Source organism: Dendropsophus ebraccatus, chromosome 4, assembly GCF_027789765.1.
Source record: "Dendropsophus ebraccatus isolate aDenEbr1 chromosome 4, aDenEbr1.pat, whole genome shotgun sequence".
NCBI lineage: Eukaryota > Metazoa > Chordata > Amphibia > Anura > Hylidae > Dendropsophus > Dendropsophus ebraccatus.
In genome coordinates, this window is record NC_091457.1 from 58,392,218 (window position 1) to 58,464,306 (window position 72,089).

Below are 72,089 nucleotides of genomic sequence, written 5' to 3' on the forward strand. Positions count from 1 at the left end.
TGTATAAACAATGGCTGTTTGCTCTTTATGTCTGTTTAGAACATTATAGTAAAGCATTCTCTAACCTGTGGCTCTCAAGCAGTTAAAGAACTACAACTCTTATCATGGCACTGCCACAGCTAGGGAACGCTGCAGTAAAGCATGAAATGCTGCTGTGCCTCATACTGGGAGCAATGCTCAGCTCACTCCCGAGTCTTATAATCATAGGTTACCAGGAATTATAACTGTCAGCTACATCTAGTATGAGAAGCTGTCCCAATGACTCAATCACCATTCTTTTCTCCCTGTATCATCAGAATGCCGGCTACACCCAGACTATGTAATAGGAGTAAGCAGTACCCGAAATCACTGAGGAGCTCCTAGCCCTCACATCAGCGCTTGTTTGGTCCCTCTCAGGAGCCGTACAGTAGTAGTGTACTCTACCATTCTTGCTGCACGCAGCCGATCAGCCCTGCTATAGTGACCTCCCTGTGTACACAGCAGCTCAGATAACCGGTGTGTATGAGTGACTCGGTGGCGGTGGGGCTGGTTACCGATCGGTGGGTCCTCCGGTGCCGGACACAGTCTCTGGGTGAGTACAATTTCGGCAGTGATGTTTGTCACTTGTGTTTATCCTATTACATGTACGCTGGGGAAATGTATATAGCGTTATTACACCATCGCCCATGGCAACCAATCACATCCCCGCTCTTAATTTACAAATTTAATTTACAGGGGAGAGGACTGGTGTGTGCGGGGTCTGTATACAGGGGGAGAGGACTGGTGTGTGGGGTCTGTATACAGGGGGAGAGGACTGGTGTGTGGGGTCTGTATACAGGGGGAGAGGACTGGTGTGTGGGGTCTGTATACAGGGGGAGAGGACTGGTGTGTGGGGTCTGTATACAGGGGGAGAGGACTGGTGTGTGGGGTCTGTATACAGGGGGAGAGGACTGGTGTGTGTGTGTGGGGGGTCTGTATACAGGGAGCGAGGACTGGTGTGTGTGTGGGCTCTGTATACAGGGGACCCACACCAGTCCGCTCCCCCTGTATACAGACCCCACACACACCAGTCCTCTCCCCCCTGTATACAGACCCCACACACACACCAGTCCTCTCCCACTGTATACAGACCCCACACACACACCAGTCCTCTCCCACTGTATACAGACCCCACACACACACCAGTCCTCTCCCACTGTATACAGACCCCACACACCAGTCCTCTCCCACTGTATACAGACCCCACACACCAGTCCTCTCCCCTGTATACAGACCCCCCACACACCAGTCCTCTCCCCTGTATACAGACCCCCCACACACCAGTCCTCTCCCCTGTATACAGACCCCACACACACCAGTCGTCTCCCCCTGCATACAGACCACACACACACACCAGTCCTCGCCTCCCTGTATACAGACCCCCCACACACCAGTCCTCTCCCCCTGTATACAGACCCCACACACCAGTCCTCTCCTCCCTGTATACAGACCCCACACACCAGTCCTCTCCTCCCTGTATACAGACCCCACACCAGTCCTCTCCCCTGTATACAGACCCCACACACACCAGTCGTCTCCCCCTGCATACAGACCACACACACACACACACCAGTCCTCGCCTCCCTGTATACAGACCCCCCACACACCAGTCCTCTCCACCTGTATACAGACCCCACACACCAGTCCTCTCCTCCCTGTATACAGACCCCACACCAGTCCTCTCCTCCCTGTATACAGACCCCACACACCAGTCCTCTCCTCCCTGTATACAGACCCCACACCAGTCCTCTTCCCCTGTATACACACCCCACACACCAGTCCTCTCCCCCTGTATACACACCCCACACACACACTAGTCCTCTCCCACTGTATACAGACCCCGCACACACCAGTTCTCTCCCCCTGTATACAGACCCCACACACCAGTCCTCTCCCCCTGTATACAGACCCCCCCAGTCCTTTCCCCCTGTATACAGACCCCCCCAGTCCTCTCCCCCTGTATACAGACCCCCCCCAGTCCTCTCCCCCTGTATACAGATCCCCCCCAGTCCTCTCCCCCTGTATACAGACCCCCCCCCAGTCCTCTCCCCCTGTATACAGACCCCCCCCCCCCAGTCCTCTCCCCCTGTATACAGACCCCCCCCCCCCCAGTCCTCTCCCCCTGTATACAGACCCCCCCCCCCAGTCCTCTCCCCCTGTATACAGACCCCCCCCCCCCAGTCCTCTCCCCCTGTATACAGACCCCCCCCCCCCCAGTCCTCTCCCCCTGTATACAGACCCCCCCCCAGTCCTCTCCCCCTGTATACAGACCCCCCCCAGTCCTCTCCCCCTGTATACAGACCCCCACCCCAGTCCTCTCCCCCTGTATACAGACCCCCCCCCCCAGTCCTCTCCCCCTGTATACAGACCCCCCCCCAGTCCTCTCCCCCTGTATACAGACCCCCCCCACACCCCAGTCCTCTCCCCCTGTATACAGACCCCCCCCACACCCCAGTCCTCTCCCCCTGTATACAGACCCCCACCCCAGTCCTCTCCCCCTGTATACAGACCCCCACCCCAGTCCTCTCCCCCTGTACACAGACCCCCACCCCAGTCCTCTCCCCCTGTATACAGACCCCCACCCCAGTCCTCTTCCCCTGTATACAGACCCCACCCCAGTCCTCTCCCCTGTATCCCCCCATGTTACTGTGGATATTGGAGCTTCCTTTCCTGCGTGTATAGTGCAGCAGCTCACTGCTTCCTACTTCCTGCTTGTAAGCTGCACACAGCCCCGCCCCTTCTGCTGACGTCACACTCTCGGAGAGGATACACTGTAGCATCTCCCGTTGTGCTGCACGCAGCGGATCAGCCCTGCTATAGTGACATCCCTGTGTACACAGCAGCTCAGGTAACCGGTGTGTATGAGTGACGCAGGCGGTGGGGCTGGTTACCGATCGGTGGGTCCTCCGGTGCCGGACACAATCTCTGGGTGAGTACAGTCTGGGCAGTGATGTTGTCACTTGTGTTTACCGTATTACATGTACGCTGGGGAAATGTATATAGCGTTAATACACTGTCGCCCATGGCAACCAATCACATCCCCGCTCTTAGTTTACAAATCCCTTCACTGTTAATAAGCTGCGATCTGACTGGTTGTTAGGGGTAAGTGCCTAGCTATCTATATGTATATTGTATATCTTCATATCCTCTCCAGTCTGTGTTGGCGATACTGAGGCTCCTATAGATGAAGCTTCTGTCTGCACATGAGGAGGGGGGGGGGCATGTCTGCACATGAGGAGGGGGGGGGGGCAGCCCTGGGATTTTACACAGAAATGTTCATTCTTACTACAGCCCTAAGCCATGAGGCCTGGCTGAGCCCCACATGCCCCATAACCTTGTGCGGCCAGTCACCTTATATATGTATAGGGGTCACCAGGGGTTGTAGGACATGGCAGGGGATTATACAGGCACAGAACATTTGTATCAATTACTTTGGTTTACTGCTCCTGTTCCCCCAGTGCGCTCCAGTCTGCTTCTCCAGGTCCAGGCTCACTGATAGCCTACTCAGCCAATCTCTGGCTGCGGCAGGACAGCGCTGTGAATGAGAACAAGTATTGCAGCGGATTTGATGCCATATGTGCTGCATGAAATCTGCTGCAGACTCCTTATGTGAGAACCAACCATGGCCCAGGTTTATTAATCACAGTTCCGGTCTCGGCTCTGATAAAATAAAAGCTGTGATTGGTTGCTGTGGGCTTTGTACACCAGTTTCTATTTTAGACACTTTATTAAATCTGGCCCCATTAGTTTTTAGTGTACAGAACACAGATGCTCTACTGATGATCTTGTTTGCATATTTGTACACTTGTGCTAAGCAGGCCTATGGGTATGTTCAAAAGTACCATTCACTGTGGGTTTGATGTTGTGGATAAATTCTACAGCGTGAAAACTGCAGCGGATTAAGTATGTGTGAATGTGGCCTTAGGCCTTATTCACACGTCCCGTAATTACGGATCCGAGTTAATGCACATTGATGTCCATTGTCCTATTCACACTATCAGTAGCAGAAATGGATGAAAATCAATCCTGAAAAAAAAAAGGACATGTCCTAGTACGGACCCGGTGCGGACCCTGATTTATTTACAGATGCTCTCATTGACATCAATTGTCTACGGATAGTTTGCGGATTGCAACATGTTTGGCATCCGTATTTCCATAAAAAAATGGATATCTCATGCTCCTATTTGCACAGCAGTTTATAGAAGTGCTGGGATCTTTAGTTCTCCGGATCTCTGTTGCTGCACATCGTGTGCCGATTGTAGCAGAATCCTAGTCCATTCACATGTGCAGGATCTGCAGCAGATTTAAAGCTGTGTTTAGTCACTTAGTTCCATTGATGTCTGCTGCAGATCCTGTACATGTGTATGGACCCTTAGGGTATGTTCACACTGAGCAAATGGGGCGGAATTCCGCAGCGGAGAGTTCCACCTGCTACAGTGTCAGACCACATCTAAATGGCATGATTGAAACTGTGAGAATATCCAGTAATTTGTCCAGAAATTGGTATTAGATGAAATGCACGCCAGCTCATACATTGTGTTAGTCAGCAGGATTACATTTTGATGTTAGTAAAATTATATGAATGTGTGAAGCATTTTTGGTTGTTTTTTAATGTTCAGTCTTTGGCTTTGTAGTATTTTCTAAAAACTGCATCAAAATGAAATGACACTGACAAATGGTATGGTGCTAAATGCCAGCCTTGTCCCCAACCAAAGAAAGTGGAGTTGTCAGTTGTGCTCAGTTCTGGAGCTAAGTGAGAATGGTGGTATATTTGGGCTGGATGACATCCTTACCACTGCATCCACATTAGCTGTCAACTCAGCGTTCTGCTCACAATGAAGTGCACTGACAATCTCTAGGGCCAACCACGGTAAACAGCATGGACTGGTTCCCAGGCTGGTTTGTTTCAGGTCACTAAGAGACCGAACACAGAAACGTACAACCTTTTATTAAAGGGCACTGTAGTCTGTGGCTACAGAGAAGGTGCCAAAATCCGGAATGACCCCATCCAGTCAACTCCACCTGGGATAACAACATACTCTTGCTTAACATAAGTATGCATGTGTACAAAAGTTTATATACTTTAATATGTGAAAGATGGGACATTATATTGTTAAGCAGAACCTTATGTGATCATGCTGCCACAGATTTACAGTTTTGGACATTTGTGTGTCTTTATGTAGTAATAAGCCGTCCAATGAAAAGGTAATTTCAAATAAACTTTCTAAGGCCTTATTCACACGTCCCGTATTCTATGGATCCATATTCCCGTACTTGAGTTAGGGCACAATGAGGCCAAAAAGGACATGTCCTAGTGCAGACCCAGATTTTTTTGCGGATTCTCTCAAAGAAATCAGTGGGATCCGCGATTTTCTAAGGATTGTAACCTTTTGGCATCCGTAAAAAAATAAGGATGAGTCTTTAGTCACATGTTGAAACGTTGCAGAGCAACACTTCCAGCCGCCAACCAAAGTACAGTAGGCCGCTCTATGCACGGGGATTAGAGTCAACAGGAATTGTATGGGAAGATAAAGTTTAAAATATCTATTTTTTTATTTTCAGATTTTACTTAACAAATGTATACTTTTTTATGTAAAAAAACATGTTGTATGAGTATCCTGACAACTCCTTGTACCCCAAGGACTAGCCACTTGATCTTTCACAGCCTCATCAATCAGCTGACAAGTGAGGATGCCAGAACCTGGACTATTTACTGTTTTGATGATTGGTAACCCATAAAAAAAAACCTGCCGTTCACACCTACAGGATCCGCAGCAGATCTGCAGCAGATTTTTTGGTGCAGATTTGATGCTGTGTTCAGTTATTTAAATGAAATCTGCTGCGAATCTGCTGCAGAAAATCAGCTGTGGATCCGGTAAGTGTGAACATACCCTCAATGCTTGTGTTGTACAACTGACACACAATATGGATGTAGTTGGGTTAAAGAGGGTGTCCCAGATAAAAAATAAAATTATAGTATGCTACAGGTGTAAAACAACAAAGTACAGCATACCCTATTCTTCTGCTTGCTTAGTCAGCGGTGTCCCTTCTGTTGTCTTGCTGTTTTCTTCCCTGCATGAGGCACTTTCCCTGCTCTCTTGATGGGGTCCCTGGGCCACTCTGTAGATAGTTACTGGAATCAGCTGTTGTTGGAGAACACTGTGGCCATTGCCCGCCCCCATAGCGACGATCCAGCTTGCCCCCGGCCAGCCTGCTCCATTGATTATCATTAGAAAGGGGCGGGGCAGTGGTCTTAACAGACTGTTGAGCAAACGACTAACTGCCCTGGAACGGCGCCGAGGATGAAGGTAAGAGCCATACCTCCATCCTCGGTTTCTCCTACACAATAGTCGTCTAAACTGCTTAAAGTTCCCCTTTAACCCCTTCTTACTTTTTTATCTAGCAGTTCCTTGTTATAACTTTTTTATTCTTTTATATCTGTAGATTTTCTGAAGTTGACTCCAATTAATTTTAGAGACTGGATGTGGTGAAGACACCTTGTTGGGTATTGTCTGGGCCGGAAGAAGCGCTATCAGTTTTGAAGGATTGACCCCGCATTAAAGATAATGGATACCTTTCAAGAGCTGACTTTTTTATTAAATTTTTATGGCTCCAACTAGTTTTAATCGGATTATTAACCATTATAAATTACATTTACTATAAACGGTTGCCGCTCCTGATATTCATGTATCATTATATACAGAAAGGTCCTGATGCTTGTAATCCAGAACACTCAGTTCTGGAAGAAATATCAGTAACTTATCTTCAGGTCAGAAGCCACTTACAGGCTTCCAACCACGCTTATTCTGGTAAGTTTTTTGCAGATGACATTGCCTGAGTTTATTGTTGTGTCGTTATCATGGAGTTTTTAGGTACTTTATATTTTATATTTTTATATGCATATCCTATTTCAAATGTACTACAAGAATCTAGGCCAAAAAAGGTATGTAGTAACAGCACTTTTCTTTACCTAGATGACCATCTGCAGGAAGCCGTCTGGTAAGACAGTGCCCGACAAGGAGGGAGAGGACACAGTCATAGAGTGCTCTCAACATTCTCGGAAAAATGGCTGGAGCTGGCCCCCACACCCATTGCAGTTTGTGGCCTGGTTCACTTATCTTCTGTTCACCATCATAGGATTTGGCATCCTTGTACCCCTCCTGCCTCGGCATTGGGTAGCTGCTGGTTATGTTGTATCCTTTTAATACGGATGCCTGTTATGGTCTTTTATTTATGGGAAAAAAGATGGTGAAGTTAAACAAATAGTATACAGCTGGAAAATTTGGAGTTTCCTAATGTGGTAAGATCAGAAGTTCTCCCGGAAGTGTTGATCTAATATTTAGGGCTGCCCAAGGACCGCATATTTCCTCTCATTGCCCTACAAATCCCCACAGACAGGCGGTTTTACTACAACATCCTGTGTTCTGGAATCCAGGTTACAGATTATAGGTTGCTGTTCTGTATGTGGCAGTTTATAGCCTGTTGACAGATCACTAGAACAACCGCAGTGAATTGCTCCTCAGCTCTCTCTATTATTATCAGGTAAGTAAAGGGAGTGTCCTTGTTATTAACATTAGTTGACAGAATTCCTGAGACTTCTACAGAGTGTTCCATGCAGTGTGTAGTAAATTAGACCATTTACTATAATTGTGTTTGTATGTGCTCCAATTAGAAAAGAGTGTTCACAAGCCTGATGTAAACCCAGTGAATCACTGGATCCTGTCTACATTCTTGTATTTATTCTTATGTTTATTACTGTTTAGAATGCAGCTAAGCATGAAAACTGCAGTCTGGAGACAACTGTACTTTTTGTTGGTTTAAAGACCCTATTACATGGGGAGACAGAGAGGAGCAAACGAGGGCTGTCAGCACTCGCTTGCTCCTCTTTCCCCGCTTGCTGCCAGCGCTATTACACTCATCAACAGGGAGTGGGTGAGCTGCGGGGGGGAGGGTTCCAAGGTGATCGCTAGATCGTCCGGGCAGCCCATAGCAGATAGCAGCGGTGGGCTGCCGCCACTCCTATTCCACTGGGAGATGGCAGCAGACCGCTGCTATCATAGTCGTTTGTCTTTCAACACGTTGCAATTAGCCGACATTGTTCATGTTGGCTGATTGTTGCCTTCTACTACACAAGACGATTATGGTTTCGTGTAATAAGGCCTTTAGGCTGCATTCACATGTCCTATAAAATTGTCCGTGGTCGTGGATCCGCGACCACTGACAATTTTAGGAACCATGCAGCCATTCACACAATCCATGCCACGACCCCCACTGCGAGTAAATAGGACATGTCCTAGTGCGGACCGCGGCACGGGTGCCCCTACGCCGCCCCCGGCAGCAAAGATGACAGGAGCGCATAATGTGCTTTTCTGTCATCGCATCTCTCTACTCCCCCTTTCCGGCCAGCTTACTTGTTCACCAGAAGTGCCATGGACTACGCTGCCCAGGGGATCTGTGCCGCAATCCTCCTCCAGATTGCAGCTCTAAGGCCTAACCCTTCAGAGTGGGGACAAGGAGATTTTAGTGCTCGCTCTGTTATTACTCAACCCCTGAGAGACCTCTTCATGGTACACAGCTAGTTCTCATTTTCTCCATTTTAAGGGGTGGGAAGAGAGCAGGACTGTTTGCCAGTGGTACATACGCAGGTGCCAGGAGCGTAACTAGGATTCACGGGGCCCCATAGCAAAAATTTTTAAGAGGCTCCCCTACGCACAACACAAAGCACTGCGTGTGTGTGTATGTATGTGTGTGTGTGTGTATATATATATATATATATATATATATATATATATATATATATATATATATTTCTGCTTTGCTGCTGATGCACTGATAACCCCTGAGCTCTGCACGTTTTCCTACTTGATTGCCAGCTGGAGAATGGAGGTCAGAGGTTATCAGAGCCATGAAGCAGAGATCATAGTCTTCTGCTTGTTAACCCTTTTTTGTGTTGCAGCATGTAAGTAAACATTGGGTCACTTACACACTGCAGTACATAAGGGGTTAAACAGAAGGACACACACTCTTACCTTCTTACCTGGGCCCCACTCCTGCACGGGCACCTTCCTGCAACTGCCTACCCTGCCTCTATGGTAGCTACGCCACTGGCAGGTGCTTCCATTCCCTTACGTGTCTTGCCAATCATAGCACCTAGTCATTACTGCTGTGCTATGACATAGTGCTGGGTAAAATGCACTGGACTGTAATAAATTACAGCACTCTACTATATATGGCATGCTGGGGGGGGGGGGTGTACTGATGCACTGGCTATGCAAGGTGGTGTGTGAGCAGACAGGAAAGAAACAATGAAAATCAATATTCTCGGCACTCACCAATATGCTGAATAAGTCGTGTTTATTGTATCTTCATAACACAAATTCGGTACAGGACGCATTTCGGCGTAATGCCTTTATCAACTGTCTAACATAGTCCATACTAACTGATATATATGTAAGATAGAAACAGCAAGGCGTCTTCACGTTCACGTGATTACCTTAATGGCAATAGTAAAGGTGCACTCTAACCAAATTTCTGCTAATATGTGCGCACCAAAAATATTGCATAAATAATACTATAACAGCCTGTTCCAGTATAAATCTTAATGCTAGATACATATTCTATCTTCAAAACCGTATGAGCATCCCCGTGTGTGAAGTCCATATATGAGAGAAATCCGTAGAGCCAGGAACTCTCCATCCCCCGGATCTCAGATAGCAATAAAAGGTTCTAATGGAAGAGAGAAGAGAAGTCAGTGAGGTGAACATACTCATAGTACACGCAATATCTGGTATTCCCTATTTATCCCTCTCGGCTCCAACGTTTGTAACGTATGAATCCAAAAGGCTTCCCTTTTTAATAATAACCTCTTAAGGTCACCCCCTCTTTTAGGCATATAAACTTGCTTGAGAATTTGGAAACGAAGCTGTGAAATCGTGTGATTTTTTTTTTCTTTGAAATGGAAAGGTACTGGAACTAGGGTATTGCCACAGCGTATGGTAGACTTGTGTTTCCCTTCTTTTCAATAATGTCCTGTATTCCAAGCTAGGGATCTCAAGCCCTTAGCCCATAAATTAGGTATACAGACATTGTAACGAAGAGTCTGCAAAGTAGAAAGCAGGGCCTTTTTATGGGGAGTGTAACAATATTACTTGTGTCTCTGATGAGAGGAATGAGAGGGGGCTAATTAAAAAAACAAAAAAAAACAAAAACCTTTTACTATTGTATTGGGCATTGTATGCAAACAGCATCAGTCATATGTTCTGTATTGAAATAAGTCACCTCAATCTCCAAATATGTAGCATTCAAGACAGCTTTGTGTTGAATGCCTTTAAATATTCATAAATTAGGCGAGCATTTGCATTGGCCCTGGGAGATGGGATAAGCTGCCAGAGGTGGCAGTTCTAATATATTGAGCGAGAACACCAACATGTCCAGTGTTTTTCCCTGGATGCTGGACTGCTGCCATACACATTATTGACCAGTATTGTGCCTCTATATAGTCATTACAAACTATACAATGGGCTACATCTTAAAACTACCTTGCTGCATGCAGTGGGGTTCACTGTTAAAAGAGATAAAACGAATAAAAAACTAAATGTAAACCCAGTATAACAAAACCATTTCAGCAATGAAACGTATGTACCTACTGCTACAGAGCTTTGGCTTTATTCTTCCTTAGTCACCTTTGTACAGTGTATGGGAGTCCTGTTCTTTTTACATTGTATTGTCCACTTCCTGGCTGTAACCATTGATCCAGCAGATGAGAATGTACGTGCCAAGAGCTCTCCTGGTCCCCTTCCTGTGTTCGATAGGACCAAGCATGCTCATGTCATTGAAAACATGCATTGTTACATCTGTGAGGTGGATGTGTAAGTAGAAGTTCTTGTGTCTTGTATGTGTACTAGTCTTACAGATGAGATGAGCCATGTACAGCATTGCTCCCAATGTGGGCGAGCTCTTATTATGTGCCTTTTCAGAAGTGTTTATGTTACAATGAAAATGGCTCTTTGCTATTCTCTAATTCAAACAACAATGTATACCACCTAAACATAGGCCAGGTTGGCATTCATTTTTGCCTTCCTTCAGTAATGGGGATCTATGGATACATTTTCCATATACTCAGTGATCTTTTGTGTTACATGTGGTAGACAGGCAGAATCTATTCAATTGCCACTGGAAATATTTTTAGTAGTTTGCCACCAAGAGCTTGAACTTACCCACATGAATCTTGTAGAAAGTCAAAAGTTTTTTAGAGGCGAAGATCACTTCTTCATCTTATTTCATGGATGACGGGACCCAAACTTGATACCCCCCTGCATTCTTAATGCTCCATACAGCCTTCATCACTGTAGTAATACTAATGGATAGAGGTGGGCGGCCCCCTATCTGGTGGTTGGTGGCAGTCCCAATAAGTGTACTCATACCAATGTAACTTTCATCACATATCTGGTCTGTAAACTGACCTGGTCATTGAGTAGTCAGATGTGACTTCCCATGATAGATGATGGGTAACATGGCTGCTGTTTACATCATAGACTATAGAAGGTTGGTAATTTGTCCTTGATAATTGGATTGCTGTATTATTTCCATTAATCAGATATTTGCTATGTCTGTCTACATTATTCATTTGTCTTCTTTCCTACTGCTGGCTTGTATTCATGTGCATGACTTGTATGTCACTGCAACAATAGTTTTATTCATATTACAGGTTAAACATATTTTCCTGTTCTATCCCTACAGGGGAGCCAAGTCAAAGCACTGCAGTTTATGCAATAAATGTGTCAGTAATTTTGATCACCACTGCAAATGGCTCAATAACTGCGTGGGAGGAAAAAATTACTGGTAAGAGGAACATGCGTCTCATTCAATATTGCATATCCTTTCTTCCCAGAACTCCCAGTGGAGCTGCAATGGCCTGTAAGTCTCTATACGTCTTTATGACTGACTCTCCTTAAAGGGTCACTGTCGTTATAACTTTAAAAATCTAAATCAACAGTAGATGTGATATTAAGCAAGTTTGCACTTTACAGTCGTGTTTTTTTTTTTTTTTTTTTTTAAGTTATCATGGAAAAACGGCACTTCCTTCCCCCCCCCCCCCCCCCCCCAAGAGTCAGAAAACAGGAACTCCTGCGTTTCCCAGGCCATCTGAGCGCTAACAGAGAAGGCAGTCATGTGATTGATTGGACACATTGAGCTGTGACTCTGTACTGGCCGGATTTCCTATGTCTAGTCTGTTTTTCCACCAGCACAAGTCTAAAAATCTACCTTCAGGACACTACATATTGCAAACTTGCTTTACATCACATCTGCTGTTGATTTACTGTAGATTTTGAAAGTTATAACGACAGTGACACTTTAAGGAGACGTAGGATCCCTTGGATCCATGTCGATAGGCCTCTCACTAACCAGCCAACCATCCTGTTCTGCACTGAAGAGGAGTAACAACCCTGAAACAGCTGCATATGGAAAATCTTTCCTTTTGGAGATATTGTTTGGCTTGGCATAAAATCCCCAGTCAATGTTCTAAGACTCATAGATAGAGTGAGACTTGACTTTAGCCAAGAGATGTGAGAACTACTGTATATTGCATATCCTTTCTTCTCAACATGTAGATGGCTAAGCCTACTCTTACACCAGTCAACAAGAAGCCCTTTCTTGATTTGTTACTATTCCTTGTAGAGTAGGACAGCCTAAGCAAGAGTCTAGATCTACATTGCTGGGTATAAGATATGACATTATTCTGCTGTGCTAAGTATAAATGAACAATAAATTGGTAGTAAAATGTGACAACCACTGTAGCCATATACTGTATAGGGATTGTTTGCCTATTCTCCTACCCACCAGATAAATTCTGAGCTTGTGTTTACAAAAAATTTTATACACAGATTCTTTTTGTATCATACACACTATGTATCTGTCTAGCTATATGTCATATTGTTTGGGCTAATAAATGTTGTCCCCCTGTTCTCTCCTCTGGGATACAATATCAAAAAAGTTTTGTATAGGTATTGCATCTGCTACATATGCACCATATTATTTTCAAAACAATAGTGTTACATGGTGAAAAAAGTGATTGCTACATTTTTATTGTGGTGAAGCTTTCTGCAATGCAGTTATTATACTTCTTCAGTGTAATACTGTGGTTTGGATGAAATATCTGGTAGAAGATAAAGTTCTAAACATGTTCCTGTTTTGTTTTTGTTTTTTTTTAGGCTATTTTTCAACTGTCTTATATCTGCATTCCTGGGCACTCTCTTGCTGAGCATTATTTCATCATATGTATTTGTTGAATACTTCATTGATCCAGCAGCGTTAAGGAGTGACCAACACTTTGAAGGTGAACCTTTTTATTTTTTTGTTTATTTGAATTTATTATAAAAATCTTGAGAGTGTGAATAAAATAGCCGGAATAGCTTGGATAAGTAAAAGCATGCCAAAGCTATAACCACTTAAAGTGAGACCAGTCGAATTCAAAAAATGGGCCTTGGTCATTAACAAGCTGTACGCCGTTATTCACCCTGGGTGCTGTGTGTCAGCCAATAGGGACGCCTCCTCCCCAACAATAGCAATCCAATAATAAAGATACGAACACAAAATTGCTGTTAACTTGTATTCAAATCTCTGTAACAAACAGCGTTTCACCACACCTTTACAGAATTCTTTAACATCAACACCCGTGAGCAAGGGTACTTTAACGGGGCACCGTCCTTGCATCCAGCCTGGGTGCTGATAAAATCCAACTACCGGCTAGATGGCAGAGACCTCCATTGCAGCTGGGAGGCCAGGTGGTAGCGTCATTATGCGACATTTTGGAGGTGGCTTCTCCTTTTTCAAGCGTATACTAATAGTGAAACCTTCCACCAGTAAATAGTGATCCTGACGTTATCCATTCGCAACGTCATCAAATTCTTCACTACAAAACAACACGTTAAAATTAAGTGCCACATAAATAGACATATTCCTGTATCCATTACTTTTGTTAAGTTATTCATCGTATTACCATATTCTTACAATTTTCGATACAACGGGGGAGATTTATCAAAGGGTGTAAAATTTATACTGGTGCAAACTGCCCACAGCAACCAATCACAGCTCCTCTTTCATGTTACCAGAGCTGAGAGCTGAGCAGTAATTGGTTGCTGTGGGCAGTTTGCACCAGTCTAAATTTTACACAACAAAATCGCCACCAGATGGCACACTAGCACATGCTACGCTTCATTTAACTTTGTTTAACCCCTTTGGTTGCTGGCAGGGCTGTGGAGTCGGTAAGCTGCAGCTCCGACTCCAACTCCGACTCCTGAATTTTCTAAGGACCGACTCCGACTCCTGACTCCTTCATAAATGGCCGGTCAGATACCAGGGGAGTAATCTATCACACTGGCTCAGCAGCTTCTCCCTAATGTCCTACATGGTCCTGGGGCAATTTCTGAGGGAATAAGGAAACATATAAAGCACCTTCTCCTGTGCGTGCAGTGGATGCAGCCAGTCTCCAGCCTTCATGTCCTGAACAACTCAGAACTAGACTAGATGGAGCAGGGAGTCTTTTCCTGCTGACAATCTTCTATGTTTCTGACTAATTATTCACCATACAAACAGAAACACTGCTAACAATGCCAGATACCTGTGATATAGAGGTCAGCCATAGTGATATACAGGGGGTCACACATAGTGATATAGAGAAGGGTCACACAAAGTGATATAGAGAGGGGTCACACATAGTGATATAGAGGTCCCACAGTTGATATAGAAGGTCACTGTAGGGGCACGCAATAGCACGCACACACACAGCCTGCTGCAGCCATAGCATACACACACACACAGCCTGCTGCAGCCATAGCACGCGCACACTCACACACAGTTTGTTGCAGCCATAGCGCACACCACACACAGCCTGCTGCAGCCATAGCACACACACACAGCTTGCTGCAGCCATAGTGCACACCACACACAGCCTGTTGCAGCCATAGCACACACACAGCTTGCTGCAGCAATAGCACACACACAGCCTGCTGCAGCCATAGCACACATACACACAGCCTGCTGCAGTCATAGTACACATACACACAGCCTGCTGCAGTCATAGTACACATACACACAGCCTGCTGCAGCCATAGCACACACACAGCCTGCTGCAGCCATAGCACACACCACACAGCTTGCTGCAGTCATAGTACACATACACACAGTCTGCTGCAGCCATAGCACACACACACACACAGCCTGCTGCAGTCATAGCACACACACAGCCTACTGCAGCCATAGCACGCACACACTTACACACAGCTCCAGCCATTGAACACAGAAGAAAAACACACAATCTTCTCCCAGAAAGAAAACACCGCACTGATGACAGAGGTTACTGCTACACTACTTATGTCTTCTCCTCCTCCTCTATATTACACAGGATATCTTCATATTACACTGCTGCTCATATACAGTCATTCAGCATCCAGGAAGAGAACAGCACAGATCTCCCCCCACACAATGGACTCTTCCACCTCAGAAACAAACTGCCAAATAGTGTCCGACAACTTTTCCATGACCACTCTTATGTAATAGGGCCAGTGTCCTATTACTGATATATTCCCTGACCACCCTTTTTAATAGGGCCAGTGTCCTATTACTGATATATTCCCCAACCACCCTTATGTAATAGGGCCAGTGTCCTATGAGAATGTTGCTCATAATATATGTTCATGAGCAAAACTTGTAAAATTCATATCAAAATTCAATTCTACATTTTTAAAGATTTCTTTTTAAAGCTGGAGTCGGAGTCGGTACATTTTTTTTCCGACTCCAACTCCGACTCCAGCAAAAACTAGCTCCGACTCCACGACTTCGACTCCACAGCCCTGGTTGCTGGGATTCTAACATGCATATCCAGTATGTCTCTTTCTTAAGTAATTTTCTCCTTAATTCACTCCTTCCTTGCTCCATATCTCCTCCAACACTGTCAATTTCAGATCGCTTACTTTAAAAAAAAAAAAAAAGTCTCGCTAGTTCTGTCTCACCAAAACTCTTCTTGCCAAATTCCTCATCTTACTGATCTCTTTGTCCAAACCTTCTAATTGCTGATCTATGTTCGTTTAGCCTCAATTTTACTGGTCTACTCGTCTGGCCTACGTATACATCCCCACACTCAACCGAATAAATAACATTTGCTGAATTGCATGTATGCGTACCTTAGGGCCCTATTCCACCAGACGATTATTGTTCGCATAATCGTTAACGATTAACGATCTCAAACGGCCGCTATTGTGAAAGACCTGAAAACATTCACTCATTTCCATGGAACGATAATCATTACTTATGATCGTATTTGCGATCGTTTTTTCTTCGCTATTACGTTCGTATCTATTGTGGACGACTGAACAACGTCTTATTCAATGCGAACGATTTGCGCACAAGCAACGATAAAAATAGGTTCAGGTCTTATAAAGCGATCAACGATTTCTCATTTGGTCGTTGATCATTAACTGCATTTCAACGGAACGATTATCGTTTAGATTCGAACGATTTAACGATAATCTGAACGATAATCGTCCGGTGGAATAGGACCCTTAGTTGTATTGTATGCCCTTTTCTCGGGTTTGTAATACTCCCTTGATGTTACTTGAGCAGTTCTGGCACTGCTCTGACCAGACTATTGGAAATTGACTTACCTTTTCAGTATACAAACTTGGGTTTGTCTTTGAATAATTTGCTTAACTTGTCATCGTGTTTCAGAATGGGCCAATGTTTCAAAGTGGTATTCTTAATAAGGCCTGCATGTGGGTTGTATCTAGAAAAAAATGCTACTCTTTTATCGACCTTACTAGCGCCTTGCTTTTTCTATAGTAACTGTTCCCTAGGAATTCTCCCTACTTCTTCCGCTGTTTTTTCGACCACCTCCCTATTGTATCCTCTGTTCACAAATTTTTCTACCATTAATTTACTGTGTTTGCTATAATCCACTGGGTCACTACAAATCCTCTTTTTACTCTCATCAGCTGGCCTTTCGGTATCCCTCTGAATGTTGTAGGTGCATGATAACTGTTCCTGTGTAATAGATTATTCCTATCAGTTTGCTTGGAGAATAGTCTAGTGACTAATCTATCCGTTTCTTTTACCACCTCCAAATCAAGATAATGTATCTTAAAGCGTAACTGTCATTTCAGGTTAATTTTTCTGAAAACATTAAATATCAACCGTACAAGCGATTTTAAGAAACTCTGTAATAGGTTTTATGTACTAAAAGAGTTTCCTTCTGTAGTGAAAAAGCAATCTCCCAGCCTCCCCCCTCACTGCAGAAGCAGCAGGATTTCTGTCTCCATTATGTGGCTATGGAGAGGGGAGGGGCTGTTAGGAGTGACTGAGCACGGAGCAGTCCTGCACAGCACAACACCCTGCAATCTTCTCTCAGTAAGTTCATAGATAAGCACTGACCTTTCTGACACCTGAATTTAGCGTTTTAGGTGCCCAGAGAGTCTACAAACAGCTGACCTTCATGTCACCTCTTCCTGCTCCCTCATCTCCCTCAGCCCCTCCCCCCTTCATAGGCTTACAATGGAGAGAGCAGAGCCCGTCTTCACTGGCTTCTCTGTAATGAAGACGTGTTTGCCTGATAATGCACAGATAAGAAGTCAGGGGGGGAGGCTGGGAGATTGCTTCTTGAGTACAGAAGGAGGCTTTTTTGGCTGATGAAACCTATTACAGAGTTTCTTAAAATCGCTTATACTACTGATTTCTGCAATAAAAAAAAAAACATGACAGTTACGCTTTAACCTTATCTATCTCTGCTGTGAACTCAATCAGATTATGGCAACTCTTTAGGTATTGAACGTACTGCTCAAGTTGCTCCTTTGTTCCATTTCATAGGACAATGACATCACCCACAAAACGAAGCCATAATACAAGATGTTCAGAGCCTCTATGACCCTTCAGCCATCTATCTTTAAAATTAGACATGAAGATGTTTGCTATACTTGCAGCTACAGGGGTCTCGATAGCATCCGATGTAGCTACAAGTATAGATCTGAACCAAATTTAAAATAATTTTTAGCTAGAACCAGTTCAAACAATGACATCAAGAGTTTAATATACCTTGGTCATTAACCCCTTAATGACGGAGCCAATTTTCACTTTTGTGTTTTCATTTTTTCCTCCTCGTGTTTAACCCTTAGGCGACCCTGGACGTACCCGTACATCCAGGGCCGTCTCCCCGCGTTCAGAGCGGGGCCGCGCGATCCCGGGAGCCGCATGTAGCCCAGGATCGCGGCTATTACAGCTTTGACAGCTGCCTCCGATTACCTGATTAGCGGGCACGGCGATCACACCGTGCCCGCTAATCAGGTAATCGGAGGCAGCTGTCAAAGATAACAGCTGCCTCCAATTACCGGCTGCAGCACTTCCCTGGTGTCTAGTGGGTGAGATCGCTCCGTTGTCCCGGAGGAGCGATCTCTGTACCTGATGCCGGCCGGGGACCGCTCCAAGATGGCGCCGTCCCCGGCTCGGCACTCGTTTGTTTTCGGCTGCAGCAGCCGAAAGCAAACGAGTGCCGATCTCATTGATCTTTGGGCGAACGGCGTAAAAACACAAACCCCCCAAATAAAAGAAATGTGTTTTGTTTTTTTTTTCAATTTCACCACACTTTGAATTTCTTTCTGGTTTCACAGTGTACTTTATGCAAAAATTCAGCCTGTCATTGCAAAGTACAATTAGTGGTGCAAAATAAGGGCTCATGTGGGTTTCTAGGTGAAAAAATGCAAGTGCTATGGCCTTTTAAACACAAGGAGGAAAAAACAAAAATGCAAAAATTGAAATTGGCCGGGTCCTCTAAGGGTTAAAAGAGCATAGCACTTGTATTGTTTCCCTTACAGGCCCACATGAGTCCTTATTTTTTGCGCCACTAATTTTACTTTGCAATGGCAGACTTAATTTTTGCGTAATATGCTGCGTAACCAGAAAAAAATTATATGCGCTGTGAAATTGAAAAAAAAACACACTTTTTTTTTGTATTTGGAGGGGTGTCGTTTTTACGCTGTTCGTCCTTACATGGCCCTCTAGATGGAAAAATAAGAGTTATAGCTCTTAGAAGGCGAGGAAGAAAAAAATTAAAATGTAAAAATGAAAATTGGCGCAGTGCTTAAAGGGAACCTGTCACCCCCCCCCCCGTGCCGGGGTGACAGGCTCCCGACCCCCCGTTAGAGCCCCCTATACTCACCTGATCCCGCCGGGTCCCGCTTCTGGATCCGGTCGGGTGACGGTGATCTCAGCCGCTGCAGCCCGACGCGCGCGCTGAAAGAGCTGGACTCTCCTGTCATTCTCTATGAGCGTTGGACTCATCTCTCAGCGCGCGCGCCGGGCTGCAGCGGCTGAGATCTCCGTCACCCGACCGGATCCAGAAGCGGGACCCGGCGGGATCAGGTGAGTATAGGGGGCTCTAACGGGGGGTCGGGAGCCTGTCACCCCGGCACGGGGGGTGACAGGTTCCCTTTAAGGTCATTTTAGGCTCTGTCCTCAAGGGGTTAACAACCCTTTCCTCCTATGGATGTCAGTTATATGGTGTAAACTATACAAGCTATGGCACATATTGTGAATAACTAATGTATAGCTAGTTCAGTTTTCAGATAGTAACCTCAATACTTCATGTCGTTTAGCCATTCAGAACTTCTCCGATGTGTGGTATGTGTTCCTGCCTGCAGCACCAATCAGAACTCAAGCATCTGTCATTTTGGGCCTAGCAGCCTTAGTTTCTGTGATGGGGCTCATTACTATACTGCTTATAGGACAACTGCTCTGCTTTCACATCTACCTCTGTAAGTATTCTCTACAATTTTATAGCCTTGGGTGCCCTGATTTCAATAGCGTTTTAACTTTTTTGCTATGTCCCCCCCCCCCCCAATTTCTAAGATATAGGGGGTTTACTATTTGGTTGATTATCTGTTCATTTTAATCATGAGCAGAAGCTTTATTGCAAAATGCAATGTAAATTTTAGGATAAGGGGTTGTGATGATTCTAGCATTTACACTATATTTTACAATAAAGAAGATCCCACCCATTTGACTATTTAGTGATTTATTTAGTCCAGTAATAGTAGACCCCCTATATCTGAGGAAAAGGAAGGTTTAATAAGAAAGTAAAAGCACCATTGGAATCAAGGCATCAGTGGCTATACAGTAATTGAAAAAGAAATTTGTGTTCTCTTTAAAGTACTGTAATAGGAATTCTTTCAAGAAGTACTCCACTTATTTCACTCCACTCACCCAATATATATATATATAATTTAGCTACTATTGTCTTAGGAAAAAGCACAGCTACTTTCTTGGAAAACAGCGGATATCTGTCATCAGGTTGTGTGTGGTGTTGCAATTCAGCTCTATACACTTTAGTGGAACTGAGCTTCAAAACTCCAACCAAACAGTTTATGGTACTGTTTCTGGAAGAAAGCAGCCATGGTTTTCCATGGTTTTCTAAGCTTGGATAACTCCATTAAGGGGAGGATGGCAATTGATCTCACTGCACTGATGCATCATAGGACTGATGGCAAAGCAGATTGGGGAGAAAAACAGTATGAGATCTGAAAGACCAGGTAGCTGATCAGAAGCAGAGATGAGGCTGGACTACGGGGAAGTGAGAATATACAGCGCCTCGTGTGGTGGCAAAAAAAATGTGTTTTTACTGGACTGATTCTCTAAAGGTGACACTAAAACTAAAACTAAAACATGAGCTTTCTACAACTACTTTTGATGAAAAAGAGGTCGGAGTCACCATATGTACACACTACAAAACTAAGCAAGGGATAGTGAAAAACTGGGCAGTATATATTGCGCATTATTCAGACTCATTGTAACCCTGACAACTAATTTTAAACCAGACTATTCATGCTTCAGGCATGTCAGGTGGGTCAGTTGCTCTGTGAAACTGCAACTTGGTCATGTGGGGAGGTAGAGAAATTTAGTATATGAAATTATCCTTTAGGGCGCGTTCACGCGTACAGGATCTGCAACAGATTTAATGCTGTGTTCGGTTATTTAGTTACGTTGATATCTGCGCCATCACATCTGCTGCTGATCCTGTACGTGTGAAAGCACCCTTAGGTTATTTTTTTTGTATAAGAGAAGTACAGACGCATTCTGGCACACACTGCTGTTGTCCATACTGTTAACGTTTTTTTTTTATGTTTTCTAATGTGGGGTACATGTATTATTAAACTGTACAAAACAAATACGTTGCTGAATTTGGATTATTTCTGTTACTTATATTAAGGTAGAGATGAGTGATTTTGCATATTTTTCATTATCCTGTACTTGTGTGTACATTTGTAACTGAGGTTGTTATTCTCCTATTTTATGTGTTTATCCCAGTGTGGAATAAACTTAGCACTTATGAATATATAATGCACCAGCGGCAGAAGCAGGAAATGAAGTCCAGCAGCATAGAACCAGATGTTGGAGGAACGCCTCCCACTGGCCGGGCCCAGGTAAGAAAAAAAAAAGGTTTTACATTTTATCTGAATTTTATAATCTTTAAACAAGTAAAGTCCCTATTACACAGGGTGATTATTGTCCGAGTAGGCCGATATGTAATAGGCACAGTTATCAGCCAGTTGCCAGCTAAACACATAATTTTTGCAAGACTAAAAATCATCTTTAGTCAGCCACATATCTCCCTGTGTAGACAGGGGATGTGCGAGCAACACATAATAAAACTGAAGAGCCAGACAAGCGATGCAGCCATTATTCATTCAGCTATGCCAAAGGGGGTGCTTATATTACTAAGGGTTCAGCCCATGTACTCAAATTGTGACGTCTGTATTCTCCTAACTGCGCCATAGTTTAATTTCTTATCTTACCTTTTTATCATGTCCCCCCGCCCCTCCTTTTTTTTTCTTTTTTGCAGTCTGTTGTAAGGTTATTTTTCTTTTTTTTTTTTTCTTAGGATGAGAGCTATGGCGGAAGTCTCATTTACACTAATCCAGATGTTCTAATTGAGGGCCCTTCATCTGGATCTCTGAATACAGAGTGAGTATGCTGAACCCATAAAATTGGACCCTCCTCCCATTGTCTGTCCAGGCATGATGTTGGAATTGTAGTTTTGCAGCACCTGAAGGGTTGCAGACTGTGCTCCTCTGCTGTAGAGGGAAAAGGAATTCTTCATGTGGCTCTATCACTACTATGCTTAAAGGGGTTATCCAGTGCTACAAAACATGGCCACTTTTCCCCCTACTGTTGTCTCCAGTTTGGGTGGGCTTTTGAAACTTAATTCCATTGAAGTAAATGGAGCCTAATTGCAAACCACACCTGAACTGGAGACAACAGTAGGGGGAAAAGTGGCCATGTTTTTGTAGCACGGATAACCCCTTTAAAGGGGTAGTGGGGCGCTCAGAAATTATTCACAGAATAACACACATTACAAAGTTATACAATTTGTAATGTATGTTATGTCTGTGGATCGCCCCGTTCCCCGTGTACCACCACCCCCACCCGTGTACCCGGAAGTGTTGGTGCATTATACATTACCTGATCCGTGTCGAGGGCCACAGTTATGCTCGGCCAATCGCGGCTGAGCATCGGATGACGCTGCAGAGGGCGTCCGGCATTCATGACAGTCGGAGCTGTTCGCCGGCCACCCGAAGAAGACGTCACTCGCTGAAGATCGGAGACTGGTGTCGGCACATGACAGGTGAGTATAGCGCACCACACTTCCGGGTACACGTGCGGGGGTGGTGGGACACGGGGAAGGGGGCCATTCACAGACATAACATACATTACAAAGTTGTATAACTTTGTAATGTGTGTTAGTCTGTGAATAATTCTTTACCGCCGCACTACCCCTTTAAGGTGCTATTGGAATGAGCTATTAAGCCTTAGGCTGGGTTCACACACAGTATATTTCAGGCACTATTTGGTCCTCATGTCAGGTCCTCATAGTAACCAAAACCAGGAGTGGATTGAAAGCACAGAAAGGCTGTTCACATAATGTTGTAATTGAGTGGATGGCCGCCATTTAATGGCAAATATTTGCTGTTATCTTAAAACAACGGCTGTTATATTGAAATAATGGCAGTTATTTACCGTTATATGGCGGCCATCCACTCAATTTCATCATTGTGTGATCAGATCCTTTCTGTGTTTTTAACTCCACCTCTGGTTTTGGTTGCAATGAGGACCTGATATGAAGACAAAATACTGCCTTAAAATATACTGTGTGTGTGAACCCGGCCTTAAAGTGTCACTGTTGTCATAACTTTCAAAATCTAAATCAGCAGTAGATATGATATAAAGCTAGTTTGCAATATCATGCTGTAAAACAAAGCTATACTTACCAGAAATCCAGGTCCAGTTTTCTAAAGGCAGATTTTCTGACTAGTGCTGATTGAAAAAAAAAAAAACAGACTAAACACAGGAATTCTGTCCGGTACAGAGAATCACGGCTTACTGTATCCATCAGTCACATGAATGCCTTCTCTTTGTGAGTGCTCAGATGGCCTGGGATACACAGGTCTTCCTGTTTTCTGACTGTTTCCTGTTTTTGAGGGGAAAAAAAAGAGTCAGAAAAAGTAAAAGCTGTGTTTTCCATGATAACTAAAAAAATAAATACAGTAATGAATATAATTTGTAAACTTGCTTTATATCACATCTACTGTTGATTTTGATTTTTAAAGGTATAAAGACAGTGACACTTTAAAGAGTACCTGTCATTAACACACATCAAAAAATGTTATTGGTCAGGGTCTAAGTGTTCAGACCCTGACTGATCAGTAGAACTAATAGGGAGATTTCAGTGTACTCCTCTCCCCACTCTGTGCCTGAGACCTACATGGACTCAGTATAAGGGTGCCTTTACACAGAGATTTATCTGACAGATTTTTAAAGCCAAAGCCAGGAACAGACTATAAACAGGGAACAGGTCATAAAGGAAAGACTGAGATTTATCCTGTTTTTAAATCCATTCCTGTCTTTGGCTTCAAAAATCTCTCAAATAGGGTGCCTTTACACATAGAGATTTATCTGAGAGATTTTTGAAGCCAAAGCCATGTATGGATTTAAAAAGAGGAGACATCTCAGTCTTTCCTTTATGACCTGTTCCCTGTTTATAGTCTGTTCCTGGCTTTGGCTTCAAAAATCTCTCAGATAAATCTCTCTGTGTAAAGGCACCCTAAGAGACTTGCAGATTGCATATATATAGGCTCAGCTGTGAATCACTTACTTCACATGATGTGTGCTATATCTGTGCTATGCTGGCATACATCTAAATACCAGCAAAATGTATGTAGTCGTATGCCACTTTAATAGACCAGGCATAGTTTACTAGTGCCTATGTATTGGTCACTTTTTAGGGGGCTGTGTATTTGCTTATTTAGCACCCATTCCTTTTATTAGGCTGGGTTCACACTACATTTTTCCTATCCATTAACATATACGTTTTATTGAAAAAAACAGATACAATTGTGCGCTGTTTTTCCATTGACTTCCATTATAAAAAAAAAAAAAGTGGATCTAAAGAAATGCTTTTTTTTTTAATGTACACAAATTGTGTTGACTTAGTTTTTCTGTCCGTTAAAAGTAACCAATTAAAAACGTATACTTTGAAGGGATAGGAAAAACATGGTGTGAACCCAGCCTTAGCTGATATAATTTAATAGGTGTGTATGATGTGTAGCATTTCACTGATGTTTACCACTGTATTCTGTGTCTGAGCAGCTCACCAGTGCCTATGAATGCTGATCTTGGAAATAGAGACCCTGAATTTGACCCTAAGACATCACCAGCAGAACAAAAAAGACCAAAGAAGGTTAGAACCAACAAATTAATTTTCTCTTTGAAATCACTGATGCTAAACCAAAAAAAATGAGCTCACCATTATGTATGACGTCATATATCACATTTCTGACACTATTGTTTTTACAAAATGTATTATTATTTTAAAATTTCAGTTAAGGACAATAATGTGTAATTACAATTGTCTGTGTCTCCTTTCTGGAAATGTCCAGAGGAGTCCAGAAAACAAGGTAGACATTTTTCTGGAATAAGGCTATGTCCCCACTTCGGGAACATATGTTGGGAAAACGATTGACTGTGCTAATAAATATCATGTTCTTTATTAGTGGCCGTCTATTTAACGAGACGAGAATGTTTGTTTGGCTGACAGCTGTTCCTCCCAATCCATACACATGCGTGACTGTATGGATATTCTTCAGTGGGAACAGAGGAATGGTTAGCTGCCAGAAACCAAGATCTTATTAAGATTTGTGCAAATATGTCAAAGGGGAACCAAATCTAACCTGCTGATAGCCTCCTATTGTGCACGGGGCGCCAAGGAGGAAGGTACATCTCGTACCTTCCTCCTCTGGGCCATTCCTGTGCAGTTTACTCCTCAGTGTGGAGCACCATTAGGAGCACTGTTCTGCCCCCATATCGTCGTCGCCATTGATTATTAGAAAGAGCAAGCCACCTCAGCGCTGTGGGGGGGGGGGGGGGAGCAGTGCTCCTAATGGTGCTCCGGACTGAGGAGTAAACTGCTAACTGCATGGTGATGGTGCAAAGGAGAAAGGTAAGAGATGTACCTTCCTCCCCGGTGACCTGTGTGCAATAGTGGGCTTTCAGCAGGTTAGATTCATCTAATCCCTTTAAATTATCACCAAAAACATGAAAAGCACATTAAAAAAGACTGTGTAAACGCAGCCTAAACAATGAAAATACGTAGACCTATTTAATGTCCTCATGTTCTTATACTATACTCACTATGCTTGAAGTCATATGTTTCATATGTGCCATACTCTTTCACTGTAGTCATGAAAACCATTTATCCACAGAATCCATGTCAACAAACTATACTTCAGCAAGTTGGTTAGGATATCTTTGTAAATGCCACAAGCAATTTCTCTCAACAAACAGATCATTTGCTATTGGAGATGAGCGAACCTCGAGCATGCTCGAGTCCATCCGAACCCGAACTTTCGGCATTTGATTAGCGGTGGCTGCTGAAGTTGGATAAAGCCCTAAGGCTATGTGGAAAACATGGATATAGTCATTGGCTGTATCCATGTTTTCCAGACAACCTTAGAGCTTTATCCAAGTTCAGCAGCCCCCGCTAATCAAATGCCGAAGGTTCGGATGGACTCGAACCCGAACCCGGTTCGCTCATCTCTATTTGCTATACATTGTATAAAAATTCCAGTGGATCAAAAGTTTACATATGTTAACCCTCTCCAGCTGCCCCACTGTTAATTAACGTCGCTGCATCGGTGTTGATTAACGCTCTAGGATGACACAGGCATAGAGGCTGTGTCTGTCATCCCTGGCGAATGCCGGCTATCAGTGATAGCCAGGGACCCGCCACAACTCTCAGCACCGGAGCCGCGCTCAGGTGCTGAGAGTTATCCCTATAGATACTCCACGGTCAGCAAGACCGCATCATCTATAGGGCTCCAGAGAGAGAATTCTCCCTCTTCAGAGGGAGAATTCTTTCTCCGGTGTCCATCAGGGCTCTGCGAACTGATTGCAGAGCCCTGATGGTAGCCATGGAAACCTCCTGGCTACAGAAGCTTATGATCCCATAAGCTGATGTCCAATCACGACCTGGGCATTGAGGCATCGTGAAAGGGTTAAGTTTACTGTGTCCTAAAAAAATCTTGGAAAATTGCAGAAAACAATGACATGGCTTTAGAAGCTTGAAAACAAGAACGCCTTTACTTGTGTATGTGATTTTTCTCCCACCAGAAGAAGAAAAAGAAAAGGACAAAAAGCAACAGAATCTCTCCAGAAGATGCAAATAAACATTCTGGTGGCATCCCGGGCGTCTGTGTCCGTCCTCCCTCTAGTGAAGATAATGGTGAGGCCCAATATTATAATAATCTGATGTAAATGTTGGTGTGTTTATTATCTCAAAAGTAAATATATGAAGCCTGAACCTAAAGTTATGTCTAGTATCATTCATAGCCAGTATTTTTTCCCGTTATCAGACAAGGGACTTAGGTCCCTATTCCACAGGACGATTATTGTTCGCATAATCGTTAACGATAAACGATCCAAACGACCGCTATTACGGAAGACCTGAAATCGTTCACCCAATTACATGAAAAGATAATCGTTACTTATGATCTATCTTGCGGTCGTCTTGTCGTCGCTATTGCGTTTGTCACTACTGCAAACGACCGAACGACTTATTCAATGCGAACGATTTGCGAAGGAGCAACGATAAAAATAGATCCAGGTCTTATTGAACGATCAACGATTTCTCGTTCGGTCGTTAGTCGTTAACTGCTATTCAAACGAACGATTATTATTTAGATTCCAGCGATTTAACGATGATCTGAACTATAATCGTCCGGTGGAATAGGGCCCTTAAAGTGGGTATAGAGTCCAGACCGTAGAAACCAGGCCTGCCTTCTGGGAACTGCTGAATTAAATTAGTTGTATAACCTTGCTTAGGATATCAAATTAATATACTGAAAGGAGGTAACGTCAGCTAGTGAAGGTGTGGGATGGGAGTATATGTTACTACCTAATGTATTAACATATTTGTCAGTGTTTTTTGGTAAAATAAAAGAAATAAACTGACTACAGTATGAAAACGAACTGTGGACGGTGCTCAGGAGCCGCCAGCACATTTTTGAAAGACATTTGACTATAAATGAAGAAAACAACATTAAATATCCTAATATCTGTGCTAAATGGCAAAGTATCTGCAAAATTCCTTAGGGTGCGTTCACACCTACAGGATCTGCAGCAGATTTGATGCTGTGTTCAGTTATTTAAATGAAATCTGCTGCAGAAAATCAGCTGCAGATCCTGTAGGTGTGAACGCACCATAAATGTAGTTTTAAACAGTGAAATGTTATAAAAACTTTTCAATGTAGTTATGTTTTCTCTTTTCAGAAGTTCCAGCGTCCCCAGCACCTCCAGGCTTGGCCATCCATTCTCCCAATTTCCCATCAAGATCTTTACCTGTTTTGGCTCCCATTAACATGCATCCAGTTCAGGCTGCAGGGCCACCTGCCGAATATCACTCTGATTCTGCTGAGTCCATGGAAGAAATTCCAGTTGCCCAAACACATCTTGGCAGCAATTCAATGAGTGAAAACCTGTATCTCACCCCAAGGAGTCCCAGGGACATAGTAAGCGAGAGTGAGAATGGACCAAGACAAAATCCCTTCTGGCCTGTCACTTTGCAGAAGTTTGAACTGCTACCAAAGACTCCATCTATATTTGTCAGTGAGAGCAGTGGAAAGCCTGCACCCAATGGACTTGTTGATGAATCCAAAGCACAGTACATTCACAAAAAACATTACAAAAAGATGTGGGTGGCAAAGGGCATGGAAGGAGAGCAGGTTCTTTCCATCTCTAATGCAGATGTTTTGCACTCCATCAATGCTAATAATTAGCTATAACCTTTTTATAATATGAGGTCTTATAATCATTTATTCTTAATAAATTCTTTTTTATATTTGATAGTATTGTGTTTTACTTGCGTTTGGAATTGGCTGATAAAGAGATGGGCATTACCTGGTGTAATGTTCTCCTACATTCAGGAGTCCTGCATCCTGTTCCATGGCCCACAGTTCTCTTGTCTGCTTCCAATGAACCGGCAGAGATTAGGATCATTCGCCTGGTAAAGCTTTAAGGTTATGTCCCCACTACGGAATATGCATGGAAATTTCAAGCGGAGGCCGCACAGAGGCTTTCACTTGAAGTTCTGCCTGTCCCATTGACTCAATGATAATCAAGCTAAATCTGCCGTCTGCCCAAAGAATTGACTTTGTGAATCCTTTAGGCGGATGGCATATTAAAGTGACTGTACCACCAGGCCCAGGCTGAAGCACTGGAGGTGGGCCGACCCACCCTTAGTGGGAGAAAACCTTAGTCTCTCTATGATAGGGTTCCATTGATTCTAATAGAGTCACATCATGGAGAGGCTGGGGTTTCTTCCCACTGGGGGTGGGTCTGCCCACCTCCAGTGCTTCTGCCTGGGCCTGGTGGTACAGTCACTTTAAGCTTAAAGTGACTCTGTACCCACAATCTGACCCCCCCCAAACCACTTGTACCTTCTGATAGCTGTTTTTAATCCAAGATCTGTCCTGTGGTCTGTTCGGCAGGTGATGCAGTTATTGTCCTAAAAAAAATATTTTTAAACTTGAAGCCCCGTGCCCTACGGGCGTATCTGTGCCCTAACATTGCACCACCCCTCCGTCCCTCCTCCCCACCCTCTTCATCATTAGGAATGCCACTGAAACATTTTCTCCTTGCTGAACATTGCAAAGGTCCTTAACGATCCAGCCCATATGCTGGCGGACACAGGTGGGGTATAGGAGGCAATCTGCCTGGAGCATTCCTAATGATAAAGAGGGTGGGGAGGAGGGACGGAGGGGTGGTGCAAAGTTAGGGCACAGATACTCCCGTTTGGCACAGGGCTTCAAGTTTAAAAGTGTTTTTTTAGGACAATAACTGCATCACCTGCCGAACGGACCACAGGACAGATCTTGAAATAAAAGCAGCTATCCGAAGGTACAAGTGGTTTGGGGGGGTCAGATTGTGGGTACAGAGTCGCATATCATTGAGTCATATGTTCCCACATATTCCGTAGTGGGAACATACCCTTACTAAATCAGCTTTTTTGGTAGACATGATAACTGTCAGCTTGTCTGTGATTCCCTCTACGCCCTATCCAACAGCCTCAGCAACTTTACAATTTTTGGAATAGTAATTTGACTTTTGAGTGATGTTACTGGGCATTTTAGAATGACCACCAGGTTGCAGTTTGCTGATCTGCACACATTTGCAGAGCCTTTACAAAGCCTGATCAAATGAATCAGAATAGAGTATGTACATGGAACCTACCTGGTGTGGACGTATCCATGGTTACCGGGGCCTTATGGTGACAAAGGCCACTGTACCCTGATCAGGAAAACCTACATAATGAAGGGTATGCTTTAAAAAGAATCTGTCAGTAGCAATTCATCTTCCAACTGCTGATAGTGTTAGCTAGTTGTGAAGTCAAGGAGACACGTTACCTTTCATTAGTGTTGAGAGGACTTGCCAAAGTGGTCGGGTTCTGCAACATTCACGCCCTAGGGCTGCTAGGATAAAATGTATACAGCCTACAACTGTATCCTTGTTTTCCAGGACCCCCATCCAACTATTCCAGCTTTCAAATGCGAATGAAGCAGGGAGGGGGAGAGAGGAGGCATTCCAGCTTGCTGCATATCAGGAGCTTGGGGAAAGTCTCTGACTACCAAAGAATAAAAGCATTTTTCCCTATGTTCTGAAAGCACAGACAGATGTATAAAAAGTGAAACCTAGAAACTCTTAAACGTTCCTCCCTCATAGTTGACTTTTCCTCATAGTTAAGTTTCTGAACATTTGCAGTAGGCAGGAGTAGTGAGCAATAGGTATTGTTCTTTAAAGGGGTTATCCAGCGCTACAAAAACATGGCCACTTTTCCCCCTACTGTTGTCTCCAGTTCAGGTGTGGTTTGCAATTAAGCTCCATTTACTTCAATGGAACTGAGTTTCAAAACCCCACCCAAACTGGAGACAACAGTAGGGGGAAAGTTGCCATGTTTTTGTAGCGCTGGATAACCCCTTTAAGGGTCCATTTACACAAACGGGATCTGCTATTGGAATCTATGATCAAATCTGCTACAGATCCTGTTGGTGTGAATGGACCTCAAAGAAGATATATTACAAAGATTATTGTTGTTTTTTATTGATTTATGGAAATGACATTTTAACCCCATTGCACGTCATGGTTGTTATCTTTCCACACTCATAACGTTGCAATCAGTAAATGGTATGGGCATAGATACTGTGTCTGCACCATTAGCAGCAGCTGACAATAGTTAGGGTGGGTTCATACTGAGGAATTCTCACGGATAATATCAGCGGAATTCCGCAGTATGTCCGTGCGCCTTTCCGCCGGCTGCATAGACACCATTCTATGGGCTGGCGTATTCCGCTATCCTTCGAAAGAAGTGACATGTCACTTCTGTCGGCGGATAGCGGAATACACCGGCCCATAGAATGGGTCTATGGAGCCGGCGGAAAGGCGCGCGGACAGACAGCGGAATTCCGTGGAGTTTACCCGTGAGAATTCCGTAGTGAGAACCCACCCGAATACAGCTAACATCTCTGTGCAAGGGCCAAAAGGGGTTATCCAGGATTAGAAAAAGCACAGCTGCACCCTTGCAAAAACAGCGCCACCAGTGTTGGACTGGGGTACCTTGGGCCCACCAGGGAATTTAATTCTAGGGGCCCACCCTACATATAGCAGATATAACCAAACCTTTGCACAGCGCTGTGTATGTGACCAGCAATGCTGGCTCACTGCTGGTAACTTGTCAGTCACTCTATGCAAACAGTATAGGATGCCACATATGTATCTTGAAAGGAGAAGTCCTATTAAAAGGGGAACTCCAGATAGAGGTTAAAAAAAAATGAAACTTCTGCAGAAGCATAAAGCATTACTTACCTATCTATTCCATTTCTGAAACTACCAAAAATCCATTTGTTTTGGGGGGGTTTGTTCTGTTTTGTGTTTCTGCACTTCCTGGTTTATCAGTTGTACGCAGTACTACAGGTTCCAGAATGCAATGCTTTCCATCAGCTGTTCATCACAGTCCTCCACCCAGCACATTCCCCACCCAAAGCAGCTGCAGAACATCTAGGCTGTGTTCACACATTGCAGTTTCATTGTGTTACTGAATTATTTGCAGTAATATATGATTTCATTGTGGTCCCACACAGCACACAGTATCCTCTACCTGTAACACCACACAGCACGTTGTATTCTCTACCTGTAACACCAAACAGCGCTGTATCCTCTACCTGTAACACCACACAGCACGCTGTATTCTCTACCTGTAACACCACTTAGCAGGCTGTATTCTCTATCTGTAACACCACACAGCACACTGTATTCTCTAGCTGTAACACCACACAGCACGCTGTATTCTCTAGCTGTAACACCACACAGCATGCTGTATTCTCTACCTGTAACACCACACAGCACGCTGTATTCTCTACCTGTAACACCACACAGCAGGCAGTATTCTCTACCTGTAACAACACACAGCACGCTGTATTCTCTACCTGTAACACCGCACAGCACACTGTATTCTCTACCTGTAACACCACACAGCACACAGTATTCTCTACCTGTAACACCACACAGCACGCTGTATTCTCTACCTGTAACACCACAGAGCACGCTGTATTCTCTACCTGTAACACCACACAGCACGCTGTATTCTCTACCTGTAACACCACACAGGACGCTGTATTCTCTACCTGTAACAACACACAGCACACTGTATTCTCTACCTGTAACACCACACAGCACCCTGTATTCTCTACCTGTAACACCACACAGCATGCTGTATTCTCTACCTGTAACACCACCCAGCAAACTGTATTCTCTACCTGTAACACCACACAGCATGCTGTATTCTCTACCTGTAACACCACACAGCAGGCTGTATTCTCTACCTGTAACACCACACAGCACACTGTATTCTCTAGCTGTAACACCACACAGCATGCTGTATTCTCTAGCTGTAACACCACACAGCATGCTGTATTCTCTACCTGTAACACCACACAGCACGCTGTATTCTCTACCTGTAACACCACACAGCAGGCAGTATTCTCTACCTGTAACACCGCACAGCACACTGTATTCTCTACATGTAACACCACACAGCATGCTGTATTCTCTACCTGTAACACCACCCAGCAAACTGTATTCTCTACCTGTAACACCACACAGCACACTGTATTCTCTACCTGTAACACCACACTGTATTCTCTACCTGTAACACCACACAGCACGCTGTATTCTCTACCTGTAACACCACACAGCAGGCTGTATTCTCTACCTGTAACACCACACAGCAGGCTGTATTCTCTGCCTGTAACGCTGATATTGGAATAAAGTAAAGAACTTTTTGAATTTTTTTTCTTTTCTTTTCCACGCACATATTACGATCGAGCATCTTTTATCTTTGAAGTTGAGTCCCACAATAAGGCTCTGATCCTCTTTGCCGTTTAGCATCATTTACATGTGTTACTGCATCATTTTTGTGAATACGCTGCAGTACTGCAATGACACTCCAACATGTGTGAACACAGCCCTAATTTCACGGCACACTTCTGCACAATTAGAGAAATCAGTGCTGCATCTGCTTCTGGCCAGTCAGAGATGGTAAATCACTTAGGGGATTGGGGAATCCAGCCAAGCCTCCTGGGAAATCACGCCTTGCCCCCTGTCTGCATCATCAGCCTGATCTCAGCAAACACACACAATGTGAGACAGAGGCATGGAAGATTTGTCTCCTAAGGGAGGAGAGCAGAAGGAGCAGGAGACAATGTGGATTTTACAGGGGCCATTTTTTTTTACTTCCTGGATTTCTATCAGCTACCAGTGTGGCAGAACCATACAGATACAGTAATACATTGTATAGACACATTTATTCAACTTTTAATGTATTTTTAATAGAAAACAAGTTTTTCTTATCTGGAGTTCCCCTTAAAACTGACAAATCTCAGGCAGGCAAGAACATAATATCGAAGGTATACTTACCTGTACCCGTGCCCTCGTACTTTTTTTGCACTTACGCTGTTTACTGTGCATTATCAGGAATGTGATCGTTTAATAGTTAGGGAGAATATGCAAGCGGCGATACCAAATATGTTTATTTATTTATTTGTATTCATAAAATAGGAAAAGAGGGGTGATTTTAAAAAAAGCAAGAATGGGAGGTATTTCAGTATGAATTTTGGGAGTCTATGTAGAACAGATGGTATAAAGTGGCCTCCATCATAACAATATGGGAAGGTATGGAGGTCATGGAGCAAAAAGAATAAAAACGTGGTGTGAACGAGACCTTAATATGGTGCATTTTTACACCTTCTAGTCTGTTTCCACTGTCAAGCTAATTGACTTTTTTATTTAATTTAAAGAGGTACTCTGGCAAAAACTTTTTTCTTCTCAAACCAACTGGTGTCTGAAAGTTATATAGATTTGTAAATTACTTCTATTTAAAGGTCTTCCAGTACTTATCAGCTGCTGTATGTCCTGCAGGAAGTGCTGTGTTCTTTCCAGGCTGACACAGTGCACAGTCTCTGCTGCTACCTCTGTCCATGACAGGAACTCTCCAGAGCAGTAGCAAATCCCCATAGAAAACCTCTTCTAATCTGGATAGTTTGTGTCATGACCAGAGGTGGCAGCAGAGAACACTGAGTCAGACTGGAGAGAATACCACTTCCTGCAGGACATACAGCAGCTGATAAGTACTGTTTTTTTTAAATAATTGTTAAATACAAATCTTTATACACCAGTTGATTTGAAAGAAAAAAAAAGTACTAATTTAATTCTACTGAATTCACTACAAATGTGAACCAAGATTAAGACTGTTGCACATCTTCCTGCTTTTTGGTGTTTTTTTCTGGCACTTTTTCTGCCATGTTCTCATTTTAGTGTAAAGTTTAGTTCTCATTTTATCCCCTGTGGGGCTTTTTCGGTACAAATCATGTGATTCTTTATTATGTGATTCCAGGTTTTATGTTGAAGAACTGGGGGAAAAAACACTAATTTCCATATAGACATGACAATATTCCCCCCTATAGAAGCTTGTGGCAAAACACAAAAAAACCACCATAGCAGAAAAATGCCCTATGGGTGTTGTGTTTCGATTTTCCCCACTGACTAACATCTGGTCTCTGCGTTTTTGAACCCCCAAAATGCCATATGACATATTTCTGAAAAACGCCTAGTCTGAGTCTAGCCATATAGGACGTGAGAACATACCCCTCTCCAAGTTATTCACAGGATAAGGGATAACAAGACCTATAGAGAATTAATGGAGCACTGTCCCCACTGTTTATTTGAGGGGGATATGTTTCCAACATTCTTGTGACCATATCAGCTTGATATCCCCTACCCTATGGATATTGCAGGGGGGGGGGCAGCTACCTAGCCCACACCTGCATGTACTCTGCCTTGCCCCTGATCCTGCCCACACACACAAGAGCCACTGGGTTATGTATATATGATGTATATTTATAGTGGTGTCCGTGTTGCTATAATTGGTGTGACCCTGTCACTTGATAAAACCTTTTGCCAAGCCTTGTAGATGTAGGTATAAGCCTTGTGATACATGTTTTTGAGTGTTCCTTTAATCCAGGGATATGAACATACAAGCAGGAGTTCCACCAGCCACTGCTCTATACTACTTTTGCGCATTGTGCAGGTGATAGATCTGTGTAGCAGGCAGATATCCAGCTTTATGACTCTCCCCCAAGTTAAACCAAAGAACGCAAAATAAAGACACAACACAATGTAATCAGGTGTCAAAGGGTCCCAATTTTATTTAAAATTACATGACACTGAAAATGGCAGACCCCCGACTCACGAAGAGTCACCCTCCAGCACTCAGGCGAGGAAAAACACCCTGTGGGGGAAACCTCGAGGGAGCCATGGCTGGAGAGCTGCCCCTCCCCTGGGCTTAGAGGGTAATACCATACTATAAGTATAATAAACTGGATGTGAGAGAGATGAGGCTGCAATATCTGTCACCTTATTGATGGCTAGGCGGCTGTATCTCTTCTCCTTCACAGATCCAGGTCCCCTGCTAGAACCTCCAAATTTCATCAAGGGTAGGGTAAAGTAGTCAAGCTCAAGGTCCTCTGGCGCATCCAAGATGGCACTGATCAGGGTGTGGTGCATTGCTTTATGGAACCTTCTTTATGACATCAGCGCTTGTCATCACAGTGCATGGTTGCCATAGTTACTGCAGGTAAACACATCTGAAGCATTAACTTATTAATGACTGACGATGTTCTTTACTGTAGAGGTCACTAAACACACTTGTGACCAAGCAAACAGCCTATGGTTAGGCCACACTAAGAACACGAAATAATATGGTTTGATGAGGCCCATAGCAACCAATCACAGCTCAGCTTTTGTTTCTTAAATCACTTTGGTAAAATAAAAGCTGAACTGTGATTGGTTGCCATGCGCACCTTAGACAGTCTAATCTGCCCATAGCAACCAATCAAAGCTCAGCTTTAATTTTATAAGAGCTTGTTAATATATGAAAGGTGAGCTGTGATTGGTTGCTATAGGCAAATCAGATTGTGTTTTGTCTCTGGCAGGTTGATAAAGGTGCTTCATTGCTGTAAAATCTTATGATGATGATGATGATGACTGAAAACACATGACATCAAGCTTCCCCATAATGCTTTGCAGTCAGCCCTTCCTCCATACCTCCCAACTTTTTGGAGGGACACTTGTGGTTCACAGACATTTCTATACACAGTTTAGAAAACCACTGTTATACAGTTATATACGGCGGATTTGTTAACATGAATGAGACAGCTGACAATCTGATTTTGTTGTATGTGGAAAGGGCAGCCAAAGAGTATTACTACATTTCCCAGGCTGTCATAGGAAATCGGTGATCACCCGATTAGTTGATCAATGGAGAAACTGCACTGACTGTACAAAAGAGGCTGTCAAGTTGTTTAAAAGTAAAATAGTCCACAGTATTAAAGATGTACTCCAGCAAAAAAAAATATTTCAAATAAATTGTTGCCAGAAATTTGTACTTTACTTCTATCAAAAAAAATCTCCAGTCTTCCAGTGCTTATTAGCTGCTGTATGTTCAGCAGGAAATGGTTATTCTTTCCAGTCTGACACATTAATATCTGCTGCTAAAGTAAGTAACTGTCCAAAGTAAGTTCCTGGCATGGACAAAGGTGGAAGCAGAGAGCAATGTGTCAGACTGGAAAGAATACACCACTTCCTGCAGGACACACAGCAGCTGATAAGTACTGGAAGGCTTGAGGGGTTTTAGTAGAAATAAATTAAAAATCTATATAACTTTGTGACAACAGTTGATTTGAAAGATTTTTTTCTTAGCTTGACATCCCCTATCCTATGGATTTTAGGGGGAGCACCAGCTTGGGCCCACCTGGGAATTTGATTCTTGGGGCCACCATACCTTACACCAGATATAATAAGCACCAAACCTTTCACATTACTATAGTGATCTTGCACAGAGCTGTGTATGTGACCAGCGATGCTGGCTCACTACTAGTAACTCTTCAGTCAGTCTATGCAAACAGTATAACCCGCCACTTAAGTTTCTTGAAAGAAGAAGTCCCATGAAACTAACAAATCTCAAGTAGGCAGGGGGGTGCAGGAACATAATAAAGAAAATATATTTACCCATCCCTGTGCCCCCGAAGCTTTTCCTTAATGTGCCTGCTCAGCTAATCACTGACTGGGGATGGACACCGCTGCAGTTATTGAACAGAATCTGTTTAAAAATGACTGAAAAACTTCCAGCCGCTGTGGGAGAGAGAGGACGGTCCAGGGGCACAGGGACTGGTGAGTATAGTTTTTTATTATTTTCCCACACTCCACAGCCTGACTATCATTTGTTACGAGACTTCTGTCAGCTGTAATTCGCGTTCCAAACTGCTGACACTGTTAGATGCTGTTAGGTCAAGAAGACACATGGTACCTTACATATATTTGTCTGTGCTTCTATAGCATAGAAATTGTTTTTATTCTCTGGTAGAAAGAGTCAGACAGGGAGGCCCACCTCCTGCCAGGGGCCCACCAAGAGGTAGGGCCCACCGGGGGATTCCCCTGTTCCCCTGTAGGCCAGTCCGAGCCTAAGCACCACCCCTGTTGTATCAGGTATAAATTTTTGTCTCTGCATCTGGCAATAAAACTGTCAATGCTGTTAATAAGTAGCTGCTTTTGCTAGTGGCATCAGGCAATCGATGTCCTTCTAGGCTCCTTCAATTGCCATTTAGCATTGGGTGATTTATTATATTAGTGAGGAAAGAACCTAATCCTGTTTGCAGCATAAATGTATTTGGATGATATTTTCCAGGAGAATATGAGGACTGTAAAGTCATCAAAGGAGATATGTTTGACATCTTACAAAGTTACACAATTGATTGAGTTGAAACAAGACAAGGCTTCATCACATCTTATGGTAGACCATAAACTTGCCAGCACCCCGCCGAACAGCTGTTTTTCAGAATCATGGTTCCTGCTATTCACAGTGATGGAAGGCAAAAACAGACAGCTCAGTGTATTGTAGTGCAGTGACTGTGCTGAGTTACCTCAGCTCAGTGCCTATTCATTTCAGTGGGAGCTGTAGTACCAAGCATGGCTCCTATACAATGTATAGAGTTTCCCGCATCATTCTCTGTATACTGGCTCTGGCAAACAACTGATTGGTGGGTTGCCAGATGTCTGCACCCCACTGAACGGATGTTGACAGACAATCCTGAAATTAGGACATAAAAAGTTTAAAAAAATAAAAAGTTTTAATTTAGACTAAGAAAATACCTAGAATGTCAACTAGATGGCAGTGTTTAGCAAATTATAACTTGTATAGCTACAGAGACAGCACATAAATAACATAACATTCACAGACTATATTATACTTGCATTCTATAATGCATTTTACTTATATTATGGTACAATTGGCATACTATAATTGTGTTTATTGTTGTTATATATTATTTTTACCACTTTGTCAGTTTGTCTAAGATCCAACATAGCCTACGGAGTATACTTATTATATGTCCAGGGATCGATGTAATTTTGCAGCAAGTAACTTGGGGTCCATGTATACTGCCTTCCTGTGCATACGTACCCTATATGAAGCACACAGAGGCCCAGATTTATCAGTCTGTCTGAGACAAAAATCAGATATGTTTTTGTCTCAGACAGATAGCGACCAAAGCCAGATCAGTCTGAGAAATGAAATCTGCGCCGGAATTGGTTGTTGTCTGTCTGAGATAAAAATGTGTCTGATTTTTGTTACAGACGGATAAATAAATCTGGTCCAAAGTCCTATAGGCTGGTTTTACAGACATTAGCATTGTTGTAGGGGAGATACTGCCTTTTAACTGTATAAAAATATTGATAATAATAATAGAACATGGCAGATTGTTTTTATCTCATAGGATTCATATGTACAGTATATAAGAGATTCCTTACATACAATATGGATCTGTGCTGTGACCATGTACATTAGGCCTATATTTTACCAGGAAAATTTGGGTCCAATGCAATAATATAATTATGCAATAAAATGCCTGAAAGCTGAGCTATGGATGTGGAACTATCAAGTATCCTTATCAATTACCCAGCAGAGGTTTACCAGTCGTAGGCGTGATGGTCATTACCCATTTCCATGGTTGATTCCTACAGCAGACTGTACTTTATGCCTTTTTGACATGTGCTGATTCCAGGTGAGCCTAATGCTCAGCATCAGTAGTGATGGATCATCTGTAATGTCTGCTGCTTAGAAGTTCAGTAGTTTCATTACGTGAGAGACCTTGCCCATCTGTTAGTGTTTGTGATATTGTACTTTCATATATTGGACACATGAAATAATTTGTATTAGAGTTTAACCAACCAGCATGAGCGAGTGATGTCATTCACCCTGTTTATCAGCTTCATCACACGTTCTGCTTATTCTTCCTTCAGATGTAGACATCCCACATGTTAAACTGGAAGAAATGTTTTTTTAAAAATCCCCTATATTCTGTCATCACCCAAAAGTCTTTTCAGATGACCTGCATGCCCTATAAATGAAACAATTACACCAGTGCAAGCTGTTTAGTACCCAGCCACATGGTGTGTCTCACAGCATAGACATATATAGTCTTACAATCCATAGGGTCAATCAGGCTGCATAGGGCCTGGTAATTAAAGTATACTGATCATTTCAAAAGATTTGTAAAAACACATATGATTCCATTAACTCTTCAGAGGGACAAGGATAGCTGCAATCCCCAATCTCGCTCTGCTTCAATGTGCTGTGGCTTCAGCTCTCTTTACACAGCAAGCTCTCAGTTAGAACAGACGTTAGGGGAGGATCGGTATCGATAACATAGCACGCAGCAGCGTTAGTGATATCTTACTGTGCCAGGAGTAGGGCTTCTAAAGCCCTGCAGTTCCCAACACAACCACTGGGGGCAGCAGAGGGGCCATGTCCTCCCTTGCTGGTGGCATTTATTAAAACCATTAAAATAATTTTAATAACAAGTCCTTTATAATAATACATTACAAAGTTAGGGTATGTGCACACTATGGAATCCCGATGGATCACCTGCCGTGGATTCCACAGCTGGCAGCTGCTTTTAGATGCTGGTGGACGCGCGCATCTTCTCTGGTCCCATAGGCTTAATTCTATGGTTTGCCAGATTCCGTCGTCCGCCCGAACAATGAGGGTTCATTCTCCGGGCAGATAGTGGAATCTGCCAAACCACAGAATGAAGCCTATGGGACCAGCGGAGATGCGCACACCCACCAGTGGGGGCGAGCTGCAGAATCCACAGCAGGTGATCTGCCAGGATTGCATAGTGTGCACATACCCTTATATAATGTAAAATAAGTAATGGTATTCCTCCAGAATATCCCTTTATAATACTGATCAAAATATTGACCAAATACTAATGTGAACCCTGCCTCAGATTGCATTGAAATGAATGCAGACGTGTAGGAAGCATGTATAAAACTGGTTTCTTACTACTACATAGTATGGTGGTATTATTGGTTATGCTTGTCTATGTATATGGGTAGCATACACCGGGCTGAGAAAACAAGCATACAACTGACTGCATGTATTAGTTTTTCACTTTTATTTTATGTTGTAGCTTGTGGCTGAACTCTCAGACCCCAGGCCGATCAAAACTTATGATGTCGCTGCGACATATCAAAAGTTGTTTCTTGTAGTCATGGGTACACTTTAGGGAAGTAGCGAGGTACGTGACCAGACAGAAAAAAAACTGGCATGCATTGAATGCACAGATTTGATTTGTAAGTATACCCATACTTTGTTTTTATTTACACCCTTAACAAAATCTCTTGTCCCAACATAGAACACTGGGGGAGAGACCAACCCTCATGGTGCACTACTGTATGATTATTTTTCAACCACCTCTTTCACCTGGTGTTTGACAGGTCTGGAATGCAGGACCTGTTGTATGGGAGTATTTTTTCCCTCAATAACCCTCATTAGTGTTTTTCCTAAGTATAATGGCTTAATATATCCATATATCTTTATATGCCAAAATTATAGGTAGAAAATAGTGCCCGGCAAATCTGCAGCCTAGTGACACTAAGGTCCCTATTACAGTGAGTGATAATCGGCGTAGTCAGGCTGACTCATCGACTGATTGTTTCTTTAGGTCCAGACTAGGGATGGGCCGAACCTGAACTCTCGGCAATGATTCCTGCTGTCTTCCACCTCCGTGCAGCGAGTGGATACAGCCGGAGGACCGCCTGAAAAACTGGGATACAGCCATAGCCATAGGCTGTATCCCAGTTTTCCAGGCGGTCCTCCGGCTGTATCCACCCTCTCCACGGAGGTGGAAGACAGCAGGAATCGTTGCCGAGAGTTCAGGTTCGTACGAACCTGAACCTCGGCAGGTTCGGACCATCCCTAGTCCAGACCTAAAATTGCCAGGCGGCAGCTCTACCTTTAAGGCTGGGTTCACACTACGTATATTCCAGTCAGTATTGTGGTCCTCATATTGCAACCAAAACCAGGAGTGGATTAAAAACACAGAAAGGCTCTGTTCACACAATGTTGAAATTGAGTGGATGGCCGCCATTTAATGGCAAATATGTGCTGTTATTTTAAAACAACGGCTGTTATATTGAAATAATGGCAGTTATTTACCGTTATATGGCGGCCATCCACTCAATTTCAACATTGTGTGATCAGATCCTTCTGTGTTTTTAATCCACTCCTGGTTTTGGTTGCAATATGAGGACCACAATACTGACTGAAATATACTGTACGTAGTGTGAACCCAGCCTAAACGTGTAATGTGCTGCCAACGGCTGATGGTTATAGTATAAAATAATTAAGTAGTAACTTACCTTACCACATTTTCCCTTGTGTCCTCGGATGCCTTCCCAGGTGCCTGCAGCTCTGCCTTCTGCTCAAGTCTTTACACTGACAGGCCGCGGACGCTCAGCCACTCACTGGCCGAGACAGGTCTCCGGCCACTCAGCCAATTACTGTCCGAGACAGGCCGGGACCAGTAATTGGCTGAGTGGCCGTGATCTGTCCTGATGTGACCAGAGCTGCAGAGACTGGGGAATGTGCTAAGGCGAGTTAATATTTTATTATTTTACACTAAAGGCAAGGGCTGCACGGACATTACTAATGAGGTCCATGCAGCCCTTGCTGCTCGATAGTTAGCCCATAAAATAGCTCAGTAAATGAGCGTCGATCTATGGTCTACCATAGATGTATGTCTTTGAAGCCTACTCTCTCCTCTCATTCTGTGGGTTGCTTTGTGTACATATATTTATATCACTATTTTTCTTGTGTCTGGCTATGGAGGAAAATTTGAGGTGCTTAAAATCTTATTTGAACTTCCCATACAAACAGCAGCTCTAATGGTAACTGATTTACTCCAAGACCTATGAAGGACCAGCAGGCCTAATGAGTATGAGACAATCCTGCAGCATGAATGATGCTGTTCACATTAGGCACATCCATCAGAGAGCAATAGTTATGTGTAATCAATCAACATGAAACAATAGTCAAAGGAGACTGGGTAGAATATTTTGTATGGGCAAGTTGGAATATAGAGCTCAGCTATATTCATGAGGGAAAACAAATATGCTTGTTAAAATGTCTGAATTTTGTTATATCATGAGAAGCATTAGGCTGCTGGCTTACTTCTAATCCCACTTAGCAACCAGATACAAACACAGTGAAAACTATATGGAACCATGCACGACGACTGCACTGAGGGATGATTGCCTGCCTTTAATCTTCACCTTAGAGCCCCAAGTGACTGACTGGAGGAAACCACAGAGGCGTCTATAGTATTATGCAGACAGAGCACGGGTACAAGTGACCATCCAGTGGACCAGTAGGAGACAACTCCATGGCTCTAGGTGTATATAAATATCCCTAGGGATCTAATGGCACACATGTTCTATTTACACCACCATACAAAAGCGAAATGCTGTAACCCAGTACCCACTTCATCTCTAATATTTCTCACACTTGTCCATCATATAGAATATGTCTTCATGACGTACACTGATGGCAGTGATGAAAATCCCTTCGCTAGATTACAAGGTGTATAGCTACCTGCTTCTATGAACACTGTGTGCAGTGCAGAATTTTCCATTACAAATCCTCAATTTTAAGTTGCTCTAGGACAAAACAGAGCCCAATATCTGCGTCATTGTGGAAGAAAAAATGTGTTTTTTTCTTTCTAATCAACTGGTGCCAAAAAGTGCAAGAGATTTGTAATTTACTTCTATTAAAAAAATCTGAAGTCTTACAGTACTTATTAGCTGCTGAATGTCCTGCAGTAAGTGGTATTATTTCCAGTCTGGAGAGCAGAGGAAGTTTTCTATGGGGATTTGCTACTGCTCTGGACAGTTGCTGACATGGATAGAGGTGGCAGCAGAGAACACTGTGTCAGACTGAAGAGAATACACCACTTCCTGCAGGACTGCAGCAGCTGATAAGTACTGGAATTTTTTATTAGAAGTCAATTACAAATCTCTGGCATTTTCTGGCACCAGCTGCTTTGAAAGAAAACATTTTTAGTGAACTACCCCTTTAAACTCATTACATTACTGAACAGATGCTGATGTGTTTCTATGTTGCTGTACAGAATCTTTAAGGCTTAGAGAGCTACTGTATAGAGATACAGAACTGTATGTAAAACCTCTTTAAACCTTCCCACATAGGGCATACCCTTATGTCACATGATTTGTTCAAAAGGAATTCAGTCTCACCATGCTTTTAAGTCACAAAAATCACTGCCCTATCAGTAGTAGCCATGCTTTATGCTAGCAAATCAATAATAAAACTATGGACTAGAAAATCATCATATTATAGGAGCTTGGCCCAAGACTTAGTGTGAGGTTCATTCCTAAAATGATAAACATATCATATGCTGTTGACATGGTGGTGCTTGCTCAAACACTAAGGCTGCAGACACATGTCTGTGATATATGGCCTATATGCTGGTTGTATATTATAGACTGAACCCTTCTCTCTAACAGTACTCCCTACCTCATAATTCATTACTAGTGGATGTAATAACATCTAGTAATCTACATCAAGTTCGTGTTTTTTGTCTACTTTGTGGAGACAGAAAATGATAGTAGTCAGCATTTCAGAAATATAGAAAAGACCACCAGAAAACTGTCATGGACAGAATGATAAATGTATAAATGTGGGCCAATATGTCTGCCTGGGATAAGGCAAATCACTTAGCCTTTTCATTTTCAGAGGAGATGGCATAGGTTCTGCTGTCATTAGGAAATCTTCTGAAAATGTTCATATATAATGATTAAAGAAGTGTGTGTGTGTGTGTGTGTGTGGGGGGGGCTATCCAAACCTCCCAATTCATCCTCTATATGTTATTCTTCAAAGGTGGGAAAAGCTTTGTTTTTTTAAATTCTCTAAAATTTTGTTTTACATTTTTTCAGTACCTATGAATTACCTGTTTTCTAGCATTGGCACTAATTCTCTTAGCCCTAGAAAATCAGTCAAATAGCAGAGTGGGTATAAAAGCAAGGCCATTCATAAAGGGAAAGTCCAGCACAAAATGTTGTATGGTAATAAGAGCCAATGTGCCATCAGGTACATTGCTGCTTTTTGTTATCTACATTGATAGGCGCTGGCGCAGGGGATGGCGGTGGCACGATATTTTTTTGAAACGTCACCTGGTTCCCATGATCAGTGCCGGTCTTTTCATGAGCACTGGCCCATCCTGGAGCACTGGGGGCAGTCCCAGCACTTAGTGTGGCGATATCCCTTCTTCTCTGTGATGTGGCCCCAATGATTCTAGTGATTGATTTAGGGCTCCGGGGAACTGGGCAGCATTTCAAAAAAGGACCATGCCACGGCATTCCCTGCGCCGGCACCGATCGATTAAGGTAAAGAAAGAAATCTGCAATGTACTTGATAGTACATTCACTTTAAGGTTATGTTCCTACACAGTATGCTTGCTAAGTATTTTGGTCAGTATTTTGCAACCAAAACCAGGAGTGGATTAAAAACACAGAAAGGCTATGTTCACACATTGTTGAAATTGAGTGGATGGCCACCATTTAATGTCAAATAATTGCCGTTATTTTAAAAACAATGGCCAATGTTTTAAAGGACAACTCCCACAAAATTTTTTTTTAGCTTATTTAACACACATTACAAAATTATATAACTTTGTAATGTGGTTAAATACCCGGTCTGGCCCCCTTCCCCCACTTTCGGACCCCCGACCCCCCGCCCGGAAGTTAAAGAATATATACATTACCTATTACGATCGTCACGGTCCTTCTTTGCCGGGTGGCATCTGGTGACGACGACGTCAGAGCCGGGGGGCGGTCCGGGTCTTCTTCCTCCTCGGCGTCTTCATAGAGGGTGAATGGGACGGAAAAGGCTGCTGGTGCACATGCTCACCAGCAGCCTTTTCATTGGCTGGAGCGCATCACATGGCTTCCAGCTTGCTCAGCCCTGATTGGCTGAGGTTGCTGGAAGCCATGTGATGCGCTCCAGCCAATGAAAAGGCAGCCGGTGCGCAAGCGCACTGGCAGCCTTTTCCATCCCCAGGACCCGGAAGTCAGAGACGGCGGACGGCGGTGACGGTGAGGCGGACGGCTGGCAAATGGAGTGGCGATTGTCACCGGAGGGATGGTGAGTATGGTGTCTGCGTGTGTCTGTGTTTTTTTTTTTTTTGGGGGGGGGGGGGGGGGTCCCGCGGGAGTTGTCCTTTAACAGTGTGTGAACATAGCCTTTCTGTGTTTTCAATCCACTCCTGGTTTTAGTTGCAAAATACTGAGAAAAAATACTGTATGCGAACATAGCCTAAAGAAGTATTACTCACCTTATTAAGCCCCGCTGCTCCCATTCCATACCAGATGCTCCTATAGTCTTAACTTTCCAGTACATATCTACACCGACTAGGTGGAGGCAAAGCAGACACAATCTGTGCTGCCGGTCATTTTACCTGCATGGCAGTGAGACAACAATATTGCATATGTAAGCCTAGGTTTACACTTCATTTTTGTATCCGTGCCACTGTATCTGTTGTAGTACATTTAATTTTAACATACAGTGTATGTTAACATCTTTGTAAAAAAAAAATTGCCCTGTTTCAATCTGTTTTTTTCCCCATTACATAAGTCATTGGAAAACTGATGCTGCAGTATGTCGTACAACAGTATCCGTTTTTACAAAACAATGAATTTTTTCATTATCTGCCAAAGATTTGAAGCCAAAGCCAGGAGTGGATTTGAAAAGAGGAGAAATCCAGTGTGTTCTTTATGACCTGTTCTCTGATTATAGTCTGTTCCTGGGTTTGGCTTCAAATCTTTGACAGATAATCTGTCGTCAGATCTGTTGGTGGAATAGGGCCTTTAGCCCTAGATTCAAAGCAAATCTACAGCTTCAGATCTGCTGCGCATCCTGTCTGTGTGAATGCACCTTATAATACCCCTGTACCTGTAAAAGCACCCAAATAATAATTGTATATGGTTTTGAAAACACATTGTTAATGAATATATGAACAAAGCTCTTTCACTTCTGCTGAACAGTGAAAAGCTTGAGCCAGCGTTTCTTTTTAGCATAGTGCCCTGCTGTCACTTGTTGGACAGTCGTGGAAACTCAGTGCCAACCCCATCACACGTTCCAACGTTTATTACTAGTTAATCTCATAGTCATAAATGGCTTACTGTAGTTGTTACGAAAACATCATTTTATATGTTCCATTTTCCTTTGTCCTTTGTTAATAGAGGCAGCAGTGTTCCCATTCCGTTTAATAGTTGCTTAAAGCAGAACTGCTCCATTGATTTATTAGGCCATGTCTGCCACAGGGCACAATATTCGATCACCGCCCTTTATGTATCTAAGGAGAACGTCCTGTTTATACATCATAGACCTAAAAACACACCAGTGATTACTGATGTGAACATAATCATCTCTGTCACATGGGTGATGGAACTGTTTTTACAGAGGCAGGACCTCATTAACCCTTGCTAATCATTGTCATGGCCTTTTCCACCCACTATGTGAAATAATGTTGCTTTGAAACTTCCCATTTGGATAGCTTCGTTGAATGAATAATATTTCGCAAGCTCTTTCTCATGACTTTATTAATTCATCACAGCTAAGTGCAATATGGAAATGAATAAGTTGTACTAGATAGAGAGGATTATGTGGCATAGCTTCACCCTTGGATAAGGGTAGGGCTAGTTCCAGGTGTTAGGGCCCTATTCCACGGGACGATTATCGTTCAGATTATCGTTAACGATCAACGATCTCAAGCGACCGCTTAGCGAGTTTTTTTTAATCGTTTTCCCATTTCAATGAAGCGATGGTCGTTAAATCAAGTCGTTTTTTCGGTCGTTTCTAGCTCGTTGATCGTTCGCTTCTCAGTTATTCAACTGAACGAAAAGCATCAGATTATCGTTCTTGTCGGGTTTTTTTTTTTTTCTGCCCATATGGGTGTATTCAGTATGCAAATTTCTTGCCTGACTGATAGGTGCCTGGCCCATTAAAATAGTAGTAATAGTAATGGCAGCCAAGCGAGCAAAATACTAAAAACATTCGCCCTATAACCTTCATATGCTTTAACTTTTCCTCCTCTCATAAAATCGCCCAACGCTCGCAGACACATGCCGCTGCCTTGGTTGCTGCCACGTGGCGCTGGCTTCGGCGGCCTACACTTCCGGTCGTCCAAAGGCCCTTTCCACGCAACGTAATTTCGCCAGCCAAGCGAGGGAAATAATAAAAGCTTTCGCCCTATAACCTTCGTATGCTTTAACTTTTCCTACTTTCATAAAATCGCCCAACGCTCGCAGACACATGCCGCTGCCTTGGTTGCTGCCACGTGGCGCTGGCTTCGGCGGCCTACACTTCCGGTCGTCCAAAGGCCCTTTCCACGCAACGTAATTTCGCCAGCCAAGCGAGGGAAATAATAAAAGCTTTCGCCCTATAACCTTCATATGCTTTAACTTTTCCTACTTTCATAAAATCGCCCAACGCTCGCAGACACATGCCGCTGCCTTGGTTGCTGCCACGTGGCGCTGGCTTCGGCGGCCTACACTTCCGGTCGTCCAAAGGCCCTTTCCACGCAACGTAATTTCGCCAGCCAAGCGAGGGAAATAATAAAAGCTTTCGCCCTATAACCTTCGTATGCTTTAACTTTTCATACTTTCATAAAATCGCCCAACGCTCGCAGACACATGCCGCTGCCTTGGTTGCTGCCACGTGGCGCTGGCTTCGGCGGCCTACACTTCCGGTCGTCCAAAGGCCCTTTCCACGCAACGTAATTTCGCCAGCCAAGCGAGGGAAATAATAAAAGCTTTCGCCCTATAACCTTCATATGCTTTAACTTTTCCTACTTTCATAAAATCGCCCAACGCTCGCAGACACATGCCGCTGCCTTGGTTGCTGCCACGTGGCGCTGGCTTCGGCGGCCTACACTTCCGGTCGTCCAAAGGCCCTTTCCACGCAACGTAATTTTGCCAGCCAAGCGAGGGAAATAATAAAAGCTTTCGCCCTATAACCTTCGTATGCTTTAACTTTTCATACTTTCATAAAATCGCCCAACGCTCGCAGACACATGCCGCTGCCTTGGTTGCTGCCACGTGGCGCTGGCTTCGGCGGCCTACACTTCCGGTCGTCCAAAGGCCCTTTCCACGCAACGTAATTTCGCCAGCCAAGCGAGGGAAATAATAAAAGCTTTCGCCCTATAACCTTCATATGCTTTAACTTTTCCTACTTTCATAAAATCGCCCAACGCTCGCAGACACATGCCGCTGCCTTGGTTGCTGCCACGTGGCGCTGGCTTCGGCGGCCTACACTTCCGGTCGTCCAAAGGCCCTTTCCACGCAACGTAATTTCGCCAGCCAAGCGAGGGAAATAATAAAAGCTTTCGCCCTATAACCTTCATATGCTTTAACTTTTCCTACTTTCATAAAATCGCCCAACGCTCGCAGACACATGCCGCTGCCTTGGTTGCTGCCACGTGGCGCTGGCTTCGGCGGCCTACACTTCCGGTCGTCCAAAGGCCCTTTCCACGTAACGTAATTTCGCCAGCCAAGCGAGGGAAATAATAAAAGCTTTCGCCCTATAACCTTCGTATGCTTTAACTTTTCCTACTTTCATAAAATCGCCCAACGCTCGCAGACACATGCCGCTGCCTTGGTTGCTGCCACGTGGCGCTGGCTTCGGCGGCCTACACTTCCGGTCGTCCAAAGGCCCTTTCCACGCAACGTAATTTCGCCAGCCAAGCGAGGGAAATAATAAAAGCTTTCGCCCTATAACCTTCATATGCTTTAACTTTTCCTACTTTCATAAAATCGCCCAACGCTCGCAGACACATGCCGGTACATTTGTTTGGTACGCTGTATTGCTCTTGGAAAATTTTTCACACCTACGCCCACTACACAGCCTCGACAAACTAGATTGGCTTTCGGATAATCTAATTAAGTAAATCCAGCAGTCATTGGACAATGTAGCCTCTTGAATCACATAAATAGTGAGTCGCACAGGCAGTATCTATTCACTTAGGACGAACGAAGAAAGAAGAAAGTGCACGCTTCAACGAACAGATCTACTGGACCTTTGCACTGAAAATCCTTGTTGCCAACGCAAATTTTTACGGAACAGCAACTCCATATTCACGGTAGGTTGAATCTACGCGCTTATCCTTTTTGTAGTCATTTTTTTTGCCTTACTTTTTAAACGTCTACATTTAAAAAATTAGAACCATTTTATTATGTTATATGCCAGTTATGCCGCCGCATCCATCGCCACGTGCTAGCGAGCGCATTGCCGGATAATAGTAGTCGGTAAGGGCAATGCGTACGCATGAAAAGCCCATTTGTACCGCATGGCAGCCAACCGGAAGTGTACTCCGCAATTTTTTCAATCCATGCCTTATGAAACGCATTCAAATTACGTACGCAATGCTGCTGTATTAACTCGCACAACACTCGCTAGCACGTGGCGCACCTTTAAAGGCGGCCTACACTTCCGGTTTATATATTTTTTTTTTTTCACAAAATATTTCAAGTTTATGATAGAGATATATACAGATATATATATATATATATATATATAATATATATATATATATATATATATATATAATATTTTATTTTTTTAACTATGCCTAAACCTTGTAAAATTTATGAAAAACGTTTGTATTAACCAATATTTCTTACTTTGCAAAGCATCAAATGGACCGCTGTGGAGATGAGTTTATGCGTCAATTCATTGAATTGTACAGATCTTACCCCTGTCTTTGGAAAATCAAAAGTGCTGACTATTCTAACAAATTTAAGAAATCGGCAGCCATTGAGGCTTTAATTGAACTATGCCGCAAGACATATCCAAGTGCCGACCAGAAATTTGTAAAGTCTAAAATACAGAATATTAGAACCGTGTACAAAAAAGAGCTCAATAAAATCGAATCTTCAAAGAGGTCTGGAGCAGGGGCCGATGAAATTTATGTACCACGCTTATGGTATTTTGATCTGCTTTCTTTCACCAGGGACCAGGAAACACCCAGGACATCCAATAGCAACGCTGGAGAAGACTACGGAGACCTCCTGGCAGAGCAAAGCCAAAATGACTCCAACACAGAGAGTTCGGTAAGTGTTTTAAGTGAATTGTCGATATAGAATTTGCCCAAAAATTTTATGCCTGATTATCAGTCATACTGTCATTACAAGGGAATAATTACAATGTAATAGTGTCATAGAGGGACGAGGGTTTATTCAAACTGTGGGGGAGATGAGGCCGCCACCAGTGTTTTTATTATGTACATTATGAATTAAGATAAGACCTTCTGACACTATTTTATTTCTACTTTCTAGCCTCATACAGACAATTTGGAAGAGAATGAAGCTCAAACATCACATGAAGAAACAGCACAGGTCTCTGTAGAAAATCGTGTCGAACACCCTATTACAAACACCCAAAGAAAAAGAAAAAACCCACAGCAAATTGCCAAAAATACGGCAACTAAACTAATAGCCACTGCCAATTCCCTATTGGATAAAAAGACTGATGAATTTGATGCTGTGGGCATCAACGTGGCAGCCAAAATGAGACGGATGAACCCTGGACAACAACTGTTTTTTGAAAAAATGTTGACTGATCTACTGATAAAGGGTGTCCAGGGTGAACTGGATGACGACACAATACTATGCAGTCGTCGCCAACATCAGTACAACCCACCCAACACAGAATTTAGATACCCCCCTGGTGATTATCATTCAACGCCTAACCAGAATCGCTACTATCAGCCCTCCACACAATCAAATGTAAATGACATTACGTACACCAATTTATTTTGATTTAATTTTGTTGTACCTTTCCGAATAATAACTTTATTTAATGTTCATTTTTGAATTGTTTTAACCTTTTTGATTCCACCTTGTTGTCTACAGTTCGAATAATTCTAAAGAATGTATATTTATCTATAACTGTACTTAAAATATTATGACACTTTGCTAAAAATATTTATAACATATTAATTAAATTTTCATACAAAATAAAACTTACTGAGTTTTAAAATGTCACCTTTGCTTTGGTTCCTTTTATTTAACGGAAATTTAACAGGTGTTCATGTATACATTGGATTTTTCATATATATTTTTTAAAATATATATACATTGTTACCTTGGTTTCAGAGTTTAATTGGTTTAACAACATTTTGATTTAAGAGCTCAGTTTTTCGACATTAAGACTTGGTTTGAGAGCATTGATTTGGTTTAAGAGCTCCCTGTGGTGGGTGGGTGCGCGAGTGGGGTAGGGGCATGGTCGGCATTATGTGATCGACAGCCCTGTACTGTGACCCACGAAGTCTCACCCAACCTTCAAAATAATAGCAAATTGACTTCAGGCTTGGGCTTACATCAGAGGACAGGACGGTGGAGGTAATCTCTCCATAGCTGTATCCCCTCTCTCCCTGGACAGAGTGCTGCATGTATGATCCCACATCTGTCCTGCTCATTCCTTCATGTTCCCTGCTGTCTCTGTCCGCCCTTATGTTTCCCATCCTCTCCATTACTGTACAGTAACTTATAATATCACATATTCTGCTGGATCTGAATGTTTCATTAGTGTAACATGTTATTCACAATAATAAATCATTATTTGGAGGTTTAGAACCCATTGTCTGCATTTCCATCATTTCTTATGGCAAAATTTGATTGGGTTAAGAGTGGATTTGGGTTACAAGCACGGTCCAGGAACCAATTATGCTCATAAACCAAGACACCACTGTATATATACACACACAGAATACACTCACACGTATGCATATAAATATATATATACAAATTAATATGTCTGAGTTCATAATGTGTTTGCATATTTATATCGCTATGATATATTCACAAACAATATATACTTAGTTAATATTCAAAATAGTTTGTGATATATTTTTATATTTTACATATATATATTTATATAAATAGGCTCAGATTGATCTGTTATGTGTGTGATAGACATAGCTGGGTATATATATATATATACTATACTGTATACATTAGCTGTCCTCGCTGCCTGGGGCCCTGCTTACTGCAGTCTTCCACCCAGCCAATTAATGGCTGCGCAAGGAAAAAACACAGATTGGTGTGGCGGGAGAGCAGTACGCGGGGACCCCTGCAGAATATGTACAATATGTTCTGAAAGTTAATACCCAGAACCTATCAGACTTGCAGCGTTGTCCTTTGAGCCCTTCAAGCATACATTACTGTTACACCCTTCTTTTTGGCTCTTTCTTGCTGGTTACAGCGCATAACAGTTGAACGCGGCTGTTCCATACATTTTTTAAATCAACAGTCTGAGGGTGTTATTACACGTGCCGAGCAGGGCCCGATAATACCTGTAAACGAGAAGCGATCTGCTAGATTGTTGCTCGTTTACTGGACCTATTACACGGCCCGATAATCGTTTGACAAGAGCCAATGTTCTTGCAGCCCTTGCTAAACTGGCATACATTACCCATTCACGTTCCAGGGATGCTACTGCGTCCGCTTCTCCCGGGTGTCCCGCGAGCTGGTAGACCGCTCTTTTAATCACAGGCCGGGACCGCCGCAGGGAGAAGCGGACGCCAGGAGCAGCCCTGGAACGTGGATGGGTAATGTATATCGTTAGTCGCCGGCCACGCACCGCTATTACACGCAGCGGTGCGCATTCGGCGCCCGACGAAAATAGGTTCTAAAGTAGATCAATGATCAGCCGATGATCGTTGTCATCGGCTGATCGTTGCATTTATCCCACGGAGCGCTAATCGGACGAATCAGGCCAATTCGGCTGATTATCGTTCCGTGTAATACCACCCTGACAGTCAATCCTGTACGTAGCTGTTACCCGTGGACAGGTAATGTATGGTTTATATAAACACACTGTGGTCATACATTTTTCTACAAGAAAATTATTAATACCTAAACAAACATTGAGTGTTGAACACTTTTAAAAAATTACAGACACAAAATGCTTTAAAAAAATTTTTTTAAACTTTGGTCTGGAAGTTACAAAAGCATGTAACATCATAGATGACATCAAGTCAGGCACTGTGTTATTTCTGACATATGTTTAACATCAAATGTACCAATTGGTACATTAAAGGACACCTGTCACCCCCGTGCCGGGGTCACAGGCTCCAGACCCCCTGTTAGACCCCACTATACTTACCTAATCCCACCGGGTCTCGCTTCCTGAGTCGGCCGGGTCCCGGAGATATCAGTGCCCGAAGTCCGGCGCAAGGACTGATAGCAGAGTCAGACGCCGATAGAGAATGAATGGGGAGTCCGATGCTCCGTCATTCTCTATGGGCATCGGACTCATCTCTCAGCGCGCACCGTACTTCGGGCGCTGATATCTCCGGGACCAGGCCAACTCAGGAAGCGGGAACTGGCGGGATTAGGTCAGTATAGGGGGTTCTAATTGGCGGTCAGGAGCCTGTCACCCCGGCACGGGGGTTGACCGGTCCTCTTACAATAGTCATGAACTGTGTCATTACTCACACATTTTTCACATGTAATGTGGCAATTGGTTGTTTTCAAATGAGGTATAAATTGTATACATAAAAATAAGTAAAAAATCTCAAGGGATTTGACTAACAGGCCTGCCCAGAAGCACTGTACTTGGAAGCATCCACGCTCTATTACAATGGCTCCATTACAAACAATCAAGCTGGGTGGGGCCTTCCTCCCACTAGGGTTGTGTCAGACCAACAGCAGTGTTTCAGCCCAGGCCTGATGGTACAATCACTTTCAACATTCTTAAATGCTCCCATAATCTATGGAAAAGTTGTACAACATGTACAATAATAAAGTCATGTAAACCTCCCACGTTCCTTACGGAACACGGACGAGGAATGCCTGTTAGGGAGTCTCCCCCTGCCGGACAGCATGTGATACGATTCAGAGAGCAGTGAAGAACTGTTGTGATATGCTGTACGGTGGGGGGAGACTCCATGACAGGCATTCCTCGTCCGTGTTCCTAGAGGAACACGGAAAGTGGGAATGCAGTTTAAACGTCATAATGAAATTTAACAATCTGTACAACAGGTACAAAAATATTTTTATGTTAACATAACATAACTTTTATGAGTGGACTATCACTTGTCACTTGTCATCTGACCACTCCCCAGTGTTCCCACTTGGCTAATCAGTGCTTGGAGATTGCGAATACAGCGTGCCATTACAAACAACTGCAGGCTACAGGATTTCAAAATTTCTTGTAATTCACTCGTGTTGCTGGAGTCTGCCGGTTTCAGCTGTTCACTCGTGACTTCTAAAAATTGAAGGGAAAAATAAAATCAATATATACATACTTGGTTCTTTGTACAATCTACTTGACCTATCCACGCTACTGGGCTGCTCCGGCAATCACCTTCTCCCGAGTGTCATGTCTGCTGACGGAACGCTCTGAAAGAAGAGGGTGGGTGACCCACGGAGAATTGAACAGCCGGAGCAGGCCTGGAGCGTCTTACATTTGGGAATTATTACTGCGAATGAAAAAAAAAAAAAAAAATTAGAATCAAATTTACCAACTATGGAGGAACTGCTGCTGCTTTTAAATATGTCGTCTTTGTCATCTATCTCTATGACTGAAAAGAAAAGATAAATTTGTTACTTGCTGTATACTTGACATATGTAATGCAAAATAAAAATAAAAAATTCTTACTGTTCAATAGGTCATCACATGCAACTGTAGATTCTGCTCCAGCGACTGTCACTTCATCTAAAGTTAAAATTAAAAATAAAATTGTTCTCTATATTTTCAAATATTTAATTAAAATTGAGCAAAGGATGCTGTACCAAAATATGATGTTACGTGGATATAGCAAACAAAGGGAATTTGCCCTATATGTCAATTTCGCATAACCAATGTACATTTGACATTTGTATGAGTTGTCAGTATTTTTAACCTACCTTGCCGTACTCCTGAACAAGTTGCCTCTAGAACATCCTGCAGCATTAATTGTTCACCCACATAATTACCTATGTCAAAGGACATAGCTTTGGTGTCTAAGAATAAACAGAATTATGAGCCAATGATTAAAAACCGTGCAGAATATATCAGAACTTGCAGTTGTTCAGCCAATGGTAGATAAGCAAGCTCTGCCGCTTGACAAGGCAGGAGAGGGGGAGGTTAGTTGAGAAAAGAGCTTGTTAAAGTTGACGACAGTCATTCGGTTAGTGTGAGTTTGGGTCCTATTCCACGACCTGAGTAGGGCCATGGTTGAAGACAGCCAGGACGAGAAGGAAATGTATTCAGGTACTGTATTCTCCAATCGTCGGTCACCCACAGCGCAACGCTATTCAAACGTAGCGAAGCGCAGTGGGGGAACAAGGAATTTAGGTGGAGACGTAAATGAAGGATTAGCCAATGACACGGCCGGCTGATCTTTCTCTCTATTTCACCAAACAATACTTGGTCAAAGGTGGCAAAATGGGGATCCGTGCGATTATCGTAACTGTGGAATAGGGCCCTTTGTACACTTTATGGTGGGTGTAGTGGTCAAAAAATAAAAGGAAGGATTGGTTGATAGGTTATTGAAGCATCTCACTGAGTGATATAACTTTGTAATGTGATTGAAGTACTGTGAAAAACTTTTTCACAAAACAGATAGACAGTACTAGGGCACACAGCAATACTACATGAGCTGCTGGTCACCAAAAACTGTAGGCTACCTTGAAATGTGTGTCATGATGTTGATGGTGTGATTGTAACAAACTTACCTTTACCAGGGGACATGGCATAAGCACTGCTGGCATGTGCTGTAACTTCTTTTTGTGGTGTTTGTGTGTCACCAAGTTGTTCTGTCGAGAAAAAAGAAATAAAAAAAAAACATTGAACGATCTTTGTTCAATTGTACTTTATTAAAACATATATAGCAAATGGACCATGTGAGCTAAAAGGAAACAAATTAATGCGCACCCCAACTACAATTTTTTGCATGATGCCTTGATGATTCTTTGCCTATAGTTAAAAAAAAATAGACATATTAAGTTTTAAAAGTAACAAGATTGAAAAAGATGGTTCTTTGTGATTTAACCTGTAATGAGTACGTTTCAATTGCGGAACTAATTTTCACAGCGTAAATAGGAGATAACTGTACAGACAGTACAAGTGAAGTCAGCTATTTGACATGAGCTGCAATGTTGCTGCTGCTGACACAAGCAGCTGGCAACGTTTTAATGTGTGTTATCATGTAATGGTGTGATTGGAAAATACTTACCTTTTTCAAGTGGCATGGCTGAAGTACCGCTGGCATGGGTGTCTGTGTCTGAAGGTTGTGTTTTGGTTTTTTTCCTTTCACTTTGTTGTTCTGTTGAAGAAAAACCGAATTTAAAAAAATAGCAAATTGTAGAATACATCACCCACAATAAAGGCTGGGTTCACACTCGGTATATTTGAAGCTGTATTTTGTCCTCATGTACAGTCCAAAATACGTAGTGTCAACATAGCCTTATGGTGTCTAAAAACATTTTTAGTGAATGGAGCATGACCGGCAAATAGGTACAGTACAATTGCAGGCTTACCAACATTTTTTTTCCCAGCGTGATGCCTTGACGATTCCTTACCTGAAGGAAATTAAAACAACAATAACAAGTTAGATGAGAAGTAAAACAAAAATCCAAAACCAAAAAACCCAAAGGATGAATTAATCTAAAATTATGTTGAACTTCAAAAAATGAAAATGAATAATAATATTTGTAGTTTTGTTTCCGTACGTTTTTATTCCTTTAAAAAATCGTTGTATACCTTCGTTCTAAACGATAATATTCTCCCCCCCCCTAAAATAAAAAAAAAAAAATAAGGATGTGCTGCTATCTACAACACTCCCTAGAAAAAAATCAAAATAAAAAAAAAATTGGAGTTTTCGATAGCGAACGTACGTACCGTTCGCTTACTACGATCGTTTCCCTCGCGAATTTTAAAAAACAATGATAGAAGAAATTGGAAAATGCAATAGAAAACGACGATAACACAACACTCAAGAAGAACAAGATAAAAAGAAGTTGACTTACGTTTTTTCTTTTTGATGCAACAACGGATCTTTTGCAGTTTATCGCTTTCTTTTTTTTTCAAATCTGACCATTTTTTCTGCAGCTGGTCCTTTGTCCGCAGAATGCCGAATTTCACATGCATTTTCTGTATAACCTTGAACAAGATCTGGTCTTTCCTATAATTAGGCCGTTCATATGGTGCTTTGACCATATCATAATCAAAACGGTCCATCAAATCGACAAACATGGTCGTCTCGCGCCAGCCAAGTGGCGAAGCACGTTTCTTTGCTTCCATGTCCAGATCATAAGTGCGCACGAACGTAGTGCGCAGCCGCTTTTATCACAATGCGTGCGTAATTACGTAGGCAAGTAACGCCCAATTTATGCGTCCATAGACTTTAACATAAGAACGTAAAAACGGAAATGACTAAAACACATGTCTTCCTTTACTCCTCCCCCTTGGGCGTAACAAAATGGCGTGCGATGGCGCAGTTTTTATTAAACGAGTGAATAATCGCAGTAAACGAACGAATACAACTGTAATTTTTTTTTTTTTTTACTCCAATTCTGTGTAAAAAAAAAAAAAAAGGGCGAAAACAAGGACAATAAAAAAGCCTCAGGAGAAATGGTACTATAACGTGCTTATGAAACTTTATGGCATTAAAAGACAAAGAACGATACAACTCTCGCATTGGCCAACTTAAGTATGCGTCTGGCCGCTCTGATTAACATAGGCAGCCCTAGATGTAACCAAATGGCAAGTATACTGTGCCACCATCTCCCACAGGTTTACCCTGTCATTGTCCGATTTGTTGCAGAACTCAAATACCTATTATGTGACGTAGACCTATGTAATACCACAGACATGCTGTGGGATGGAGTCAGGTATATTATAAAGCTGCATGCAGGCAGTTGTAGATGTACTGTGGACAGGCCTTCCGACCATCCTAAACTTTGTCAGCTTCAAGTCCGTGGCAGAAGTAGAGCTCCCATAATTGAATGTGAATATTGCATGATAGGGGTTGTACTTCTGTAAAAAGTGTGCAGGCGGCCGAAACGGTATACATGATGGGGGGGGGGGGGGGTTGTTATTGGTAGGTAGTGGGTAGGGCAGTGCGTCAAGCAAGGGCGCTGTATGGTAGTTATAGGGACGCAGTGTACGCTGTAAGGGGGCCAGGGCCGCTGGGGAAACAGTGGTTGTTTGTGCCAAGGGACATTGGCACAGCCCTGCATTTACCTACAATCATTCTCAAGGAGTGCAAACAGGTAAAAGGTAGGCATTTGAAACACCCTGGAGGGGCGATCTTCGGCTAGGTGCTGCAAGTGTTGTAGTCAAGGGGGGAATGCTCCATTACAATATCCTGCAACGGGTCCCCTTGATGTGGCGGGCCCTATTGCAGCCACAACAGCTGTTATGTTTGTTTTTAAGGCACTGATGAATGAGAAAAGCTAAATAGCTAAACGGTAACCACTACTTTTTTTAAGTTTTTTCCAAACCATGTAGTAGTTTAAAAATTGTGTGATGGTGGGACAATAAAAGACAGATGGCCACCCAACGTTCGACAAAATGATGAAATCACAACTAAAGTTTTTTTTTTATTTACATAAATTTAAACAGTCACGAAATGACAAAGTAATTTTAACAATATTAAACTAAACAAGTATTACTAAACCCTATTTTTGGGATTATTAATGTTATTATTACAGTCCACAACTAAAACAAAATCAAAAGTGCATAATAAATTATATTTAGTAAGATTGGCACATTAACTTAAAGGGAACCTCTGGGACCAGACCATCTTCAGAAGCGGGACCCAGCGCGATGAGGTAAGTATAGGGATAGGGGTCTCTAACGGGGGGTCGGGAACCTGTCACCCCGGCACGGGGGTGACAGGTTCCATTTAAAACGCAAAGTACCACCAGGCCTGGGCTGAAGCACTGGAGATGGTTCCCCCCCCCCAACGTGGGAGCAAGCCCCCCAACCCCTATGCCACACCGCCTGTGCTTAAGGCCATGTCTAGTGGTACAGTTCATTGAAAATATAAACATAAAAATAGATACAAAACATTTTAACACAGCAAATGGTGTAAAAAAAAAAAAGGAAAAATACAATGCAATTGTCCCAAATGTCTTTCAATTATATGTCATTCTGCCAAGACACCGCGCCAGCATTATTAAAATAATGTAGGTAACGTTCCCTACATTCAATTGCAGAGTCACTAGGACGGCCAGATAAGCAGGGTTGCAGAGGAGCCAGCGCTAAAGAGTCCTGTTGCCAATCAGCACAGCTTATACTGCTTGAATTGTCATTGTCAATCAGACTGGGTGGGCTATATTGAGCACTGTCATTTCTCCGTAAATAATTGTGCAAAACACAGCATGCAAGGACCACCTTGTCAATACTTTCTGGTTTGAGGTTTATGGCCGTATGGAAAACTCTAAAACGGTTGGCCATAATACCGAAAGCATTCTCAACAACTCTGCGGGCTCTTGAGAGTCTATAGTTGTATACCCGCCGCAGATCATTGAGGCTCTTTTGGGGGAATGGTTTCATCAAATGCGGATGAAGTGGGAAAGCCTCATCACCAATAAAGACAAAATTTAAATTTTCTTTATTTTCATCATTGCTGGGCAATCCAAGTTTTCCCTCACGTAGCATGTGATAAAATGTAGTCAGTTCCAGAACACCCCCGTCTGACACTCGACCATTTTTGCCAACATCCACCATCAAAAATTCATAGTTGGCATCCACTATCGCCATTAAAATAATTGAAAAAAAACCTTTGTAGTTATAATAAAAAGAACCAGAATTTGCAGGCTGACAAATGCGGATGTGTTTTCCGTCTATCGATCCACCACAATTAGGGAACTGCCACTGGTCTTCAAATCCTTTAGCAACAATATTCCATTCTTGCGGAGTCTTTGGAAACTGAGTAGGATACAGCGATAAAGTTAAAATGTTTTAAATGTTAATAAAATTTTTATTTTAATTTCATTTCAATATTATAACAGTTGTTTGCATTATAGCACATATTACCTTTAAGTACTCAGACTTTAGAGCCATCAGAATAGCGGTGCAAGTTTCAGGGATAATCCTCGATAACATTGATTGTGATATGGCAGTGGTGAATCGGAGGTCTTGTAGTGATCGTCCAGTTGCCAAAAAACGCAGTGTTGCCGCTAGACGTTGTTCAGCTGGGATGGCCTTGCGCATAAGCGTGTCCTTTTTCTCGATCATTGGCTTTACCATGTTAAGCAGTTTTACAAACGAATCCTCAGACATGCGCAAATAATTCCTGTAGTCCTCGGGGTGTGTGTCCCTGATTTCCTGTAAAAGAGGCATGTGTGAAAAGGTATCTCGCTGCTGCAGCCACTGCTTTGACCAGAAACGTCTCTGCCGCTTTTCCGGTCTCTCCATACTTTCCTGATCAAGCCCTACTGCCACCTTGATCATCAGTGCAGCAAGTTTCCTTTTTTCTTCGGTATCCATGCTGTCAGCGTGTAGTCTATAAAATAAGCATAAAAATTAAATATCATTTCCCAAACAATGGTTTTTTTTAAAAAAAAATAATATTAATGCATAATACATGGGTCTTGTACAAAGGAAATATGATATTATTATTTAAAAATTTACATAAAAAGTAATGTAAAAGTTCTTTAAAGAGGACATACCACAAAACAAACAGGGAGTGCGGTAGTATATTTGGGGTACTCTCTCCCTGACAAATGCTTTGTATGGCGCTGAAAAAGTTACGTTCGTAAAGAAAGGGCCAATTCGACCGCCTGCTACGGGCGCACCGACCCATCACAGCGATCGAGCGCCATGGGGCAAGCGTGCGGATTAATATAGCACAAATGTAGCTGGAGACATTTGGAAAAGGTGCATTTGCCCCCTGCTTTATCCGCTACGACGGCCTCTTGCAACGTAGGACTATGCGTACAAAGTAAAGGCCCTTGCCACAGAATTAAAAAAAAATATATATATATATATAACCTACCTTTTTAAAAGAGGGGTTGTTGGTCGTATATTGGGTCGTACAAGCGAGGATTTTCACGGCACAGGTCCACTAGAAAGTTTTCCAGCAGCGTGCTCTTCCTTCGTTCGTTTAAAGTGAATAAATTGCGTGCACGACAGCCTATTCATGTGATTCAAGAGGCTCCATTGTCCAATGGACGTTGGATTAATTTAATTAGATTATCCAACATCCAATAGTAGGCGGCGGGTAAAAAAAAAAATGGGCCACGTGTGCGAACGTATGTTCTGGATTAAATTATCCTAAAGTGTTTCAAGCAAGCGGTTAGGGGTTGAATAGAGCATGAATATTTTGTTTTTATCCGGTCTAGTTGCAGCGCTCCGAATTTAAATTCGTATTTTTCATTCGCGGAAAATTATTTCACCTAAATACAGGCCCTTTCCGATCGCGAGATCACTAACCGGAAGTCAAGGCCTCAGAGGGCCGCGCCACGTGGCTGCGAGCGTTTAACTTTTTAATAAACAACATGCTACTCTGAATATAGAAAGCGGTGTTGGCGCTCCCCAATTTATTTAATTGTCAAATATTTCACAATAAAAGGGACCAAAATTTAAGATTGCAAATTCGATCGCGTAGTTATTGACCGGAAGTGAAGGTCGCGGTAGCCAGCACCACGTTTCAGCGAGTGTTTGATGGGGTTTACATAACATGGTTAAAATATAGGAAGTTTTTTGGTGGGAAGGGGGTGCCTCGACGAATGATTCGTTGGCACAAATATTTTCTTTTTGTGTTCGGCAAACAGGGACTGTCCAATGCGAATTTTTAACACGAGCGTTTAGGAGTTGACTAGAGCATGATGATGTAATTTTTTCCGGCCCAGTCGCACCACAACGATTTTAAGTTCGTGTTTTCCTTCGCGCCAATTTTTTCACCTAATAAGGGGACAAACCGCGTGATCACTAACCGGAAGTGAAGGCTGCACCGGGCGGTGCCACGTGTCAGCGAGCATTTGACATGGTTTAAACGGCATGATAATCATAATAAAAGAAGTTGTGGGGGTTGTGGTGATCGCCAAATGAGATACTTAAGAAAAATTTAACAATATATATATTGAAAAAATTAGAGTGTGCCTATTCGACCGCGTGAGTATTCACCGGAAGTAAAGGCCGCGGTAGTCAACGAGCGTTTTACGAGATTTAACAGAGCATGTTTGGGGTATCAAAGACGAATTTTTTTTTGGTTGGGCAAAGGGGACCCACCCCGATTGATTTTATTTAAAATTTGTTCGCCAAGCCAAGGGAAGATTTTGCGTACGAAATACAGGTACTTTTCAACATCTTTCACCGACCGGAAATAATGGCTGCCGCAGCCAGCGCCATGTGGCAGCTATCGTTTTTGCGTGACAAGGCTTGCATGGGCGTACAGAACGGGCTACTAGTAAAACATAAATTGATTTAGGGGGACACTCCACTAATGATTTAAGGGGAAAAAAAAGGGTACGACTGTGGCGGATGCACAGCGTGTTTTGCAAACATTAATATTTACATTTATGGTCTATATTTTGACAATCCTCTACCAATTAAAAAATAATAAAAACGCACATGTAGAAACAAAGGAGGATGGTCCCTGTCAATCAATGTGTTTAGCCAATAGAATTTTGCAATTGAGCACACCCACTAAAGACCAATGAACGATCAAACGATTTATTATTCCACAGCTAATTTGCGAACGATTTAGGAACGAGAAACGATAAAAATAGGTCCAGGTCTCTTCAAACGATCAACGAATTCTCGTTCTGTCGTTAATCGTTAACTGCATTTCAACCGAACGATTATCGTTTAGATTCGAACGATTTAGCGATAATCTGAACGATAATCGTCCCGTGGAATAGGGCCCTTACATGTGCCCTCAGTCTACTTCATCCTTAGTTGACAAACATCCCGCATGTTTACCCAGATCACCATGCCTCCTCAAGCCCAGTGGGCCTAGCATCTGCTTACATTAATAAAGTGTTATTATCTGTATTGTTCCCTTTAGCAAAAGTACAAACCATCTCCGTATAATTACGCAAGTATGAAAAGTAATTTTTACAAATCCCCAAAGCCAATAGTTTTATGAAACGCACAGGAGACAGATTCCGGTCACCATCATGCTTACTGACTTCCTAGATCTAAAGTGATGTCATTGGACATAAGATCTCTGTACAGATACAGCAGGTGTCCTGTGCTTTATGCTGCCAACTGGGGTGCACTCGTACAAGTGTATACATCATGTATGTAGCTTTCTTGTTCTAGAAGCAAAGTAAGCTTCACTGGTGGACTTACCCCTTGGTATCTAACCTCCGTACAGACTGGGTACTGGCATATGTGTGGTGTGTGTGCTCCACCGGTCACTTCCTAGATGGTACCTTGTGACGCCACTTCTATGGTGGTTGGTCGGAGTATAGCTCAGCTAGTGAATGTACTGTCGTGATGCCAGTGCCAGTTGGGCACACAGGTATGGAGGCACGCCTGCTTTTAGTTTGAGGTGGCGAGCAATGCGCTTTTCCCTGTAGTCGGGCTGTGAAAGGGTCCCTTGGGTACTTATCATGGTGGTCCGGAGTGTAGTTGTGACCCACCCGGTCTATTGGTACCACCACCCACAGAAAGGGGAGATGACCCAAGGATGGAGTAGTTACTGTGTAGGTGCCGGAACAATGATCACTGAGTCCTGTTAAAATAAATAAATAAAATCTTTACTGTGAAAACACTTTGTACAACAGTTGATCATAGACAGTATACGTGACAGAACACAATCTGTGCTAAGAGCCTTTGGAGTAGAAGAGCTGAGCTGACTTGGTTGCGTTCTGAGAAGTAGAGAGGAGTTTGTGCTGAGAGTTCAGAGTAGTGGAGAGGAGTTTGTGCCAAGAGTTCCAACCCAGGGTCAGGGCCGGGACAAGGAGTTTTGATGCCCTAGGCAGAGAAAACAAATAGCGCCCCCCCCCCCATCTGCCCCCACGTAGTGTATTGTCTCTACGCATCCCCTCATAGCGTAACCCCCACAGTATATAGCCCCCTAATACAGTATAGACTCCTGGCAGCCCCCACAGTGTATAGTCGTATAGTCTCCACACAACCCCACAGTGTATAGCCCCCACATACAGTATATCCTCCTGGCTGTCCCCACATAGTGTATTGCAGGGGTCCCCTGCTCATCTATCTCTGGTCCAGGGAGGAGCATTGGGGGTGGCTTAGGATTGTTGTAGTTCTACTACAGCCACACAGGATCATGCTGGGAGTTGTAGTTCTACCACAGCCACATAGGATCATGCTGGGAGCTGTAGTTCTACCACAGCCACACAGGAGCATGCTGAAAGTTGTAGTTCTACCACAGCCACACAGGATCATGCTGGGAGTTGCAGTTCTACCACAGCCACACAGGATCATTCTTGGAGCTGTAGTTCTCCCTCAGACACACAGGTGCATGCTGGGAGTTGTAGTTCTACCACAGTCACACATGAGCATGCTGGGAGCTGTAGTTCTACCTCTGCCACACAGGAGCATGCTGAAAGCTGTAGTATTACCACAGCCACACAAGAGCATGATGGGAGGGGAGCTGTAGTTTTACCACAGCCACACAGTCCATTCTGGGAGTTGCAGTTCTACCTCAGCAACAAAGAAGCATGCTGGGAGAAGTAGTGCTACCTCAGCCACACAGGAGCATGCTGGGAGCTGTAGTTCTACCTGAGCGATACAGGAGCATGCTGGAAGCTGTAGTTCTACCACAACCACACAGATGCATGCAGGGAGTTGTAGTTCTACCACAGCCACACAGGTGCATGCTGGGAGTTGTAGTTCTACCTCAGCCACACAGGACACTCTCAGTGGAGGATCAGACTCCTCATCTTTCTCTGTTGGGAGGGGGGCAGGGGTTGTGTCTGCACTTCTGATTGGCTCTGGACGTCGTGTGACATTGGTCAGAAGCGTTTCTTCAGCTCCAGAGCCAAGCAGAAGAGAGGAGGAGAGCAGGTCGTGCTGCTGCAGGGCTGGAGCCTTCAGCAGCTGTGGGGCAGAGCAGGGAAGGGATGCTGCCGCGGGTGAGGTTTACTTGAGGATACATTGCGCCCCCTGTAATTCAGCAGGAGATTGCGCACTAGGCCATCGCCTACTCGGCTTACTCTTTGTCGAGGCCCTGCCCAGGGTAGAAATGTGCTCTTCCAGAACTTTTGAAGAAGAGGAAGTAGAATACTGAAGAATACTTGAAAGTAGAAAGATACTTGTGCTCATGTTTCGACCTTTGTTGTCATGATACCACCTGTTGCCCTACAGTGTCAGTTGACCCGTCCTATTAGGGTGACACAAGCTACAGACCTTGTTACCTGAGTTGAGCAAGGTGGCCAAATTACCTGGTTAACCTTGCGCTGTGAGAGAGAGTACGTAGGCTTCTAGCAACTTTGCACTATTCGGATCAGTTCCTCTTGTTTCAGGATACTGTCCTGCTCTTTTAGAAGTGTTCACGGCATGGGTTGGGGTGTTCTTTGACTTTGTCCTCTCCCAAGTGGCTTAGCACTGCATACTAGAAATAGGTGTAGCTTTTGAAGAAAAAGTCTCTGTGTCTCCCATGTGCGTCTATCCACTACCACACACTAGACTAGACTACACCACACTGGAGGGGGGACCTGGCAAAGCCAGGGCCCAGCTAGACTACAGCAGGGACCATCTTGTCTTATGTTCTCTCTCCCCCAAGACTTGGGTAAGACTCACTAATGGTAAGGGTGCACTTCCTCTCCCCATGTGACAACTTTCTACAAGAGGTGTAATGTCCCTTGTCAGTGGTGGAGAAGAAAGTGTAAAGAGAAAGAAGGATAGAGATAGGTGAAAGGAAAGAACAGCATTCATTGGTGTACAGATTACAACAAACAATACCCCCTTGTTCACTTCAGCTGTGCAATACATAACTGCATATACAGATAACAGCGACATCTTGTGGTAAAACTTAGGTACTATTTCATTACCATGTTTACTTAAACTACAGACTTTTGCGAGGGGTGTGAAAACTAAAAGCACCCATGGTGGGACACCACATGTGTTTCTGTAAAGGAATGAAAGACACAGCTTTATAAAGATAATTTCATTGTTTGAATTCTAGACTTCATGATTAAATATTGTGCTGATCAATTATGATGGGTGTACTACAAAGGAGTACAGGCCCCCTTCACAATGACCCCGGCCGGATCAAACAACGTCCGATGTTCATACAATGTGTGAACATGGCTTATAGCTAGGCCATCAATTTCTATACTAGATATGATAATTATGGTAAGCATTCTTTCTTGTAGTTGGACACTAGTGCACTAACATCTGATAAAAGAATGTAGCTTTCATAAAATCTATGGGGGAGATTTATCACACTGGTGTAAAGTGAAACTGGCTCAGTTGCCCCTAGCAACCAATCAAATTCCACCTTATTTTCCGAAAGAATCGGCGTGGAAAGAAAAGTAGAATGTGATTGGTTGCTAGGGGCAACTGAGCCAGTTTCACTTTTCACTTTACACCAGTTTGATAACTCCCCCCTATATATCTACATAGAACCAACTGTTATGATTCCACAAAAAGAATTAGGCAATTCAATTGGCTCTGCTTCACAAATCTTAACCAATTGTCGTTAATTCATGTTTGTTTTCATGCATGACATGCAATTAATTATCTATTCCTATGGAGACCAAGATAATGTCAGTCTCTATGACAATCTTGTAAATACACACACTTAATAAAAGGCCTGTGTGATAGATGCTCAAAGCAGTCATGTTTTGGAAGGTTACATACAAAGAACAATCCGTGTTTAATTGGAGTCAGTGCTTAGTAATTTGCTGACTCCACCACACATGGGATGCTCAGTTTTAAGTACACCACTTCAATTGAGGACAGGTTTTGTTACTTGAATGTATCATAGCTACAAAGCCCAACTGTAATATTTGTTGTCTCCAAGTATCAGATATTGTTATGATATATTGTATAAAGAATTTTCTTGGTGAGCTGATAGAATGTACTGTTGAATATGTGAAGAATTTCCTTAGGCCCCATGCACACATCAGGAAAATATATCCACATTTCTTATCAGAAAATCTGGATAGATATCCTAAATCATAGGCTTCTATTAGGCATGGCCACCCTTCAGGATTTTTCCTGAAGAGTGTATGTGCTGTAAAACCGGACATTATGTAACATTTTTGTCCAAAATTCAGGCACAGATTCCCCTATCGAACCCTATGGCAGCATGTTGAATTCAGGACAGCTCTGGATGCATGTCTGAAATCTAGACGGTATTCCATATGTAAGATAAAGAATACGTAGAAATGACCAATCCTCAAAGGTACTTGCCCAAATGGATATATTGTTAGATTAAAAAAGCACAATGTAATTACAATCAATACAATAAAATACAATAAATACATATATATAATCAGTTACCATAGGGCCCTAATGGTATAATAAATGAAATAAAAACAAGGATTGGATATATAAATGGAGCTCAATGTGGCTCCAAAAATATGGTGTCTCGATAAAGGAAAGAAAAGAAAAAAGGGGTTCATATAGTGCACCTCTCACCAGACCACGTTGGCGTTAGCGATGATATCGTAATATTCTGCGACCTGTGGTACGCCAAAGATGTTGTCAGTGGTATGTCCAAACAGGTAACGGTACTTGAAAGAGATCGCTGAATGCTCACTATTTGCGACCTGTAGTCCGCCTGCGGTTTCCACTGTAGATCGCTGTCTTGGAACGCTGAATGTCCGCTATACGCGACCTGTAGTGCGCCCACGGTTTCCACTGTAGAGCACCGTCTTGGATCTCCGATCTCAGGTGGAATTGTCTGACTACTTGTGCCGATTCTAATGCCGGGAGCGCCGGCTGGAGAGTGGCGTCTTCCCCGCTCGCGGTGATGTAGTGGATCCTGATCGTAGCAGTCCAACGCGGGAACTCAACTGTCAATCAGCGTACCGTGGCAGTCTATGGTAAATGTCGTGACTTGTGGTTTGGCCAAATCTCAATGCTCAGGGTCAGAGATGGTGCACTATCGGTACCAAGTAGAGTAGCTATATGGTAACTGATTATATATATGTATTTATTGTATTTTATTGTATTGATTGTAATTACATTGTGCTTTTTTAATCTAACAATATATCCATTTGGGCAAGTACCTTTGAGGATTGGTCATTTCTACGTATTCTTTATCTTGCATTTTTTCGCCCATGGTACTGGGTTGACCTCTGACCTCAGGTGCAGTAAAGTATAGAGAGCTCCACCATCTTTATCGTTTCAGGTATTCCATATGTGCTGCCTGCCAGACTAAGCCAGGGACAGTACCCAGACAAGTAACACTGAGTACTGCGTCTGGCCGTTAAACTGTATACATTTCCATTCTGGATTGCATACAGTTACATTTGAGCTGTATTTGACAGGGTGAAAAGCAATTGGCTCCCCTCTCTGTCAATCACTATTGTGGCTGGAGGTAGCATTATACATTCCGTCACAAGAGGCCATTAGCCCGCTCCATTGTGGTGTACAAGGGACATCACTTGTGTGCTCCCGAAGAAGGAATGGAGGGGAAGAAGGCAGAGGAGAGCATTGCTGCAACCATGCAGCAAAAGTGTGGCTATTTTCTATATAAGCCTCCTGAAAGGTTTCCTGACCAGTATTTCCTGAATGGAAAAATGGCCACAGACGTGTGCATGGGGTCTTAAAGTATGTTTTAATAGAGTAAAAAAAAATGTCCGCTTTCAATACCTATTTCATGGCCGTTTTTTGTTTTGTTTTTTTTCATTTTACAGTGTGTGAACAAAGTCTAAACCACAACAAGAACATGCAGCATTCAGTTGTAAGAGCGAGACAAAAAACATCAGGACAAGCAGCAGACAGAAGATGTGGTCAAATAACTTGCTGGGTAGATGCCATGCAAAGAAGAGAAAAATTCACTTTTGTTTTTTTCTGAGACCCAGAGCAATAGGGGAGGGTCTCTTAACTCATTAAGGACCCATAACATACCCGTACATCATGGCCTCCCTAAGGGCTTACAGAAAGGGCCAACGACATGACGCCTCTCTGTCCAGTGCTGCTCCTGGCTGCTATCAGCTGCTATTAGCCGGCGCAGGACGATTGGCCACTCCAGCCAATTAACCATTTAAATGCCACTGTCAAAACTTATGACATCAAATTTTTATCTTGCTGATCCCCGCTTGCATGCTTCCTTGCATGGCCCCATATCGGACCATGAAAAAGGACCCTAAATTTGTATTATCCTCCAAATAAGAAGTAAAATGTCTTTATTATAGAAATGGTTATGGTCTTTGATCACATAGTTTTTCTAGACTTGAGATGTCCTTGATATCGGGCCATAGATGACCCATTTTCCAGCAGATTGTTCTACTGAGCCAAAAATGTAAATTGTGCAAGGGTAATTTTATAGTCCGGTTTCCCACTGATGATAACCAGGAGGAATGCCTGCAGTAAGTGCAGTTATTTATCACTGGCTTCAGATAATGTGTGATTAATTATCTGTTCCTGTTGAAGCCACAATGTTTCACGTCTCCATGGTGATCTCTTTATAAACAAGGACAACAAACAAAAAGGCTTGTTCATCATTTTGGAAAAGAATCACGAGGTCTGGCATCAACAAGAGTAGGACCTTTCTTGAGGAATCAAATGTTGGTGGAAAGCCAAATCTGTGAAGGTCAACTAGGTCTAAGATGAAAGTTTTATGAATTTAAAGAGCAAATCAGATTAAAAGCATGAAAACATCTGCTCCTTAAAGCGACTCTGTACCCACAATCTGACCCCCAAACCAACTGTACCTTCAGATAGCTGCTTTTAATCCAAGACCTGTCCTGGGGTCCCTTCGGCAGAGGATGCAGTTATTGTCATAAAGACAACTTTTAATCTGGCAGCGCTGTGTCTAACGGCCGGGGCTTACATTTGTATATGCATTAGGCTGGCACCACCTCTCTGTCCTTCCTCCTCACCCTCCTCATCATTAGGAATGCTCCAGGCTGATTGCTTCCTATTCCCCACCTGTGTGTATAATGAACATGGGCTGGATCGTTAATACACCTGTGCAAAGCTCAAACAGCGGTAAATGTTCCTGGATCATTCCTAATGATGAGGAGGGTGGGGAGGAAGGACAGAGAGGTAGTGGCAGCCTAATGCATATACAAATGTAAGCCCCGGCCGTTAGACACAGCGCTGACGGATTAAAAGTTGTTTTTATGACAATAACTGCATCCCCTGCCGAACGGACCCCCGGACAGATCTTGGATTAAAAGCAGCTATCTGAAGGTACAAGCGGATTTGGGGAGACAGATTGTGGGTACAGAGTCGCTTTAAAGAAAACAAAAAACGTCTAAACACATACATTATAGAGAGGTACATTGTGGATATAGGCTCAGTGGCAATTCAACATTAGCAGTCATTGTGTTCAGGTAACATCCATTAATGGTCTTCTTGTGTCACTGCTTGTGTCTCCTGCAGTGAAGCTAGATTTAGCTACAGCGACATGTCTGTTAACCGACGCATTTGGCTGTTCCCGGCGTCATATGCATATCCCCTACAGGATGCCGATTTAGATGCCATCTTGCTGTTCAATGTTATATATGGACCGGCTTAAGAGGACATAAACATTATATGAAAACCATGACTAAGGACCCAGAGGGGTCTTTTTTTTATCTATGCCTTTATCTAAATCTGAATTTCACAATGCTACCCTAATAAATTTTGGGGTGGTTTATATTTAATACATACCAAGACTCATCATCAACACAATTACTCTTGTCAGCATGACATACCATGCCCCTCCACTAAAGGGATTGATATTTGCTGTGAATGCATTAGGCCATTGAAAATATTTAATATCTATAATTTTTAGTAGTACTAAACAGTAGTTGCTGTTCCCTTTATAACCATTTATATCCACTTCTACCAGATATAACAAAGAACAACCAAGGGGAAATATGTAAAAAAATGTAAAGTGTAAAATGTTGCAATTCACACTTTGAAAATAAAAATAGCGACAAAGACGTCCAACAAGTAATTGCTTCTCAGCACCAAAGGAGCACAGAGTAAGAACATATGATTAGAAAATTAAATAAAACATGTTTCCCAGTCCGACCTCTTCATCCATGAGCCATTTATAGCCCTGGCCACCCACCGTTGCTTCAGACTTGACTTTCTTTATTCAATGCATGATAAAAAGTATGAAGCCCCGGGAAAGCTGTTTCACGCCATGCAGTACTTCTTCTGGACAAGGAGTCATACTACAGTACTTATCCTATTTAGCCACATTGAATCATAGTGCACTGGTGCACACTGTACTCTACCTTGCCTCTTTTTATTTTATTGCTATGCCTTTGGTCCCTGACATATAAGGATGTAACTATTTAGTTGACTATGTACATTTTTTCCTGAATAGTCAGATGGGTGGAAATTTTATTTAAAAATGGGTATGAATGATAAGCAAAGGGTAGTGTGAATATAAGGCTGAGTGATAATAAATGAGCCTAACAGTCATTTTACATTCAAGTTCCAA

At 42.9% G+C, this 72,089-nt stretch overlaps 3 protein-coding genes across 4 annotated transcripts; 2 read left to right on the forward strand and 1 right to left on the reverse strand.

Annotated features, from left to right (window-relative positions):
* Positions 1-329: 329 nt before the first annotated feature.
* On the forward strand, positions 330-28,452 carry ZDHHC1 (zinc finger DHHC-type containing 1). 2 transcript variants are annotated; one of them, XM_069965925.1, is made up of 12 exons: positions 330-571; positions 6,463-6,827; positions 6,993-7,211; positions 10,711-10,886; positions 11,758-11,859; positions 13,230-13,354; positions 19,656-19,814; positions 21,364-21,479; positions 21,938-22,020; positions 24,703-24,793; positions 26,722-26,833; positions 27,880-28,452. In XM_069965925.1, exons 3-12 carry the CDS (start codon positions 6,993-6,995, stop codon positions 28,383-28,385), a joined length of 1,689 nt encoding a protein of 562 aa, XP_069822026.1. In that variant the 5' UTR covers positions 330-571; positions 6,463-6,827; the 3' UTR covers positions 28,386-28,452. The 2 variants fall into 2 exon arrangements, with proteins under 2 accessions (XP_069822026.1, XP_069822025.1); XM_069965924.1 differs by lacking the exon at positions 330-571 and adding an exon at positions 2,775-2,947.
* Positions 28,453-50,281: 21,829 nt separating this feature from the next.
* LOC138789670 (uncharacterized) lies at positions 50,282-51,395 on the forward strand. Its single transcript, XM_069968428.1, has 2 exons — positions 50,282-50,676; positions 50,902-51,395. The coding sequence occupies exons 1-2, from the start codon at positions 50,287-50,289 to the stop codon at positions 51,382-51,384; spliced, it is 873 nt and encodes a 290-aa protein (XP_069824529.1). The 5' UTR covers positions 50,282-50,286; the 3' UTR covers positions 51,385-51,395.
* An 8,300-nt stretch (positions 51,396-59,695) lies between these two features.
* On the reverse strand, positions 59,696-60,976 carry LOC138789671 (uncharacterized). Its single transcript, XM_069968429.1, has 2 exons — positions 60,596-60,976; positions 59,696-60,487 (listed from the first exon to the last, which is right to left on the reverse strand). The coding sequence occupies exons 1-2, from the start codon at positions 60,974-60,976 to the stop codon at positions 59,696-59,698; spliced, it is 1,173 nt and encodes a 390-aa protein (XP_069824530.1).
* Positions 60,977-72,089: the final 11,113 nt, after the last annotated feature.

Coding starts and splice junctions, on each gene's coding strand:
- LOC138789670 (XM_069968428.1), top strand. CDS start 50,287: ATGCGTCAATTCATTGAATTGTACAGATCTTACCCCTGTCTTTGGAAA. Junction 50,677..50,901: donor ACTCCAACACAGAGAGTTCG/GTAAGTGTTTTA, acceptor TCTACTTTCTAG/CCTCATACAGACAATTTGGA.
- ZDHHC1 (XM_069965925.1), top strand. CDS start 6,993: ATGACCATCTGCAGGAAGCCGTCTGGTAAGACAGTGCCCGACAAGGAG. Junction 11,860..13,229: donor GTGGGAGGAAAAAATTACTG/GTAAGAGGAACA, acceptor GTTTTTTTTTAG/GCTATTTTTCAACTGTCTTA. Junction 19,815..21,363: donor CTGCTTTCACATCTACCTCT/GTAAGTATTCTC, acceptor TGTTTATCCCAG/TGTGGAATAAACTTAGCACT.
- LOC138789671 (XM_069968429.1), bottom strand. CDS start 60,976: ATGGAGAGACCGGAAAAGCGGCAGAGACGTTTCTGGTCAAAGCAGTGG. Junction 60,488..60,595: donor TAAAGTCTGAGTACTTAAAG/GTAATATGTGCT, acceptor TATCCTACTCAG/TTTCCAAAGACTCCGCAAGA.